This window comes from Stomoxys calcitrans, chromosome 3 (genome assembly GCF_963082655.1).
Source record: "Stomoxys calcitrans chromosome 3, idStoCalc2.1, whole genome shotgun sequence".
Lineage (NCBI taxonomy): Eukaryota > Metazoa > Arthropoda > Insecta > Diptera > Muscidae > Stomoxys > Stomoxys calcitrans.
Window position 1 is genome coordinate 53,647,749 of NC_081554.1, and position 72,089 is coordinate 53,719,837.

Genomic DNA, 72,089 nt, shown 5'->3' on the forward strand with positions numbered 1-72,089 from the left:
GCCGCAATTTTCATCCGATTGGGCTAACATTTTGCACAATAATTTCTCTCACGGTCTGTGCATTGATATTGCTTCTATATAAATCGATCTCCTGACTTTTACTTCTCATTTTGGTTTGAAATATAGGTGCTGGGAAATTAACGATAGTATCGATACTATCGATATTTATTATTAGAAATATCGAATGTTGCGTATATCGATAGTTTGCCAGCTCATGTGGGGACACAATACCAGACCTGAACCAACTTAGGGGAGTGGCATGGAAAACAATTAAGGATTTTGTAAGTAGTACCCAACTCCTAACATAAAATGTTCATTTTTGAGATTATTTTTTAATTTCTATAGCGCATAACAAGGCTATTTTTAGCTTGGGTGTATGCCCATGGTAGCATGGGGTGGACTAATTTCCGCACCCTCTTTAACCTAACCAAAACCTTGAATGGCTAATCTGCCGTTGCGAAATTTGGAAATGCGTAGTTTGTGGTAGCCTAATCCCCGATCCCAATTATTGGAGTTTCTCTCCTTGTTGGTGAGAGTCTTAGGATACGTCTCGACAAGCTTCTCAATAAACTTGATGGCAAGACGCCTTTTATTCTTCCACCTAGGCCCTCAATAATAATCATAGGGCTATGGTTTTGACAGACTGGAATACGAAGATGAAAATTAGACCAGCAAGCATGGGAAGATAAAATTTGAACGGTCTTGTCCTTAAGACCCTAACTAGATGTTTTCGTCCGATTCCTTTGCAGACCACTTACCTGTCCTCTAGTGGAACATGGCGCAACCACTCTACCAGTCGAGGTTTCAGTAGCACATAATATGGACAACAACGACCTGCCCCCACCACCGTAGCTATACGGTCTTTGGATTCCATTCTTAGCTTGGTTCCGGACTCCAGATCAAAAGTTACACTTAAAACGGAAGCAGGCCATGATCTCTAGAAATTAATAAAATTGTAGCTATCCTTTAGTGGCTGTATATGTACCTATTATTACGTGGATTAGGAGCAAGAATTTCGGAGCGCACAAGAATTATATATAGTTCCCAGTCCTAAAACAGCTGTTTGATTTAAAGGTCTAATTACCTAAGTATGTATGCATCAAATCAACGGCCACTATGTACATGACAGAATAAAAATTCCGACCACAAGCTAACCCAAAATCCTTGAAATTACATTGGACCCACTTTAAAAATCTAGAGGTTTATACCTTAACAGTTATAAACGGATAATAATGCGACATTAATAGCTAATTATGTTCATAAGAATTTTGCTATGTTCATTAGCTAGTCAAAGTTTTTTTTTACTAATATGCCGTTATGTTTAATTTATGATCGCTTATGTTATTTATAGTTGAACGATAAATAGTTTGACAATATGTTAGATGCGAGTACTTCCTTCTCCCTTTTGAAATAACGACCTGCCCCACTCCGTATATACAAACAACACAACAACAAAATGTCTCAAGATAAATCTATCTAATACTCACTCAGTTGTATTTGCTGAGATTCGCCTTTTTTCCTTACTTCTGATAGACACAAAAAGCCGGTATCAAATGAGCAAGCAACCATACGCACAACCGCACACAAGTGTTTACATGGGGGGCAGAGAGCGTCAGTGCTTTGCGCTCTTTGTGAGCGTCGAAGGTGGTGATGGTGTTGTGTTTTGGATACACTCACAATTATAGTTTATTGTTGCATTCAAACGCCACGTTTTATTTTCCTTTCCCGGTCCTGCGTATATTTGTTGTAGCTTGCGAGTTTATTGATGTTGTTGTTTTAGGTGTAAAAGTACCGTTTGAAGATTCACTGATGATGATGCTGTGCATTCAACATATGACGGCAGAAAACTTTAGCACATATTAGTAAAATTTCAATTCAATGACACTTTCTTTTTATACACACATACACACACACGCATATGGGATATGCAATTCAATATTATTTTTTTCAACTAACATCCAATAACTATATTGTAGTATTCTTTCATTTACATATGTATTTATCCATGCACTTTTGCAACTTGATATCAATTGAACAGATGTTTAGCCTCTTTTTTTTCTTTACAACACAATAACTATTCGCGCTGCATGTAAACGTAAGTTTTTAATGCTCTTTGGTTTGTTTGAAGTTAACGCGACCATCCACTTGGAAGTTATACGAACGACTGAAGGGGATGCGAAGTTTAAAACAACTCGGCAAACTTTCCTTAGTTGTGTGGTGGACGAAAAGCTTGGCGGAGCTTTAACATGAGCTTTTTGTTGAGCCTAACATTAAAAGGAGTCTGAATGGGGCTTACATTTTGGGTTGTTCTATTGTATTTGCCTTCAGCACTTGTAAACGGAAACAATGGCAAAGAGTTTAAGCAAAGGGTGATTTGACAATGTCAGCAGGCGAATGCAGGAGTCTGTTAAACTCTGTTAAAAGTCGTCAAGACACAATGTTAACATTTTATGTTACATTTTTTATGAAGCCGGTTAGTTAAGGCCATTAAGGCATTTGTATTATTTGGCCTTGAAATCAATTTTTGAAATAAATTTTTGTCGGGGTAGAGGCAAATGTATATTTTACCCCTGTTTGCAGCAGTATATGGTGTAAGGCAGGCGTATTTTTAATCCATAGTGCAAAGTTGTACTGGCAAGTTATGGATAACAGAAACGATTAATCGTGATTTGCATTGTATAAAAATAAAATAAAACACTGCAACCGACGAAAGGGGTCGGTAGTAGCAGTTTAAGTCTAAAAAGTAGACCATAGTGCCAGACTCTATCGAATGCTTGCTTCTTTTCTAAGGAATCTCTGATGATAAAGATTCGGAATTCTATGCACTAAAAAATACCCTTTCGGAAAATATGCCCCACAATATGCACTTAAAATTTTTGGACTAAGGAAGAAAAATGCTGCACTAAAAAAATTGACCCCAAAAGCACGTTTGCATTGAAAATTGTATGCCTTGGGTTTACCTAAATCCAAAAACAAATGTTGTCCATTTACACTGCGTTTTTGGGGATTTAAGTGACATACACAAGCGTACATGCGTAAATATGAATGTGCATATCACACACATCCACACACAATTCTTGAAAACGGTTGCATATTTTGGTAGCTTTATCGATTATTCAGCCATGAAATAGGGATTATTTGGGAATTTATAATAAATTCTGCAAAAGTGAGAATATACTGCTCATTTAAGGTTCTCGTCAGCTGATTTTATAAAGGGGAAACAGATGATCGAGCCATTAAATCCTGATTTAAAGAGCAGTTTAAACGGGGTTTTATTTTTGTATGGTAAAACCTGTTATCGATAACTGTTCAACTTTGCACAGAACTGATGGTCAGGAATTATATTTTAGTTATATAAAATTGGTTGTAAACGTTTTTATACTCACCACCGAAGGATGGGGGTATATTCATTTTGTCATTCCGTTTGCAACACATCGAAATATCCATTTCCGACCCTATAAAGTATATATATTTTTGATCAGCGTAAAAATCTAAGACGATCTAGCCATGTCCGCCTGTCTGTCCGTCTGTCTGTTAAAAGCACGCTAACTTTCGATGGCGTAATGCTAGGCGCTTGAAATTTTGCACAAATATTTCTAATTAGTGTAGGTCGGTTGGGATTGTAAATGGGCCCAATTGGCCTATAGTCTCCCGATTTGACTTCTTGAGCTTCTAGAGGGCGCAATTCTTATCTAATTTGGCTGAACTGTGCCAAGTATGGTTTAAATCGGTTGATAACTTGATATAGCTGCCATATAAACTTATATACGTTTTTGACACTCGGAGCCTCTGGAGGGCGTAATTATTACTCGATTTGCCTGAAATTGTGGAGGTGGTATTTTTCTATGATTTCTAACAGCCATGACGGGTACGGTCCATATGGGTCAAGAACGTGATATAGCTATATATATTGGGAAAAATTATTCAAAGAGCTTGACAAATACGATCTATGGTAGAGGGTATACAAGATTTACCACGCTTTTATTTGTTTAAGTCTTTAGTATTTATTATTCTTATTCTTTATATTTTAGGAAGATGAGAATTTTAAATTTTTTAAATTTTAACGGTAAAAACTACCATTTTCATCGTTGCTTTTATCGATTGACCAATAGTAATTGATGTATTAGAAAAATTATCGATAAATAACCCCATAAGTTAAACAGCTGATAGTGTCCAATACAAAAAACTCACATCAGAACCCCAAGTCAGAATCAATAAAATTGCCGCCGTTCTCGTTTTTGTTTGTTGTCTATGGTAAGCAGAGTGAAAACAAAAAAAAAATTATTTTGTTTTCAGTAAAAGCTTGAGCTGCGCGGATTGGGCAGGCACACACATTACATATAGTAGCAAATAAAAAACAAAATACTTCAGTTAACTTATTATTTATCAACATATTCAAAGTGAATCTGTTTTCTATTTGAAATACATGTATATTTTCACAGCAGACAATATCGGTATAACAAGAACTTCTGTGTGGCTGCTGTTGTTGTTGGTGTAGTGTTTATATGTATATTATTATACTAACCAGTTTAACTTTACAAACGGAAATGAATTGCTTTAATTGATTAATTAATGATATAAGAATTACTTCTTGTTGTGGCAAAGTCGATGAATATTTAAAAAAAAGTGTTTTTTATACCCCGTGACCCACATTCTAAACGATACGGTGAGAGAAGATTCTTTCATGTAACGGCCCGCGTTTGGGTGTGTATGCGTTGATGTGTAGCTAAACTTGCATTTGACAAAAGGTAATATAATAAGTGGATGCAGTAGTCCAAGTGTTGCATGAGTGTGCAGTAGTCCAAGTGTTTGGTATTTACGTTAGAATACTGTATGATATCGTTGAGCGCACTATTGACATCATTGGGAGTTATGAGTGGTCAACAAAATCAAAACGCAAATCAACAACAGCAGCCAGGTGGTAACAACAATAACAATCAACAACAACAAAACCAAAACAATCCCCATCATAATGCGGCCGGTGGTGGGGGCCAGATAGCAGCCAACAATCATCAAAATCCAGCAGCAGAGGGCAGCATGGAAAGGGGAAGGTAAGAAAAATATGTGCATTGAAAGGGCACTACTAGTATTGCTAATTATTATAAGATCCTATCAATTATTACAGCGTATTTGTTCAAGTTAAACAGGGCAAGATGTAAGCACAGAATTCTTAGCACTAACATAGAATAGGGCAATGTTTTTTATGGCTGCCCTGTACGAGGTTGTGCATAAAATGGAAAAATCCTTCGATGCCAAGACAATGGTGGTATGCTTTAACATCGAGGGGGCTTTTAACAATCTGAGTACCTCATATTAACAGATCCTTGTATTTGAATCATTACCACATTTGATTTTTCAAATTTCACCAGACACGTACTGTTTAAATACCTAGAAGTTTAATTTGTTTTAATTTCGTACTGTTACTCAACGTCAACATATAACTTATATTACGATGTATGTAATTATAATTGGATATGAACACGTACCATTAACTTAAATTTCTATATTAATAGTTCAACTCATTTAACAACCTAGGTGCATTAGATATAATGCACTTTCAATTAATATAATTATACATAAATGACTATAGAACTATAATTCCGCCTTCATTATAAGAAATTTGGGAAATTTTACCTTTGATACTGTTTACTACCCGACACTTTGGACAATTAATCCTTGCTATGTAGGAGTTGAGATGGCTGCATCTGTTGGCTCAATTACTATCCGCCATATACAGGCGCCTTAACTGCTACTGAGCTAGGTTTCATGCTCACTTGCAGGATGTGTGTCCCGATTGTGTCCCCGGACCACAAGTCACACGTCACTTGTTTAACTGCCTAGACAGACCCATTCGACTCGGATCCAGCTCCCTCTGGACCCAACCCACCGTAGTCGCAGAGTTCCTTGATCTGGATATTCAACATAAACAAGCAGACGAAAGATAGGAATCAACACACTGATATAGCAACAACAGCCAGTGCGGGGGGCGTGGGTTCGATTCCCACCAGAGGCCTGGTCTGTCGCTACTGTGGTATAACATTGGACTTAAATAGTCTAAGTTAGTCTGTTTAGAAATTAAGCTACCACTCTAACTTAGCTTACCTAAACTAGATTAACGGGTTTCAATAGCAAAAGCTAATTAAGTAGCACCAGGTAGCACCAACTTGGCAAGTTTATTTATCCCGACACGGAAAAGCTGTAAGCACCACACAGGCTGGAATAGTGAGGTACGATCTGTGTGGTGTTCATTGCTGTCACGAAAAGCTTAGCTGCGAGCTACCGGGCGCGTCCACAGATTGCGGAAAGGGGAATGCTTCATACGGAGAAGCTGTAACGTGGGAAGTCGGGCTGTTCCGACTCTTGTAAAAGTACTCACCTACATGAGCTTGACGTGGATCGCTACCTCTACATGAGAATGTGGCTACAACAACAACTGGCAGTGCGGGGGCGTGGTTTCGATTCCCACTAGAAGCCTGTATGTCGATACTGTGGTATTACATTAGACTTAAGTAGTCTAAGTGAGTCTGTCTAGAAAATAAGCTACCACTATAACTTACCTAACCTAACCTAGGTAAGGTAAGTTAGCAAAAGATTTATAAGTAGCACCACAACGTGGCAAGTTTATTTTCCCCGTGCCAATCATTGCCAACACTGTTCACTACTCAAAGAATTCCGATTATAAATCACCCCAAATTAATAAGCGTCAATCGGGACCTTCTGTTGACCTTTCTATTCGCCAGCCCAAACAACTATATCACATCAATCAGGCAAAAAATCCTCAAATTGCTTGGGACACGGTAGTAAATAAGGCGACCACACATTGCAGAGGGTGCTCAGGAAAATCAATGATACCCTGTCCCAAAAAAAATCCTCAAGTTTCTTGCTGGCAGCACTTGAGACATGGTAGTAAATTATGCGACCACACATTGCAGATGATGAGAGAAACCTTCACAGGAAAATTAGTGTTACCCTGTCGCAACTGACATCTGGATGGTGTAGTAGACTAAACTCGTTGTTGTTGTAGCAGTTTGTTGTGTTCTATCTTTCGTCTGCTTGAAACAGTTGAGTGTCAAGACCCGGAACTCTGCGACTAAGATGGGGTGCGTCCACAAGGATCTGGGTCTGGCTGGGCAATTAAACAGATGACGTGTATCATGTGATCCCTGGTTACAATCGAGACATGTATCTTGCACGTCGACATCAATCCTTGCTCTGTAGCAGTTGAGGCGGCTGCATCTTCCGGAACGTAACTGAGCCAGAATTACTCTGGTTTGTCGGGGGAGGTCAATTCTTCAGGTGCAACGGGAGGCGGTAGTTCTCCAAGGAATACATTCAACCGGTAGCCGTTTACCGCTTCTGCTACCGTGTCTGCATGAATGTTTTCTAGACCTGCTTGATATGCCGCTTGATCTTGTGGTTCTCTCTTGTAGCGCTGAACCTAACGCTCTAGATCATATAGATCTACCTTAGGGCTTCTGGGCGATGGATATCTATCCACCAGATGATGATTTGGATGGTCTCTGCGATAACAGCCCACGTGGTATTGCTTAGACAGCATGTAGTTATGTCTTCGCACTGGTAGGATCTTTGTCTCCTGACGATAAGTATTGTCAAATGTGACGATAAATATTTTGGGATACTTGATGGTCGGAATCATTTCTCGACCATCAAATCAACCTGATATAGCTCCCATATAAACCGTTCTCCCGATTTGATTTCTTGGGCCCATACCAGCCAAATCTTTCGTCCGATTTAGTTGAAATTTTGCATGTGCTGTTCCATTATAATTTCCAACAACCGTGCCAAGTACGGTCCAAATTTTTTCCTCCGATAAGACTAACAATTTGCACATAACATTCTCTTATGACTTTTAACAACGGTGCCAAGTACGGTCCAAATCAGTCAATAACCTGCTATAGCTCTTACAAGCCGTTATTTTCGTCCGATTTGGCTGAAATTCGGACGAAACAACTGTGCCAATACGGTCCAAATCGGTCTATAACCTGATTTATCTACCATATAAACCGATCTCCCGCAAGCCACAATTTGTATCCAATTTGACTGATATTTTGCATATAGTGTTCTGTTATGAATTCCAAAATCTTTTCCGGCTACGGTTCAAATCGCTCTATAAACTTATATAGCCCCCACATAAACCGATCTCCCGATGTGACATCTTGAGCCCTTACAAGCGGCAATTTTTGTCCAATTTGGCTAAAAATTTGCACATAGTATTCTGTTATGACTTCCAACAACTGTACAAAGTACGATCCAAATCGGTCGATAACCTGATATAGCTCCCATATAAACCGATCTCCCGATTTAACTTCTTGAATTTTTAAAAACCGCAATTTTCGTCCGATTTGGCTAAAAATTTGCACCTAGTATTGTCATGAATTCCAACAACTGTGCCATCTACGGCCTAAACCGGTAGATAAACTGATATAGCTCCCATATAAACCGTTCTCTTGATTTGATTTCTTGAGCCCTTACAAGACGCCATTTTTGTCCGAATTGGCTAAAAATTTGCATATAGTATTCTGTTATGACTTCCAACAATTGTGTCAAGTCCGTACCAAATCGGTCGATTACCTGATGTAACTCCCAAATAAACCGATGTCCCGATTTGTCTTTTTAAGTCCTTAGAATCCGCAATTTGTGTACGATTTGGCTGAAATTTTGTATGCGGTTTTCTATTATGATTACCAACAAATGTGCCATGTACAATCCAAATCAGTCTATAATCTGATATAGCTTCCATATAAACTGATCTCCCGTTTGGATTTCTTGTGCCCTTACAAGCCGAAATTTTCGTCCGATTTGGCTGAAATTTTGCATTCGGTGTTCTGTTATGACTGCTATAACCTAATATAGCTCCCACATAAACAGGTCTCTTGATCATCCTTGTTCGGTTCCTATAAGCTTTAATGTTTTAAAATTAGCTAAATTTATTTATTTTAAGCAGAATCCATGGTGGTGGGTTCCAAAGATTCGGCCCGGCCGCACTTAGCACGCTTTGTTACATCTCCTAACCAGTGTTGCCACTCAAGAAAATTATTTCCTACCAAAATTTTAGAAAAATCCTGCCAAACTCGAACAAATCCTACCAATTGTTCTACAAGCCGAAAATGAGGTATATGTTTTCATACCCGCCACCGGGGATTAGGCCATTCAAATTCACTTCAAATTGTACATTTTCAAACCTACAAACGATCTTGTACCGTAGTTATTCATAAAGGATATAGCCATGTCCGCCCACCTGTTTGTTTAAATCACTCTATACCCTTTAGTTAAAGATGCCCTATATCTTGATATAGCACCCTTTATACCCGTATTCTTGGCCCGATTTCAATGAACAACCGTGCCGAGTTTGGATAAAGCAATTTGCCGATTTAAATGTTTGAGCCCCAAAATGCGCTTTTACTAAAAATTTGTGATGTTACAGAGAGTCGCATGGTCCCCTCAACATCTTTGTATGCGGCTGCCATATAGGCCTATTTTCCGATTGAAAGCACAAAACCTCACTTCCTACCCAGAATTTTCGAAATTTGAAAGAGATCCCTTAACACTCGTACCAGTTACACTCACCGAAATTTAAAACAGTAAGACCCCTTCAGCGGTGGTTTTCCCCTCCTAATGCTGGCAATATTTACGAGGTACTATGCCATGTAAAACTTCTCCTTAAAGAGGTGTCGCACTGCGGCACGCCGTTCGGACTCGGCTATAAAAAGGAGGACCCTGTTCTTTAGTGGAATGTTCATGGGCAAAATTTGCAATTTTATTTTTGTATTTGCGACCCCTGTTAACAGTATTTGGTCCCTCGACATCCATGGTTTTGTTCTGCACTCTTAACAAATATGCAGAAAAGACAAGTGAATTAATTTTGAGTTATCCCCTGCGATTTTTTCATAAAACCTACCAAAAATTAAAGACCTACCAATTTTGGTAGAACCCTTCCAAAAACGGCAGCTCTGCTCCTAACGTGTCGACTTCACATGATGTGACGCCCAACGGCCTTATCGGGCAGCCGCTCATGCATCGACATCGTTTGAAGTGCCTAAAGAAGCACCGATGCGCTCATCCAATTTCGACCCATCTGTGTATACACAAGGTCTTGTAGCGAAGCACATCATGAAGGCCATCGACCGATCCTTAATGAAAGCATTCTGTTAGCTACATGCCAGGGATGATTCGAGAAGATTCGAACGGTTTCAAGTATACGCATCAAATAGTATCTCCAGGGTCTTTCAATGAAAGGTCAAAACTATTGGGTCTTTAGGCCTTTGGTAGGGGGTGGCGTTTAGGAGGGAAACCACCATAAACTCCCACCTTCTCATGGGCAAGTAGTCCAGCTAACGCAGCCTTTAAAAATCATCTCAAGGAGACGTAGAGTACACATTACTGCCCTTCAGGAAAATAAAAATCTCCCTAGGTGGGATATTAGCTTCAAACCTACAATTATCAGTTGGCGTTATCAAGGAAAACTTGAATTGCTTCGGGACATATTCCCTTCCCTACACATCTGCCGAATATTCCATTCCAATATGAACTATTAAAATAAGACTTTTCATATCTAAATACATCATATGTATTATCATCCATTATTATCTAGAAGATTTATCCTATCTTTTAGGTATTTTTTGTTAATTTTTTTGCAATCTGTTCTTTCGCCATCGAAACACTAATACAACGACAATTTGTACATTTTATCTTTATTTGCAGCTGCTTATTACGTTATGCCAGCCAAAATTCATTGGACGAGAGCTCACAGAAGCACATACAAAGGCCCAACAGTAAAGATCGTTGTGTGGGCCAATATCACAATGAACTGCATACCACGCGTTCCTTCGAAGCCATGAACGAGATGCGCAAGTAAGCTACTTAAACGAATACTCTACAAATACTATAAAGAACAAAAAATGGCTAATTTTATTTTAAGAAATTGTTGAGAGTAATGTTGGTGTTTAAATAAACAAAAAATTAAAATGAGTGCACGTACAAGCTCAAGCACTTCATAAGTAGAGGGCGGCAGTGCTTGGGGGCAGGCGTAGTGAATGGGGGGTAAGGGTGAATGGAGTCAGCAGTCCAAAAACAATGCGTGTTTTTATTTATTTCATTTTCTTTGTAATCATTATGTATTGTTCTTTCTTTCATTTTATTCACTGAGGGTCTACTATCTGCTGGCCTATCTGTTCCTGCTCTTTACAAACAAACACTTTTTCTTTTTAATATATGCTAATCATTTTCAGGGGTTTTGTTTTTGTTTTTGTTTTTGCTTTTGTTTATGTTAATTTCTTGTTTAGAAATGAAAAACTGAAATTTAGACAAACATTGTGCTGCATATTTGTTTAATAGTCAGCAACATATATAGCGCCGATACAACTGATTCATTTAACCCTGAACTTGCTTATGTGATCTCTTCCACTTATGCCAATGTTTTTCGTTCATCATTATTGTTATTATTATTATTATTTGTGTTATCTTTGTTTTTGCTTTTTATATTCACGTTTGCTGTATTGTTTCTTTTATTAATGATGAATTGAAGAAAAAAACAGCCTCATACTCATACTTAGAAGTAAATTTGAAAAAAAATTCAACAAAAGTTTCTTGTAATATTATATGAAAATAATCAAAATATGACTTGATTTTATGAAAGAACTTAGTTGGATGGTATAAGTTTTACCAAGCAATCAAGAAGCAGGTTTATTTGGACAAAGTCTGTCTATAAAATTTTTGTTTAAGGTTTTATTATTTCAATTTTATCAAAAGCGGCTCAATAATTTATATGTAAAATTTATTCCTAAATAAAATAGACTTTTTGCGCCTATGTCCATGGGTATACTAATAAAAAGCCGTTTAGTGACCACTTAAGATAAAAAACTGCTTACTGCAAAACTCTTAATCAGGAATGCAAATGCTAGCATTAAATTTGGAGATATTTTCCTACTTGATTTTTATACCCACCACCATAGAATGGGGCTATACTAATCTAGTCATTCCGTTTGTAATACCCCGAAATATTAGTCTAGGACCCCATAAACTATTGGGTTGCCCAAAAAGTAATTGCGGATTTTTCATATAGTCGGCGTTGACAAATTTTTTCACAGCTTATGACTCTGTAATTGCATTCTTTCTTCTGTCAGTTATCAGCTGTTACTTTTTTTTATTTCAATTTTATCAAAAGCGGCTCAATAATTTATATGTAAAATTTATTCCTAAATAAAATAGACTTTTTGCGCCTATGTCCATGGGTATACTAATAAAAAGTCGTTTAGTGACCACTTAAGATAAAAAACTGCTTACTGCAAAACTCTTAATCAGGAATGCAAATGCTAGCATTAAATTTGGAGATATTTTCCTACTTGATTTTTATACCCACCACCATAGAATGGGGCTATACTAATCTAGTCATTCCGTTTGTAATACCCCGAAATATTAGTCTAGGACCCCATAAACTATTGGGTTGCCCAAAAAGTAATTGCGGATTTTTCATATAGTCGGCGTTGACAAATTTTTTCACAGCTTATGACTCTGTCATTGCATTCTTTCTTCTGTCAGTTATCAGTTGTTACTTTTAGCTTGCTTTAGAAAAAAAGTGTAAAAAAAGTATATTTGATTAAAGTTCATTCTAAGTTTTATTAAAAATGCATTTACTTTCTTTTAAAAAATCCGCAATTACTTTTTGGGCAACCCAATATATTCTTGATCTTCTCTCCATTCCGAATCGACCTATCCATGTCCGTCTGTCGAAATCACGATAGAGGCCGAACGCGTAAAGCAAGCCGCTTGACATTTTGCACAGATACTAAGTATCGATGTGGGTCGTTGGCCACATCGGTTCTGATTTAGATATAGTTCCCCAATAAACCGATCGCCCGATTTGAAATCTTCGGCCCCTGTAAGCCCCAATTTTTATCCGATTTGACTGAAATTTGGCATGAAGTTGTTTGATATGACTTCCACCAACTGTGCTAACTATGGATGAAATCAGTCGATAACCTGATATAGCTGCCATATATACCGATCTGGGATCTTGACTTCGTGAGCCAATAGAGGGCGTAATTCTCTGAAGTTTTGCATAAAGCTGTTTGTTATGTCTTCTAACAACTATGCCAAATATAGCTTAAATCGGTCTATAACCTGATATAGCTGCCATATAAACCGATCTTGGATCTTGACTTCTTGAACCACTGGAGGGCGGAATTCTTATCCGATTTGGCTGAAACTTAGGATGAATTTGTTTGATATGGCCAAATATGGATCAAAGCGGTTAATAACCTGATATATCTGTCATATAAACCGATCTTGGATCTTGACTTCTTAAGCCAATAGAGGGCGTAATTCTCTGAAATTTTGTATAAAGTTGTTTGATATGTCTTGCAACAACTGTGCCAAATATGATTTAAATCGGTCTATAACCTGATATAGCTGCCATATAAATCTTGGATCTTGACTTTCTGAACCACTGAAGGGCCCAATTCTTATCCCATTTGGCTGAAATTAAGCATGAAGTATTCTGTTATTACTTACCAATATGGACTTAATCGATCTATAGCCTGATGCAGCTCCCATATAAACCGATCTCCCGAATATGCTGCTTGAGCCCTACAAGGCGCAATTCTTATTCGAATGGACTGACATATTACCCAATGACTTCTACTATGATTATCAACATTCAATTTACTTATGGTCCGAATCGGACTATAACTTGATATATCTCTTATTGCATAACAACTCTTTTCCATTATTCTTTGTTTGCCTAAAAAGATATACCGCGCAAAGAACTCGACAAATGAGATCCATGGTGGAGGGTAATACGATTCGCCCCGGCCAAACTTAGCCCTTACTTGTTACTTCTCATTTTCGTTTCAAATATAGATGATGGGAAATTAACGATAGTATCGATACTTTTTATTAGAAATATCGAAAAATGGAATGTTGCGATTATCGATAGTTACCAGCTCTAGGTACTATGCCATGTTAAAACTTCTACCCAAAGAGGTCTCGCTTGCGGCACGCTATTCGGACTCGGGTATAAAAAGTAGGCCCCTTTAATTGCGCAAAAAACTTGAATCGGACTGCACTCATTGATTTCTGAGAAATATCCCCTGTTCCTATATACCTATATACAACCTTCATTTAATTATGACAAAATGGGTTGTTGTTGTAGCAGTGTGTTGTAGACTGAGGTAGCAGCCCTTGCCGATGAAGGACTCCATCGGGTCAATCCGCTACGTACAACCGCCTGCCATGGGATTGATGACAAAATGGGTAAATTTGGAGAAACGGGAGAAATTTCTATTCCGCAAAAAAAGGAAGTGAAAAGACGTGAATGTAAGCGATTTGATATGAAGTCTTGAATTTCAACCAAAGAAACCAACATCAAACCGATGGCTTTGGTAAAGGCACATCCTCCTGCAGAGACAAAGAAGGAAATCTGGTAACTGATACAGATAGTGTGCTGAGGATATGGAAAAAACATTTTATCCAGCTTCTAGTGTCCGACGATGGCGGCGAAGAGGATTCTGCAGAACCATTTCCTGATGATGGTATAGAATATTGAACTCCTAGTCCGAAAGAGTTCCAAGTAGCTGTAACCCGACCTTAGAACATCAAGGCAGCAGGAGCCGACGGGTTGCCCGCTGAACTATTTAGGACCGGAGGCGACACACTGATAAGGCGTATGCATAAGCTTGTCTGCCCGATCTGGCTAGTAGAACGCATACTTGATTATTGAAACCGCAGTATATTATATCCCGTATCCAAGATAGGTGACAAGACGGAATGTACCAACTACAAAAGAATAAGTCTCCTCCCCATTGCATGCAAGATACTCTCGAGCGTACTATGTGAAAGACTAAAACCTAAAGTCAATGAGATAATTGGGCCCTATCAATGCGGCTTTAGGCCAGGTAAATCCACCCTTGACCAGATATTCACACTGCGCCACATCCTGGAAAAACACGAGAAGAACAAATCAATTCCTACCATCTCTTTATGGACTACAAAGCCTCTTTCGATACCCCTATACGTTCAAAGTTATTTCAAGCCATGTCTGAGTTTGGTATCCCTGCAAAATTAATAAGACTCTGCAGGATGACACTTACTGATACACGGTTCTAAGTAAGAATAGGAAAGAGTCTCTCCGAACCATTCAATACCAAACGAGGTTTAAGATAAGGAGACAACTTATCGTGTGATCTCTTTAATATCCTGCTGGAGAAGATTATACGAGAGGCAGAGATGAATAGATATGCCACACTAATTACAAGACAACACATGCACACGCCTATGCCGACGACATCGACATCACGGGTCGGTCAACGGTTAAGTAGTAAAAGCAGCCTTTTAAAGAATCGAAAGAGAATCAGTGAAAATGGGTAGTAAATGCTGATACGAGGGTTGCCTTTTATATGTTGGGATAAGAGAACACAAAAACAAATATTAATAATCGAAAATAGCTTTATTCTCCTTCAAAATATTCCCCATTAAGATCTATACACTTTTGCATGCGTTTGAACCAATTGTCGAACCACTTTTGCCACTCGGATTGAGATATCCCCTCGAACAAATTTTCAAATGTTCATGCAATATTGAATATATGCTAGTCCCACTAATGCCTAAGGTTATCTCAATTTCACGATAGATCACATGACGATCTTGCAATATCAGTTGGCGCACAGCCTCAATGGTTTTTGGAACAACAACTGATTTTGGACGATCTTCACGAAATTCGTCTGGATGTGAACTACTACCTCGGTTGAATTCACCATACCATCGATAAACACTAATCCTTGAAGGAGCTTCATCGCCAAAAATTGAACTAAGTTCATCGATGCAATTTTGTTGAGTTAATCCACATCGAGAGTTGTAAAAAATAATCGCACGAAAATTTTCACGATTTTTTGAGCGCTCGTGTGTCAAGACGTTCTGAGTACGTTTTACCTCAGAAATGTCAAGCTCTACGATACAGATGCCAGTTGACAGATTGCAACACAAGGGTTGTTCAATCCCGAAATATAAAAATAGCAACCCTCGTAAGACAAAATGGATGGTATCAACTTCCAAAACGTCTTGTACAACCGAGCAGATGAAGAAAGTTAGGAAATGGAGAAAGTTAGGACCACAACTTAGAGATAGTCAGCCATTATATCTACTTCGGCACCGCCGTAACCGAAATGAATGACACTAGCATTGATAAAAAGCGAAGAATAATACTGGCAAACATATGCTACTTTGGATTGAGTAAGTTTAAGTTTAGAAACAAGACCACCTTTCAACAGAAGAAGATCCACTATACAAGACACTGATACTTCCCGTGTTCTTATATGGTTCCGAGGCATGTGAAAGCAGACGAGGCAGTGCTTAGAGTGTTTGAGAGAAAGATTCTTTGTAAAATGTATGTGCCAATTTGCATTGACGGAGGGTATCGCCGTCTTATGAAGCACGAACTGTATGAGCTATATGAGGACGTTATGAGATATATGTTAAACGCATCAAAATACAACAGTTGCGTTGGCTAGGTCATGTTGTCGGAAAGAATGAAGAAGCTTCAGTGATAAAGTGTTTTGAAGGCGAACACGATGATACACGCAAACCGATGGAAATATCAAGCGGTGAGAGACAGAGATTATAGAAGGAGCGTAGAAGATCGAGTCGCCTGGAACGCTATTCTACGTTCGCCTAATGGGCCAAATATTCTGAAACAGGCAATTAAAGTAAATAAGTAAAGAGTAATATTATTATTTATTATCATTAGATGGATTAAAATTTTGTATGATTACAGCCAATATCTCTTATCATTCCCCTTACAAAGCGGAAGCCACTTTCCCTTAATCGAGATATTACATATACATATATGTATTGTTATATGTGTTTTGTATAATAATCCAGATAACGATGTTTTCTATAGTCTACTAAAGAACAAGTTTAGATTAGGTATTAACAGAGTATTGACCATATGAGCAATTAAAAGCAATTGAAACAGTAATAATAATAACAAAATACGCAAATTATATATCATACCGATCAAAACTAATCTTTAATTAAGAATTCTACAATTATGTTATCGTCGTGCAACGTAATGGTCAATTTGAACCAGTTACATTAAGTTACTCGAACAATTAAACTAGAGGTCGTTTAGTTTGTCTTAATTTAAGTTGAAGAAAAACAATATCTTATTAACTATAACAAAGAAGTAGTTATGACATATTTGTTTAATCTAGATTCTCGACTATCCTTATAGTAGTATCGATTAAGCAAAGCTAATGTGTAACCCAGACCTTAACTTCTGTATAAAGTATTGCATCAAATATGTATGTATATAAATAAGGTAACAACAATTTGATCCCTTAAATTCCGCGCATAAAAAGTGTAAGAAGCACTCCCGGGTCTTGGAAAGAGCTATCATGCCGGACTAAGTTCCGTTCAGTCGGAAACGAGGTTACCGATAAGTTTTCTAGTTATGGTCCATTGATGGACCGGTCGCTTACTACGGAACACTCCGCTGTGCGAATTCCAAAGCATCATGACAGTTTATTTTTTTTGTTATCGTGCCCTGAACCGTGGGCTAATGTAAAAAAGTGTAGAATGTATAAGGCCCCTTATTTCCAATACCTTTCTTCCTTGAATCTAACAAATACACCCATAGAAAAGTTGTTACCAAACGTGCTCATTTGAGTACCATACGGTATTGATAGTAATGCAACACCGTATGGTACAAAAATAATACCGGATGGTATGGATGCAACATAAAACGATTAGTACCGTTTGGTACTACCCTTATTACCGAACTGGTATTGGTTTTAATACCAATCTGTTATTGCTTTTAGTACCAGACCATTATTTGTTTTAGTACCAAACCGTTATTGATTATTCCGCACTTTAATGAACGAAAAAAAAAAAAATAAATAAAAAATAATTTTAATCTAATTTTATTTCGATTATTTATGTTCATAATCCCAAAAAGTAATGGCACACCTAGAACAACCTCAAGTCTTTGTATACAGCAATTGATTCCATATCCATTGTTGTTGTTGTTGTAGCCACATTTTCATGTGGAGGTTGCGATCCTCGTCAAGCTCCTGTAGGTGAGCAAGCTCATTCCGATCGCCGAGGGAACAGGGTGGCCATTGGTTATTTAGAGACGCCAATAAGCCGCCTTGGCATATCGAGCATCATAGTCACTCAGTATTTGTGCAAGAGCCGGTGCCGACCGGGCTCTCACTGAGACTCTCCGCTGATTATCCGCGACTGCCGTTTGCAGCTACTCCGTATTGAGTATTCCACTATCCGCAACCTGTGGACGCGCCCGGTAGCTCACAGCTAAGCTTCTCGTGACACTACTGAACACCACACAGATCAAACCTCATTGTTCCACCCTGTGTGATGTTCACAGCTATCCCAAGCCAGCATTCCATATCCATTGATTCCCAGAAGTGGTGTTCATATGAATACACCAACACATCATCGTTTTCCACACAAGAGACTATCATGTTTTTGATGTATAATGTCCTTAGAATTTTTACTATTTCCATTTTCACCGCTTTCTAGTATTTGAGCTGGTTTTTACGCACACAAATTGTATTAAAACAATTTATTTATTTGTTTAACAAGTATTTTATTATGGCGTCAATATTTTACGTAGAAAGCTCAACAACACTTCTGGCTGATGACGCCGTCAATTCTTAATAGACTCATTTGTCTGGTATTAAATTAATACCAAATGTTATTAAAATTCTTTGCCAATGACGCGAACAAAATAATACCAGCCGTTATTGGCAAAGTACTGTCTTTTTTCTTTCAGTGTTGACATGAGAATATAAAGTTATTTTAGGCACCATCCTTGAAGTTCCATTTTTTATAGGAACTGGTCCTATTTAGTTCCTATGTAATTTTTGACCTCTTTTATGCTCCGTTATAATGCCTTTTGACAAACCGGAATACCTTTTCGCAGCAGAAGCAGCTACTTGGTTGCATAGACTCGATCTAAATTGAGGCAGCGCTAAAGGCTTTCGCCTCACATCATGGGAAGTCATAGCTACAAAGGAAGTCTAAGAAACACTTCTGAGCCATGGGAAGAACTGTCAGGCCGTGCCGGTCCGTTGCCATCGGTAACGATTTTGCTGCCACATACGATAAAATCAAAGGGAACCAGTCGGTTCTTGGTAGGGATCTCATAGGTGAGAAATTTGCCAATTCAGCCACTTCAGTTTTCTGCAGTATTGCCGTATGGCAAGAAAGCTAGGTGCCTCGAGGTAATCCAGGCAGATACATTTATACCCAGGGATCGAAATATCTGATGTCAAACAAATATGAACAAATTCTGAAATCTTCTGACAAGATCTTACGGAGTTCGTTCCGTTTCCTATTTGGCATTCTGAGGAAATTTTTGGGGTTTGTTTTTTAATTTTTTTCCGACAGTTGGGAAGGAACTATTTCTGCACTGTTTGTCTGTAGGAATTTTTGTTCTGACAGTTCTGAACGATGTCTGAAATTCTTGTCGTATGGTCTTTTTTAATTTTTCTTCAGATAGTCCAGAAGGAATTCTGAATAACGTACTCATTTTTTGACCGATTCTCTCGAAATTTAGCAGGAAGGATTACCAGTGGAGGGGGTCGTGGATTCGATTCCCGCCAGAAGCCTCGGTCTGTCGCCACAGTGGTATCCCAATGGACTTAAAATTGTCCTAGTGAGTATGTAAAGGACTGCCACTCTTACCTAACCTAGATATAGCTGCCATACATGTATTTTGCCCGATTTTCACTTCTAGAGCCACTGCAAGGTCGTGGGTTCGATTCCCGCCAGAAGACTTGGTCTGTCGCTACTGTGGTATCACAATGGACTTAAAATTGTCTTAGTGAGTCTGTAAAGGACTGCCACTCTTACCTAACCTAGATATAGCTGCGATACAAGTATTTCGCCAGATTTTCACTTCTAGAGCCACAGCAAGCGCATTTATCGACCAATCTTGCCAAAACTTTGTACAACGATTTCCTCGACGACAACCACAATATCTAAGTAGTTTGGTCAAAATCGGTTCAGATTTGGATATAGCTCCCATATATATGTTCCTCGGATGTTGGATAATTGGCAATGGCGTTGTCATTTGTCAATCGTAGTTATGACGGTTTGAACATATTTGCTCGAAATTTGATAGGGATTGTTATATAACCCATCTGAAAACATCCTCCGAGGTCTATCAAAATTGGTTCAGAATTAGATAAAGCTCCCACTTTGTACTTATAGGGTAGATGTAGGGTATTATACAGTCGGCACCGCCCGACTTTTCCCTTTCCTTACTAGTTTTGTGCTTGCATTTTTGCATATTTTTGTTGGAGACCACCGTAGCGCAGAGGTTGGTATGTGCGCCTATTACGCTGACTAACTGGGTTCGAATCCTGAAGAGAAGATCAGAAAAACTTTTCAATCCACGAAAAACTTCTCCTCAAAGAGTTGTCGGCGCGCCGTTCGGATTTGGCTATAAAAAGGTGATCCTTAATGGAATATTTGACAATTTGACTGTCAGAAACACACTCGAATTTTATAAGAATTCAGTTGGAATTCGATAAGACAATTCGAAATGAACATCCAAAATCTTGAAAATCTTATTCTAAAATTCGGTAAACAAGTCGGAAAGCACATCCGTATGCATTAAGTCTCAACGTCATAATTTCCAAATTTGCCATAATTTTGGTTCAGAATTCTGTACGCATTCTGTCAGAAACATAAGATATCCCTCCGATATTTCTTTCCGAAGTCATGTCAACCACTCCATATATTTTTCGGTAAGAATTCGGACAGATTTCGGATCCGAATTCGGAAGAATTTTCCGACTTTCGTACAGACTTCTGACCGAATTTTTAAAGTATGGTTCACTGTGGAGGTGTTCAACCATAATCCTATGTCTTCTTCTAGCAATTGCTTAGCATCGTCCCCACAGATCCTGAAAACGATGACAAAAAGCTTTCTCAGCCCTAGGATAAGCGACATACTAGTTCGCGAAACATTCGTACACAGGTCCAGTAGGAGAAATTCGAAAAAAAAAACTTGTAAAAAATATGCCCTGTGAGGACGGGTAGAGATATTTTCTATCCTGTAAAAAAATTTAAAGTCAGACCATAAACGAAGATTTGGCTGCCCGAACAATGTTATCGAAATACAGAGTTGAACAATTTTAGGGGCCTGCCAAAAGGCGATCGGACAACCTAGAGCTTTGAAATTTTGCAAACGATCTCGTTAATACCGCAGCTCTAACCAATTTCAAAAAGATTTCTCTACCCTTTCTCACAAGGTATAACTTTTACTAGTTTTTTCGATTTTCTTTCACTGCCTCTTAATTATCGCTGCATCTGCATCGGCGGTCCCATCAGAGTAGAGTTGCGAGAACGCTTTCGGTCTCCTTTTAACCTTTTTCTCTATGTTTCTTCTCCAGTTCCGTTTTTGTTCAAGAATTACCTCTATGTACTTGAACACTGAGGACACCATAGCGCAGAGGTTCACATGTGCGCATATGACGCTAAACGCATGGATTCAAATGCTGGAGAGAACTTCATAAACAAATGTCCTTTAACCTTTTTCTCTATGTTTCTTCTCCAGTTCCGTTTTTGTTCAAGAATTACCTCAGTGTACTTGAACACTGAGGCCACCATAGCGCAGAGGTTGGCATGTGCGCCTATGAAGCTGAACGTATGGGTTCGAATCCTGGAGAACTTCAAAAAAATTTTGCCTTCAAATGCTGACGACATTTGTGGCGTACTATGCGATGTAAAACCTGTCCCCAAAGAGGTATCGCGCTGCGGCACGCCATTTTGACTCGGCTATAAAAAAGAGGATCATTAAGCTTAAACTTGAATCGGACAGTACTTATTGATATGTCAGAAGTATCCCCATGTTCCATAATAGGGGAAAAGGGGAAAATTTTCATTACTTGGACACTAGAGAGATGCAACCCTGTCCCATCCACCACTATAAGCAACCAGTGTACAGTCCAGGCCTAAGGGAGAGCTTTCAGTCCCCATCTAATACTCTACGTTTCCTTCCAGCTTAGTTTTTAGTCATTTTTACGTCTGTTACGTCTATGCACTCTACCAAACTAGAGAGAGGCGACATCTGGACACAAGCAGATTTCGCGAGGATGAAGAGGAGAACAATACCTTGCACTTCCGGAGGGAGTTACAGAGAGATTTCTCCCGTCTATCACTCCTCTTTAGTTCCTAAATTCTCGTTTCATTAAGGAACATTCAGAGTTTTTTAAATGGCTAGTTCGGGAAATCTTTACTAATGATAAGCCCTGTCATTACAAGTCGATATGGTAATGTTCACCCTTCGTCTGACTTTGCACAAATACTTCTTATTGACGTTGATGGGCTGATATTAGAAATGGGAGAAATCGAGCCATGTTTAAATATGGCCCAATAAGCATAGAAAGGCCTCTGCAGTGGGCTAAGTAACCCCTAGTTTTTTTTAGCGCCCCCTCAAGAATTTTTAAAACAGAATAATTTTTCATAAATGGACTCTTATTTACAGCCCTGAATATGAAATCACTCCATTCGAGTTATTGCGACACCTAATGGGCTTCTTTCTTTACTGATTTATCCGATTTAATTTTCATTCTTTTTATTTCAGGCAAAATCTCCTTTGTGATGTTACCCTCATTGCTGATGATATTGAAATACCAGCCCATAAAATGGTTTTGGCATCGTGTAGTCCATATTTCTATGCAATGTTTACGGGTTTCGAGGAATCTCGACAGGGGCGTATAACATTACAGGGCGTTGACCATCGAGCTTTAGAATTACTCATTGAATACGTCTACACCTCAACGGTGGAGGTCAATGAAGATAATGTTCAAGTCCTGCTAACAGCTGCTAATCTCTTGCAATTGACCGACGTGCGCGATGCTTGCTGTGATTATTTGCAAACCCAATTGGATGCTAGCAATTGTTTGGGCATACGTGATTTTGCCGATATGCATGGCTGTGTGGATTTGGTCAATTATGCCGAACAATACATCGAACAACACTTTAAGTAAGTCAGTCAGTCATTTATCTATTTATTGAAATCCCTTGTGTTCTTATTTGTCTAATGAAATTTTTTCTATCTTAGCGAAGTCATACAATTCGATGAATTTTTAAATTTGACTTCAGAACAAGTCATTTCTCTCATACGCAACGATCGTATCTCTGTGGCCAGTGAAGAAAAAGTCTACGAATGTGTCATCAATTGGATACGTTACGATCCCACATTGCGCGATCAATACACCGCTGACCTAATGGAACATGTACGCCTGCCTTTGTTGTCCAAGGAGTATATAACTCAAAATGTTGATAAAGAACCCCTTTTGGAGGGAAATATCGTTTGTAAAAATCTCATTATTGAAGCTCTTACATATCACTTATTGCCAAATGAAATCAAAACGCAACGCACTATGCCTAGAAAACCGGTTGGATTTCCCAAAATTCTTTTGGTTATAGGGGGTCAGGCGCCCAAAGCTATTCGTTCAGTAGAATGCTATGATTTGAGAGAAGAAAAATGGTATCAGGCTGCAGAAATGCCAAATCGCAGATGTCGGTAAGTTGTTGCTGTTAAACTAATTTCATAGAAAAATTGTTTTTAGAAAAAAAAACTCATAGAAATGTTCTTAAAAATTTTGTCTTTAGGAAAAGTTTCCCAAAAGTTTTTTTTTAAAAAATATTTCATAAAAATCTTGTTTCAGAGAAAATTTTCTATGATATATTCTCTTTAAAAAATTGTTCATACACATTATGTCTTCTGCATAGAAATTATGTCTTTAGAGAAAATTTAATAGAAATTTTGTCCTAAGTAAAGTTTTCGTAGAAATTTTCTCTTAAGAGAAGATTTTATAGAAATTTTGTCTTTAGAGAAGATTTCATAGAAATTTTGCCTTCAGAGAAGATTTCGTAGAAATTTTGTCTTTAGAGAAGATTTCGTAGAAATTTTGTCTTTAGAGAAGATTTCGTAGAAATTTTGTCTTTAGAGAAGATTTCGTAGAAATTTTGTCTTTAGAGAAGATTTCGTAGAAATTTTGTCTTTAGAGAAGATTTCGTAGAAATTTTGTCTTTAGAGAAGATTTCATTAAAATGTTTGTTTGAAAAATGTACAGTGGCGCCCGAGCAGGGACCGTGCTTAGAGTAATTTTATTAAACGCCCACTACATCTATTTTTTGTACGCAAAACCTTACGTGCTTACAGTCTGCGTGATATCTCGACTATATTACGCCCGTCGTGCGCCTACAGCCTAGAAAAGAAGGAACTTGGCAATTACCTAAATGTGTTCAAACTCAAAATCACCGTCGCCGTGGCTAGCTTTCCCCCAATTCCTTGGTGCAAAATATTCCCAGAGCAGTTAAGAGGATTTTTGGAACTCCAGGTGCTTCACAACCCGTCTACTTCAAAGCGTAACAGAAAGGCTAAGCTCATTCCATTACAAATGAAAAAGATTACACATCAAACCTTGTTTCAGCATCACACACGTCAGCGGCCACTAGACCATTGAATCCGTTGACGTTATTCCCCAACCGTATACTGGCCAGTAGATCCTTATCGAATGCTGAAGTGCACACCGAAGTCGGTCAGGTTCTTAGGTAGAATGTCAGCTGGGACAGAGGTTGGACTTTATAGAGTGGTTAAAGGAGCTAGTTGACATGTACGATGTTAATGCCAACTGTGTTAGTATGGTAACGCAACAATTACCGATCTTGGGCTTAGACTTTTGAGAAGATTTTCTTCAGTTCTTTTTACCAGTGCTTTAAGCAGCTGAAGGTCGGAAAAGGTGTAGAAGGAATATCCGTAATTATACCCTACATAGGATTTGATGCGACACACAAACCATACATCTTAAAAGAAGATTTGGTAGAAATTTTGTCTTTAGAGAAGATTTCGTAGAAATTTTGTCTTTAGAGAAGATTTCGTAGAAATTTTGTCTTAGAGAAATTTAGTCTTTAGAGATGATTTCGTAGAAATTTTGTCTTTAGAGAAGATTTCATAGAAATTTTGTCTTTAGAGAAAATTTCGTTTTTAAAGAAGATTTTGTCTTTAGAGAAAATTTTGTCCTCAGAGAAGATTTTGTAGAAATTCTGTGTTTAGAGAAAATTTCATTAAAATGTTTGTTCGAAAAATGTACAGTGGCGCCCGAGCAGGGACCGTGCTTAGAGTAATTTTATTAAACGCCCACTACATCTATTTTTTGTACGCAAAACCTTACGTGCTTACAGTCTGCGTGATATCTCGACTATATTACGCCCGTCGTGCGCCTACAGCCTAGAAAAGAAGGAACTTGGCAATTACCTAAATGTGTTCAAACTCAAAATCACCGTCGCCGTGGCTAGCTTTCCCCCAATTCCTTGGTGCAAAATATTCCCAGAGCAGTGCTTCACAACCCGTCTACTTCAAAGCGTAACAGAAAGGCTAAGCTCATTCCATTACAAATGAAAAAGATTACACGTCAAACCTTGTTTCAGCATCACACACGTCAGCGGCCACTAGACCATTGAATCCGTTGACGTTATTCGCCAACCGTATACGGGCCAGTAGATCCTAGTCGAGTGCTGAATTGCACACTGAAGTCGGTCAGGTTCATAGGTAGAATGTCCGCTGGGACAGAGGTTGGACTTTATAGAGTGGTTAAAGGAGCTAGTTGACATGTACGATGTTAATGCCAACTGTGTTAGTATGGTAACACAACAATTACCGATCTTGGACGATATAGTTAGACTTTTGAGAAGATTTTCTTCAGTTCTTTTTACCAGTGCGTTGCTTTAAGCAGCTGAAGGTCGGAAAAGGTGTAGAAGGAATATCCGTAATTATACCCTACATAGGATTTGATACGACACACAAACCATACATCTTAAAAGAAGATTTGGTAGAAATTTTGTCTTTAGAGAAGATTTCGTAGAAATTTTGTCTTAGAGAAATTTAGTCTTTAGAGATGATTTCGTAGAAATTTTGTCTTTAGAGAACATTTCATAGAAATTTTGTCTTTAGAGAAAATTTCATTAAAATGTTTGTTCGAAAAATGTACAGTGGCGCCCGAGCAGGGACCGTGCTTAGAGTAATTTTATTAAACGCCCACTACATCTATTTTTTTGTTCGCAAAACCTTACGAGCTTCCAGTCTGCGTGATATGGCGACTATATTACACCCGTCGTAGGCCTACAGCCTAGAAAAGGAGGAATTTGGCAATTATTTAAATGTGTTCAAACTCGAAATCACCGTCGTCGTGGCGAGCTTTCCGCCAATTCCTTGGTGCAAAGAATTCCCAGAGCAGTTATTTAGATTATTGGAACTGCAGGTGCTTCATAAGCTCATTCCATTACTTATGAAACAGATAACACGACAAACCTTGTCTCTGCATCACTCACGTCAGGGGCCTCTAGACCATTGAATCCATTGACGTTATTCCCCAACCGCATACGGGCCAGTAGATCCTTGTCGAGTGCGGAATTGCACGCCGAAGTCGATCAAGTCCGTAAGTGGAATGTGAACTTCGACAGAGGCCGAACTTTATAGAGTGGTTAGAGGAGCTAGTTGACATGTACGATGTTAATGCCAACATTCTGACCCAGAAGATGCGGAGAAATGCTTAGTGGCAATGCGTTAGTATGGTAACGCAACAATTACCGATCTTGGGCGATGTGGCTAGACTTTTGAGATTTTCTTCAGTTCTTTTTACTGGTGCGTTACTTTGAGCAGCTGGAGGTTGAAGTACGGAACAGGTGTCAGAGGCTTGGAAGGAATATCCGTCATTATACCCTCCTTAGGATTAGATGCGACATAAAAAACATTCAGAGCAACAATGAATGAATATTTCAATACGTTATCCGAAAACCGGTGGTATCTGCGCCATTGGAATTTCCAGTATTTGCAAGAGCTTACGCTACAAATGAAACCTAGTAACTGCGGCCAAGAGGGACACTATACGAGTCAATGTTAGAGTGAAACTGTATTATATTATTGGGAATGCGTTGTACACTCAATCCATTTTTGCCGGAGTTCGGAACACGACGGACAGGTCCGCAACAATCAGTGGCAGACTAATTGCCAAGTTCCAGCCAGTCCCCGCAACTAAACACAACCCACACATTTTATCCAAGAAGTAGGTAGCTTTCATCGGCATTGAAGATCGACGTGTTGCTGCCAATATTGTTGTTGTTGAAGCCACATTTTCCTGTGGAGGTGGCAATCCTCGTCAAGCTCCTGTAGATGAGGAAACTTGTTCCGGTCTAAGAAACTCATCGCCGCGGGAACACGGCGGCCATTGACTATTTAAAGGCGCCAATAACTCGCCTTGTCATATCAAGGCATAGGCACTGAGTATTTCCCGTACAGGCCGACCTCTCCCTCAGAGTCTCCACTGATTGTCCGCGACTGCCTTTGGATTATTCCACTTTCCGGAACCTGTGGAAGCGCCCGGTAGCTCGCAGCTAAGCTTCCCGTGACAGCTACAACCAGCTGCCAATCCGTTGGTATCCGGTTGTACGTACCGGATTGACGCGATGGCGGCAGCCTACTTCTTTAGCGAAACATTTGCGGAATCCGTTCTTCCAGTGCCGTGCATGTTTTCATACGTTGCCGTACTCGTAAGCATAGTAAATCCTTTCTTCCAATGCCGTACGAGTCTTCCTACGTAATGACGTTATTGTAAGCGTCGTATATCCTTTCTTCTAGTCCCTTTTTACTTGTTGACGTACCCATTAGCAATTTTAATTAATTTCTTTGGAAGACCAATGCGTTTTTTTAAATCCTTTCTTTCGGTGCCGTGGGAGTCTTTTTGCATGGTGACGTACCTGTTGGTTAGGTTACAAAGAGGGTGTGGACATTAATCCAAATCCGCAAATCCTTTCTTCCAGTGCCATGCGAGCCTTTTTAAGTGGTGAAGTAACCATTAACACAATAAACCCATTTTTCCAGTGCTTAGCAAGTCTTCTTCCATGGTGACGTACTCATAAGCTTTGTAAACTGCTTATTCCAGTGCCTTGAGAGTCTTCTTGGTTCATAAATCCATTCTTCCAATGTCGCCTGAGTCTGTTTACGGGGTTAAGTATTCTTAAGTACGACATATTCGATTCTTCCAGTTCCTCACGAGTCTTATGTGGTGACGTAAACACTCATTCATCGCCGTACCGCACATGCATTCTTACGACGTACTCATAGTATTCGTATCCTTCAAGTAACACTTCTCGAAACCCCTAGACTCTTGTCGTTCACCTGACCGAATGAGCGGTTGCTTCCCAACTGGTGAGACAGGCCAGCGCTCGACCACCAAGCCAACGGAACCGCTTGCACTGGAAGAAGTGCCGTAACAGCTACGTCTGCCATCCGGCCGCCAGTCCACTTTCTAGGATCCTCACTACCAATTCACAGGACAAGGGTAGTTCCAGGCCCTCTCAGTTGTACCGACCAGAAGAATCGTTGCATACGCGCTGGACCATACAGGCATCCCTTACACATTTTCGCTCCGCTGAACAAAATAAAACGTCTTTCTCTACTCCGGTCACTTAGATATAAATTTCTATGACGAATACCACCCCGGGAGTTATACTCTCGCACAGGAGGGGAAACCTCTCCCTATAGGTGTTTTATTTTTTTTTTTTTTGAAAATTCGTCTTTATAAAAGTTTTTAAAATAAAAATCTCAAAAAAAAAATTTAAATTGTGTTGTTCCTATTAAATTCAATTTTTTTTGTTGCTTATTTTCAGTGCTGGTTTAGCTGTCCTGGGCGAAAAAGTTCATGCTGTCGGAGGTTTTAATGGCTCTTTGCGTGTTCGCACGGTTGATGTCTACGATCCGGCCACCGATCAGTGGTCCACCAGCAGTAGCATGGAGGCCAGGCGCTCTACGTTGGGTGTGGCCGTACTTAATGGCTGCATTTATGCTGTAGGCGGATTTGATGGCACCACTGGTTTGTGTAGTGCTGAAGTGTACGATCCAAAAACAGAAGCTTGGCGTTTCATAGCTTCCATGTCAACTCGACGCAGTTCAGTGGGTGTAGGTGTTGTCAATGGTCTTCTATATGCCGTTGGAGGTTATGATGGTTTCACGCGCCAATGTCTATCCTCGGTTGAGCGTTATAATCCTGAGACCGATACTTGGTATCAGGTTGCCGATATGTCAGCCCGTCGTAGTGGTGCCGGTGTGGGAGTTTTAAAAAATATTTTATATGCTGTAGGTGGACACGATGGGCCCATGGTACGCAAATCGGTTGAGGCTTACGATCCTGAAACAAATCTATGGCACTCGGTTGCAGATATGTCATTCTGTAGGCGCAATGCCGGCGTTGTGGCTCATGATGGTCTCTTGTATGTTGTGGGTGGTGATGATGGTGATTCGAATTTGTCCTCAGTGGAGGTATATAGTCCGGAAACAGACACCTGGAGGATTTTGCCCGCGGCCATGACCATTGGTCGCAGTTATGCTGGTGTATGCATGATAGATAAACCCATGTGAATAGAAGAGCAGGGTGCATTGGTGCGGTAAGTGTTCATTTTGTTAATATTCAGATCAATTGCATATTCAAATATTCGGTGTTTTTTTTTGTTTTAATTTTCAGACAAGCGACTGTTATTGCAATTAATGGTCTCGTAGACGATGAGAATAGTCAAGCTGAAGGTACGATCGAGGGTGCAGCTGGTCTTGTGCGTCAGGATCAGCCGCAACAATCAAATATTGTTAATCACCAACAACAACAACAGCAACTTATACATCCTCATTATGAAAATATCTACGAATCCATAGAACATTACAATGCAGCCGTTCGTGCAATTGGTGCCGACATTGTTGGTGCACCAATTAATGTGAACAATATCGCCAATGCCCCTGCCGAAGAAATGCCCCAGCAACCACAAGTTGTTGCTCCCCAGCAGCCAACACATCCGACACAACAAGCAGCGCCATCGAATTCCAATGATGCCAATACTAATACTCAAAGTAAATCCCGACAAACAACGAATAACTTCAACTATCGCAATGATTTATACGATCGTGCAAATGCCGTCAATATGAATGGAGGTGTCATGGGAGCCAATGGCGGTGGTGCAAACTATGATATACCCCGATCGGTACGATCAGGTCTAGGTTTTAGGCGAAACTTTCAATTAGATCTACATGCAGGTAGGCTCTCATTATGATTCTTCTGAAGGAGCTGTTAACAAGTTTTTTTTATTATTTTTTTTCAGCTAATCCCCGTTTCAATGCTTTTCGCTGCAATGGTGTGACTTGTAATCATTACAATACCACAACTTCTTCATCTTCGTGCCATCGACAACGTAGTTTTGATGATACAGAATCTCAAAACTACTACAACATAAACTATCAGCCAGCCGTTCGTTATGAAAATATCTACGAGCAGATACACGATGAGCCCATTTATCGCAATACCAATGGTGGATCGTCTCGTGTTTATGGCCGTTTAAATGTCATCGGACATGGTATAGGACGCATAGAACGTCACTTAAGTTCCTCGTGTGGCAATATAGATCACTACAATTTGGGTGGTCACTATGCAGTTTTAGGCCATTCACATTTTGGTACTGTAGGTCACATACGGCTTAATACCGGTTCAACCACAACCACAAATAGTTCAAGTATTGCCTCAACCGCCAGTTGCAATGGCAATAACTGTGGGACTACACCCTCCTCATCAGCTGCAGCAGCCTCGTCCTCACAACGGGATGCCAATAATGTTAAAAATAGTGCATCCTCTTTCTTTAGCTGTTTACACGGTGAAAACACTCAGAACGTCATGGGTAGAACGTTTGGAAATGCCACAGGAAACTCTAACTCGGGATTAAGCATTAGTGGTAAGTGCTATTATTTGATTATGTCCCCCAAAATATATATTTTTTTCTATTCATCATGGTTGCCTATCATGGCTGGCCGTCGATTTCATATATTTGTTCATTAAACTTCCAAGAGATACGGGCTATTTCACCATGAGCATGAAAATCACTGGAATGCAAGGTTTTTTATTGATCGCAGGTATACGGGCGGATCGTACACAGACAAACAGTCCATTTCCGGACGTTTTGGTGCCTGATTAGAGCCCGCTCTTCAGCTCTATCGTGTTCTCCGGGCCTCCCGTCTGCCGGCCGGTCCAAAGTTCATTGCTTGCTTATCACTGGTATATAAACTCAGGGCACAAAGGGTATTTCCTATGAATTCTAAGTTTATCACAACAAAACAACAAGTCTGCATCCTATGGAAGTGGATATAAAACAAGACGAAGAATATAAATCGGGATCCGCAATTAAAGGATGTACATCATTAGAACGAGAAAACATATAAATAAAGAGGAAACCAACTTCTAGGAACATTTAGAGGCGTCATATGCGACATCCAGTCAGACACTACAGGCCTCTACTGTATGCTGAGAGAGCTAAGTGCTTGAAGGGAAGCCAGTCGCAGAGTGCTGTTGACCGTTATTCCTATATTTTCTCAAAATTGCGGGGCTATGGCACAAAAGGTGCTTCAACTCCTTCTCGTCACCACAGACCCTACAGAAGTCCGTATCGCGCAATAACCATTCAAACATCTGTTGGCCGAGATCTTGCTTCCTCAGTCCTGGTATAAGTAATGCCATATTTCACGAAATACTCGGCCATAGGGCCTTTGGCAACCTGCAACCCTCAGCAGCAGTCCATACATCATTGGCGCGTTCATCCTAGAAGGTATCCACTCTTTCAAAAAGCTCGCACAGAGAAGGGTTTAGTGAATCAGAAGCACGTTCGACCCTCATTAGTTATCCATTCTGCACTAGCTCTTCGGATGGCTCTTTCCCACCAGCCCTTAATGGCCCGGGACTCAGCAGAGCTTGACCGTGTTCACATGGTTTGAAAATGCTTCGCATCTCCTTGACCTTTCTCAGATTCTGTAGCTTGATAAGCGCTCATAAGCTATCCATTCCTGAGTAGCTCGTTGACCGTCTTACTTCCTAGCCTCTTCTTGATGGACCGGAATCCACTAAAGATCGACAGACTTCTCATGATTTGAAAATGTTCGTTGCATTTCATAACCAATCTCAATCTCATATGGTCTGACGCCAGAGCCTTTATCACAGTTCGACTCTCCGTCAAAAGGCCCGGCCGCTTCTGCAGTGCTTTCAGGATCACGAAGTCTGAAAGATAGAGAATGTATAGCAAAACACGGGACACCCCGAGCCCTAAGATCCCACTCCGGGGATTCATCGAAATCCAGCCTGTTAACAAGGAAGGCCTACTACCCCTGTTAATTATCCTTCGCGACCCATATGGCCTGCAACTTTGCCTCATATAGCCTGCCGTCACGCGGCATCTCCAGCCTCCATGAAGGCAAAAGAATGCCCCCATAATTCCGCCATTAGGACAGAAGAAAATTTGTTCCCTCAGAGCCCCTTCGTCCATTGTGTTCGTCCTATTAAGAGATGAAATAAGAAAGACTGAAACGAAAGGAGAGGAAGAAAACATTGACACGTGGACAAAGCACATTCTCTTGCACATAAAAGAAACGAAACGCCGGCGCACATGGTACATAAACTGAAAAACCTCACCGACTGTGGTTCCACCCCTCTACACACTCCCAGCACTTACAAAAGTTAGAAAGCCAAGAGGGTCGAGATTCTGAAGAAGAAGAAGTGAAGAAAAGCGGTGTTCACCCACAATTCTAAGCCTTCTAAACACCAAAACGAGACATTGGCGCAGCCGATATTCGACCATATCCAACTACTCCTCACCCCCACAGAGTGCGCGGCACGGGATAACTATGGGCACCACACGGGCTGGAGCTTTTAGCTCCGATCTGTGTGGTATTCACCATTATGACGCGCGTCCACAGATTGCGGATAGTGGAGTGGTCTATACGGACCAACAGTAATTGCAGTCGCGGACAATTAGCGGTATCGAGTGGACAGTAATAACCCGGGCGGCACCGGCTCATTTATAAATACTGAGGGCCTATAATGCTCGATATGAAAACGCCAAGAACTCACGCCTTTAAATTACCAAAGACCACCACGTTCTCGCGGCGATCGGTCCGGAAGTAGCCTGCTCACCTTTGGAGCTTGACGAAGATCGCTACATCCAGAAATGTGGCAACAACAACAACCCACAGACTGCAGAAATTCTCCTCGGCTCGATCCCATCGCGATGTCAGCAATCTGACATCGATGCGGCTAGTCAAGACTCCCACCAACATTCCAAAGTTACGCTTCTTCAGCCCAGGGAAAACTACGATCATGTCACCGAAAACCCCGGGCTTAGAGCCTGCGCCACTCCGCAGCGCCAACCCAAGCAAAGTGTTGGCATTTTCCTGCTGCTTGGTAGACAAATTAGCATTTGCATACCAAGCAGCCAGTCCCCTTGCAAATTCGAACATGAGCATTCCATTAAGGAACAGTAGCAAACTCCTCACATATCAGTGAATGTTGTTGTTGTAGCAGTGTGTTGTACACTGAGACGGCAGCACTTGCCGATGAAGATCTCCATCGGGTCAATCCGATACGTACAACCGGCTGCCATGGGATTGTTCAATGAGTGCTGTCCTACTCAAATTTAAGCTCGATGATAAGTGGCCTCCTTATAGCCGAATCCGAACCAGGGCTGCAGAGACGACCGCAGTCGGGGTTTTGAGGCCGGAGTAGGAGTTTGGTTCGTAGTTGAGCACGCTTGCCCCCAAACCACTCTCCGACTCCGCCTTAATACAGCGACTCCGACTTAGACCCGGTATCAGAGTCGAGTGTCAGACCTGCAGCCCTGGTCCGAACGGCGTGCCGCAGTGCGGCGGTCATGCTATCCGCTACGATGACTTCGACTATCCTTCTCCAAGCTCAATTTCCGGTCAAGAATAACGCCCAGCTACTTGACCTCCGGACAGAACGACTTCCCGCCATCTAGGACATGTCGTCTATTGTTGCAGCCAAGATCGCTTCAAGTATACAGATTGGTGCCATAGGGTTCTGGCTTGCATACAAGACAGATATCGTGAATGGCACCATCTAACCACGTACGATACGAGTTCAGTTTGTTACACCATCCGAATCTAAATGGGGCCAGACTTTTCTGGTCTTTCTAAGCAAATCTTTTTCGTCATCTGTCCATAAAAAACTATATTCGGTCGGTATGACAAGGTTGATTTCATCATTTTGGTGGATATGCTACAGACCCGTGCTGTGTGAGGCGGTTGTAAGTGGATCAGCGAGATGTTGACGGATTTCGCTCTTTCACTTCCAAATATTCTTTTTCTTATCCCTAGGAGGTGGTACCAGCTCGGTGAGTTGGAAATTGTGGTGATTTCCCTGTTTAGTTATGATCGTTAACCTTGAGAGCCTTGGTCTCCTCGTGTAGATGGTCAATGCTTGCATCCGGTGGCAGCCCGTCATTGACCTTAATGCCGAGTTTTGATAAGTCTGTTAGGTTCTACTCTGCGTTTCGCAACCCTGTGACCCACACTCGAGCTGCGTAATCGGTCAATCGCCTTACAAATTGTTAATAGGGTTTCCTTGTCCATTCGCCGTCAAAGTTTTGAGGACCTTGCTCTTGGTTCTTACCTTATCACAGGTAACAGTAGCATAGCTCTGAAATCGAGAAGAAGTTGTCGAGGGTCACCCAAGATTCCTTTGATGGTATACAATAGGAATTCTATCTCGATTGACCACTTTTTTGACCTCACTCCTGCTGAACAGTGTCGTTGATGATTTTGTAGGAGAAATTTTCCCTTAAAAACTCCCACATTTCGTTTCTGGGGAAACATACCAGCTCCGTCTTTTGGGGTTTATGACAAGCCTGTTGGTCATCCGCACAACTTCCTCATAGCACACTAAACGAGGTCTGTAATAGTCGGAAGAAAACGATGCCAACATCATCATCATAGACCACAGCCTTCCCGAATACAATTGCTTACCAATAACCTCACGACAGGGGATAAAACAACTTTAAATTCTTTCTTTTTTTCATTATGGAGTAACTAATTTTTTTCCTCTTTTTTGGATTTTTACAGGCACTCCCAATAGCTCAAAAGATCGTGAGAGCCGAGCTGCATCTGCTGGCCCTCTCATCAATCCAAATGCTCTTAACAACAATACTGACACTAACACTGCATCATCTTCATCATCCTTACGAGCTACAGGAGCCATTCCTAAAATAAAAAGTCTAAACAGTTCGTCGGGCTCAAGCAAAAACTCCAATAATACCGAAAAGAATTCATCGGCTTCGGCAACTGAAAAAACCGTGTCTTCCCTTAAAAATGCTCTAACAAAGAAATCATCCTCAAGCTACGCACAAAAGTCATCTGCTCAACAAACAACATCATCATCTTCAAATGCCAATAACTCGGTGATGAGTGAACAGAATAATTCGGTAAATCGTATTTCAAAATCAAGTCTGCAATGGCTTTTGGTCAACAAATGGTTACCCTTGTGGATGGGTCAAGGGGCCGATTGTAAAGTTATTGATTTTAATTTTATGTTTTCACGCGACTGTGTGGATTGTGATGCTGCATCAGCTGCGGCACAAATGGCAAATCCCTATGGAACACCACGTTTATCGGGTCTACCACAAGATATTGTAAGATTTAATGCCAGAGCAGAAATGCATGCTGCTGCTGGTGTGGGAGGCACATATCGAAGGCACAATGAACAATTTGCTGCAAGACCTTTACACAATACTTTGAATCGTTTGCGTGAAACAGATGGTTATGGTGGGGCAGCAGGAGCAACAGCGGCGAGACGCTATGAGGACCCTTCCTATGAGAATGTGCATGTGCAATGGCAAAACGGCTTTGAATTTGGTAGATCTAGGGACTATGATCATTCGCTGAGTGGGGGAACAGTGCCGACCGCGAGTGGCAGAGCTCCTTTGCAAAGAGCTAGATCAGAAAGTCCTACTCTAAGCAGTCACAGAAATACAACACAATCTAGGCGCTTAAGAAGTAGTGGCCCAGCGGGCCACAAATCAGGCAGCTCAACAGCTAATAGAACTAAATTCAAAGATCCATTTCGCAACTACGAACTCAATACGGAGAGCAACAGTTTCAGGCCAAAATTTAGTAAAGCAGAAACTCTTGATGTAGCGGACAATGTTGCCTCAACGTCTTCGGCACAAAATTTGAAATCGCCAGCACCAGTTGGAGCTGTTGGTGGTGGGGCGATACAGCCAGAACCCAATAATCCAACTTTACTGGTAACAGCCGCCATCGACGACTCAGAAGGAGCCGTAGGAGGTATCGATCTAAGGCTGACAAATGATGCTAATACAGTATCATCATCATCCTCATCATCTGCAGTACTTCCAAGCATCGAAGTTGCCACTTTGGAAGCTGCTGCCATGGCAATTGCCACAAGTGATAACGACAACAGTGTGCCAGTAATGGCCAACAATAAGTTAAACTCGCCAAGTAACACAACAAGTAATGAACAAAAAGAAATGTAATTTTTAGAAATATTATTGATTGATTGAATTCTTAGACATATTTTTAATTGCCAACTTTTTGCAATGTGGCTTCTTTCACCTCTCCAAACTGCTTATTTTTTTTTTGGATATTTTTTTAGAGGAATTATTTTGGTCATAATAATTATTTTTTTTTACTTTATTAGATCCTCTTTTAATAATGATGCATTTAGTAGAAACTTGTCTTCCATAGTCCGAAGAATATGTCAGACGACTTCAGAAGTATTGACACATACATGATGAGTTTTTCCAGTTTAATAAACATATAAGTCGCACATATATAATGAAGTCGAAGATAATCCCCCTTATTCCGGTTGGCGATGGCGTAGTCGTATGTCAAAATTTTTAAAAAGTGGTTGTCAAAGACAAAAACTTGTTTACATTTTTGGTATCACATAAGTCAAATGGTTAATTGCATTTTAAACTACATCGCGCCTGTTTGTCGAAAGAGTAGGGAACCTACTTCTATATTATTTTTTTTATTTACCACAATATTTTTATACCCTACACCACCACTGTGGTACAGGGTATTATAAATTTGTGCATTTGTTTGCAACGCTTAGAAGGAGAAGAGCTAGACCCATTGATAAGTATACCGATCGGCTTAGAATCACTTCCTGATTCGATTAAGCTATGTCCGTCTGTCTGTCCATGTATTTTTGTGATAAAGTTACAGGTCGCATTTATTGTCCGATTGTCATGAAATTTAGCACAAGTCTCTTTTTTGGCCCAATGACGAATGCTATTGATTTTGAACGAAATCGGTTCAGATTTAGATATAGCTCCCATATATATATATTTTATCCGATATGGCCTTTAAAGCCTATAGAAGTCACAATTTTGGTCTGATCTTTACGAAATATGGTCTCAAATATTCAACGGTCTCATATGTATGCAAAATTTCATAAAAATCGATTCAGATTATGGCTGTGGAAGCCATAATGGCATGGGGTATTTTATGCAACGTCCTCATATGTGTGCAAAATTTCATAAAAATCGGTTCAGATTTAGATATAGCTTTCAAATATATCTTTCATTCGATATGGCCTTTTAAGGCTGTAAAAGCCTTTATTTTGGTCCGATCTTTACAAAATTTGACATGGGGTGTTTTATTCAGTGTCCTCATATGTGTGCAAAATTTCTTAAAAATCGGTTCAGATTTAGATGTAGCTCCCATATATTTTTCATCCGATATGGCCTTTTAAGGCTGAAGAAGCCACAATTATGGTCCAATCTTTACAAAATATTGTATGGGGTATTTTATGCAACGTCCTCATATGTGTGCAAAATTTCACCAAAATCTGTTCAGATTTAGATATAGCTTCCAAATATATCTTTCATTCTATATGGCCTTTTGAGGCAGTAGATGCCATAATTTTGTCCGATCTTTCCAAAATTTGGCATGGGGTGTTTTATGCAACGTCCTCATATGTGTGCAAAATTTCATAAAAATCGGTTCAGATTTAGATATAGCTCCATATATATCTTTCATCCCATATAGCCTTTTAAATATATCTTTCATTCTATATGGCCTTTTGAGGCAGTAGATGCCATAATTTTTGTCCGATCTTTAGAAAATTTGGCATGGGGTGTTTTATGCAATGTCCTCATATGTGTGCAAAATTTCATAAAAATCAGTTCAGATTTAGATATAGCTCCATATATATCTTTCATCCCATATGGCCTTTTAAGGCTGAAGAAGCCACAATTTTTGTCCGATCTTTACAAAAATTGGCATGGGGTGTTTTATTCCATGTCCTCATATGTGTGCAAATTACTTAAAAATCGGTTCAGATTTAGATATAGCTCCCATATATAACTTCCATCCGATATGGAATTTTATGGCTATAGCAGCCACGAAATGTTTTCTTTAAAGTTCCAATACGACTACAAAATTTCATAAAAATCGGTTCAAATTTAGATATAGCACCCATATATATCTTTTATTCGATATGGAGTTTTAAGGTTGTAGCAGCCACAATTTTGGTCTGATCTTTACAAAATTTGGCACTGGGTGTTTTATTCAACGTCCTCATATGTATGCGAAATTTTACCAAAATCGGTCCAGATTTAGATATAGCTCTCATATATAACTTTCATCCGATATGGAATTTTATGGCTATAGCAGCCACAATTTTGATCGGATCTTTACAAAATTTTACACGAAATGTTTTCTTTAAAGTTCCAATACGACTACAAAATTTCATAAAAATCGGTTCAAATTTAATTATTCCTCCCATATATATCTTTCATCCGATTGGACTTTAAAGGCTGTAGTAGGCACAATTTTGTTCCGATCTTTACAAAATTTGGCACGGGGTGCTTTATCCAACGTCCTCATATGTGTTCAAAATTTCTTCAAAATCGGGCCAGATTTAGTTATAGCACCCCTATATATATTTTATCCGATATAGAGTTTTAAGCCTGTAGCAGCCACAATCGTGGTCGGATGTTTACAAAAATTTAGCACGGGGTGCTTTATTTGACTTCTTCATACCTGTGCAAAATTTCATAAAAATCGGTTCAGATTTAGATATACCTCGCATATATATCTTTCATCCGATTTGGACTTTAAAGGCTTTAGTAGGCACAATATTGGCCCGATTTCTACAAAATTTAGCGTGAGTTGTTTTATTTAAAGTCCCAATGCGAGTGCAAAATTTAATCTAAATCGGTCTAGATTAAGACAGCTCCCATATACATCTTTTGTCCGATATGGTCTTTTAAGGCTGTAGAAGTCACTATTTTAGTCCGATCTTAACAAGATGTAGTATGAGGTGTTTTATTTGACGTCTTAATACGTGTGCAAAATTTCATAAAATTCGGTTTAGATATAGGTCCCCGATATATCTTTCATCCGAAATAGACTTTAACCCGTAGAATCCACAATTATCGACCGATTTTGCATGAGACAATTTATTTGACGTTCCAATACTTGCGCAAAATTTCATTAAAATCGGTCCTGATTTACATATGGCTCTATTGTATATATTTTATCCGATATGGACTTTTAAGGCAATAAAAGCAACAATTTCGGTCACATCTCTACAATATAGGGCGTGTGATGTTCTATTTGACATCCCAGTATGGGTAATCAAAATTGGCACATGTTTCGATTTAACTCCCATACAATCTTTTGTCGGATATGGCCTTTTAAGGATGTGGAAATCCAAATTTGTTACCCTATCGTAGGAAAATCTTGCAAGGTTCTATTAGATATTTAAATAGGTATCCAAATTAAAGTCTGAATGGATTTCGAGATAATTCTACATATAAAAAGTACTACGTATACCAGGTGGTGAAGGGTATAATATAATCGGCTCCGCCCGACTTTTGCCTTTTCTTACTGGTTCTGTTTTCAAACTTTCGAAGGTGAATAAGTTACAGAATACCACTAAATGTGAAATTCGCCTTCGACTACGACTGCTGTCGATTTTCGCCTTCAACAACGGGAATAAGGGTGAATGTCATACCCCATTGGTCTTTTTCAAACACCTTTTACTTTTTATTTTAGCAAACAAACAAATTTACAACGGAAAAAAATTTTGCTCTTGTAATAAAAAAATTTTTTCAAATGTTGCCTTTTTGTCGAAAACTTACTTTGCAACAAAAAAAAATTGTAATTGTAGCTGTTATTAGCCTCATTTCTAGGATAAAGAAGCCTACCAGCAGGCTTAAGTTCTATCTCTACTCTTACTAAAAGATTTTGACCACCATTCGCCTAGTGTGATATGGATCTTTAAGGTGGAAATCCGGAGATTAAAGCACGATCCGCCTACAGTATGAGAACACACATTGAACAGCGCGTTGTGGTTGAACATCTAAGGTCTGAAATTTCTAACAAAATAATTTAAGCCGCTCCAATTTGTAGAAAACAGAAACGCCCAACCAATCGATTCTGGGGGAATTATTACCTCAGGGTTAAATCTGCTCGGAAAGTATTTTGTTAATCCTCATAAGCATCAGTTTCGATAAAATTTTACTATAACTTTGAACTGATATGTTGTGTTATGCTGTCAATTATACTCGCGAAATATGCGCTTCTATCCATCTACACCAACAGTGGTGGGCAAATATACGCATACTTTTGTACACTTTTGTGTACGTGCACAAGAACATAAGCCCATGGGCTTGCAAAAAGCGTGCACATGTGTTAGTGTGTCCATCAATGATTTACACTATATGTAGCACAATTTTTTCTTACAAATAGAAAATTATATGAAAAATGTAGCACCTGTATCGAATTTTTTGCATCTGTATCTTAGGCCCTTTAAAACTATCCAGGATTCACTAATAGAAGGTTAGGTCATGAACATCATTAAGGATGTCAAATCTGCCGATTGAAAATTTCATGAACATTATTAAGGATGTCACATTTGCCGATTGAAAATTTCATCAAATAGGAGAAACCTAAACAAAGATTGTATGTAAAAAAGAATAAATTGACATCCTCAATGCCAAGTACTGCCAAAAATTAAAAAAAAAAAAATTGTGTCGGCTGCTCGCTTGGCTTAACCTTAAGGCCTGGTTACACTCTCGTAAATGTAGAACAAATGTATCGTAAATGTAAAGAAACAATTATGCTTATTACCAAACTTAGCATTTGACATTTCAAACAAAACAATCTGACGTGGAAGAACTTCAGGCATAACTCAAGGGATGGTCGGAGAAGACGACCCTCCACGCAGTGATGCGAGAAGTTGAGATGTCTCTCCAACTGAAGGAGTACGCGATGGCGTACGTACAGAAGCCTTAAGGTAGATCTACATGATCTAGATCTACAAGAGAGAACCTCTAGATCAAGCGGCATATCAAGCTGGTCTAGAAAACATTCATGCAGACACGCTAGCAAATGCGGTAAATGGCTACCGGGTGAATGTAGTCCTTGTAGAACGACCGCCTCCCATTGCACCTGAAGAAATTGACCTCCCACGGCAAACCAGAGTAGTTCTGGCTCAATTACGTTCCGGCAGATGCAGCCGCCTCAACTCACACAGAGCAAGGATTGATGCCGACGTGGAAGATGTATGACCCGATTGTAACCAGGGACCACAAGATACACGTCATCTGTTTAACTGTCCAGCCAGACCCACTCGACTCAGACCCACATCCCTGTGGTCGCACCCCATGTAGCCGGCTCAACTCCTACAGAGTAAGGATTGATGCCGACGTGCAAGATGTATGACCCGATTGTAACCAGGGACCACAAGATACACGTCATCTGTTTAGCTGTCCAGCCAGACCCACTCGACTCAGACCCAGATCCCAGTGGGTCTGAGTCCCCATCTTAGTCGCGGAGTTCCTGAGTCCCAATCTTAGTCGCGAAGGTCCTGGGTCTTGACACTCAACAGAATCAAGCAGACGAAAAATAGAACACAATAAACTGCTACAACAGCAACAACGATGAAGACCAAACAAATTGGAGTTCAGAGTTTCAACTGATGTGGTGCTTATTATCATCGCGTGTCGGGTCGAAATCAATATGTGTATGTGGCGGCCCTAAAGGCCTTGGGCTCTAGTTCAGTAAGGTCGAAATGTGTAGAGTGGAGGAGTCTGTGGAATCCCTAAATAGACCCCAGTTTCACGACATAGTGCTAACATGGATTAGCGGATACGACAGCGCCGTATTGGCGCTTACCCCTACTCTCTTCTTGTAATTTCTTGTTCTATCACATATGTCTCACTTTTTCACAACATTATCTTTCAGGACAGGTCAGACTGGACAAACGTTCGGTAATCGTTTGCATGCGTTTTCATAAAGCAAAACAAAACAGCTGACACGTTTTCCTACATTTACGGTATGTAGTGTACCGTAAACAGCTGAGTCAATTTTTTCTTGCGAAGTGCACTATCTGTCAACGAGTTTTGGTTGTGCGTGTGTGTGTATTATAGTTAAGAACTATAACACACACAAACAACGAAAAATGGTGCAAACTAGTAACATACACAAAATCAGGGTTGTATTAATCACAGATTTTGGCAGATAGTGCACTCAATATTTTGTTTTTGGGCAACTGCCACTACTTGTAAGTTAATATATCTTGTGTTTACGAGAGCATAACCAGGCCTTTATTCAGTGAATCCTGAAAACTATCACACATCATGTTATATTCTCATAATACAAATATGTCTAACCTACTACATATTCCATTCTTCCCTCCTCTCGAAGCATTCAATCATGTTTTTAAATGAATTTATTGTAACATTTTTTTATATATATAATATAATTATATCCTTATTCATTACCACATACTATATTCGAACGACTTACATTCATTAACTAGTTTTGTGTACTTTAAGTATTATTTAAATTTTGAAAACAAATCTTGCTTTTTTGAAACAGAAAATTTACATTGTTTTTTTTTTTTTTTTTGAGAATATTTGCCCACATAAACGTAAGATTATAAATGAGAAATTTCTATAAATTTACATTATTCCTATCAATATTTACTTTGGAAATAAAAAAAAGACATTTTCTAACAACTGCGAGTTTTACTTGTAAGGTTTACAGGGTAGCTGACAGAATGTTTGGCCAAGTTCGCACTGGTATATGTATCTGTCCATGGCGAAACAATTAAAGGTGGTCTCATTTGTACAACAACCACAAATCATATGGTGAAGTCAGCCATCTTGTCATCAAGCTGATCGACGTTTTGCCAACACACACAAAGAAATTTTGTGTATACGTGTGCGTAAATGAGCAGAGAATATGCAAGAAAGAAGATAACAACAAAGAGAATGCAAACAAAAATCTGACAGCTTAATACCGTCAAACCTGGCCGTCTGTTAACAGCTGTTTGCATGAGACCACCTTATTTAATCCGCCTTGGTATCTGTCAAACTAAAGAGTGTTTTTTTAAAGGGTTATTGGAAAGTTTCTCAAAAAAAAAAATACAAAAAATTCAGAAAAATGCATGAAATCTTTATTGAAATCGATAGAACAGTCCAGTATTTGAAGTTTATTTCTTGCAAATGTTAATCGCGACCGTCCAATTTTAGCTATTTTTTCCAACATTTCGGCCGGTATCTTACGAATCAATGCTGCAATGTTGTCTTCCAATGTATCAATTGAAGCGGGCTTGTCTGAATAGACATGCGCTTTAACATAGCCCCCCACAAAAATAGTCTAAAGGCGGTTATACTATGTTCAGGCCAAAGCAGTTTTGAGCAAACGACTGGTTTTCCCTTTATTATGATCCGAAAACGACTCGTATTTGCTTAACAATTTATTGCGTTGCCCAAAAAGTAATTGCGGATTTTTTAAAAGAAAGTAAATGCATTTTTAATAAAACTTAGAATGAACTTTAATCAAATATACTTTTTTTCTAAAGCAAGCTAAAAGTAACAGCTGATAACTGACAGAAGAAAGAATGCAATTACAGAGTCACAAGCTGTGAAAAAATTTGTCAACGCCGGCTATATGAAAAATCCGCAATTACTTTTTGGGCAACCCAATATAAGGGCAAAACGACTTGTTTGCCACAAAATCGAGACATTCAATGCATATGAGCCCACATAAATGCCTAAATTGTGCTAAATAAACACAGCCCTGCATAATGTAAAAAAACTAAAACAAGGCGTATTTAATAAGGTGGCCGCATCAGCACAGCTGATGGAGCTTGTTTATTAAATACAGACTTCAAAACAAATATTCCCCAAATTTTTTTTTGTGTTTGGCGCTGTTATGGTTCTCAAAATTAGGTAATATAATGGTATGCCGGTAACAACCTTAATTGCTATGAGTTTCACTCAGAAAACTAGGTTCATTATGTCGCCCCCGAAAAAGATTCGAAAAGCGCCGAAGAACATAGAAAAAATTTACGGCAATACAATGCCAGACATTAGAATGAAGAAAATAAGGAGCCAACATGCATGACAATAATGGAAGCCAGACGGGCTGGAGAAGTTCCCCACTAGCTGCCATTTCATGCCCTAGTAGTTAAAAATGGCGAGAGGACTATGTGCCTGAAAATAATTTAGACAGGAATAAAACAGGTGTCCATTTTGCCATAGTCCTGCGTCTACCCACGCAATTTCAGGGCAGTGCCACAATAGGTGATCAACCGTCTATAACTCCTCCTCATACCCACAAATTATGCGTAAGCCCGTCATGTGTCCAGCGCGACGTCAAAGTCCTGACATTGCAAGAGCCTCAAAAAGGGATACAAAAACCGACCTTGTGGTAATTGAGCGCCATATTCCCATTTGAGCCCTTTGCTAGTAGTGCGCTAATTATTCTGCCCATCAGAATAGTATGAACTCAATTCAGGGGAAATCCTCTTGTCCACCAGAGAGTCATGCAGTTGAAACATATGATGACAATCCCAGCTCAATTGGAATTGATCCAGAACTACCCTGGTCTGCACTTGGTAGCTATTTTATGGCCACAATAACCTAGTGAAAACTATTTAAACCTACCATCTCAATGGTTTTGTGGATAAAGCCTCTGAAGCTAATGGAAATCTGAAACATTTTTAAAATAATTTTTTCTAGCTTGACACTCAAATAGTAACAAACTTCTTTCTTCTTGATCTGACTGGTTGAAGCAAATTTACCGTAAATTCTAAATGTCACGGCGAATCGAATTATCTTCGCCCTGTTTACAAATGTTGACATATCCAGTTCCCAAAAAAGATGTTTTTTTTTTTGTAGCAATTCGTCGATGCGGCCAACTTATATGTACGCCTTGAGCTAAAATTTAATTTTCCGAAAAACAAATGTTTAAAATCAACAAAATTTTATAGATAAAGCAATGCAAATTGCAAATTTTGGCCATGAACATTCCACTAAGGAACAGGGGCAAACTTCTCACATATCAAAGAGTGCAGTCCGACTCAATAGCCGAGTCCGACGGCGTGCCGCAGTGCGACACCTCTTTGGAGAGAAGTTTCACATGGCATAGTACCTCACAAATGTTGCCAGCATTAGGAGGTGAAAACCAACGCTTTTTTTTTGATGGTCTCGCCAGGATTCGAACACTGGCGTTCAGCGGCATAGGCGGACATGCTAACCTCTGCTACTTGCTTTATAGATAAAGCAAGAAAAAATAAATCTTGAAATCAAATGTTCGCCGAACTCGCCTCTTAATAAGTCCATTGTTACGCGTGCTTTGTGGCATGTGGCACTGTCTTGTTGAAACCACGTGCCATGCAAGTCAAGCTCCTGCATTTTGGACAAAATAAAAAGTTAGGTATCATATCACAATAGCACTCACCATTCACTGTTACGTTATGATTCGTATCATCTTTGAAGAAGTATGGTCCAATAATGCCACCAGTCCATAAATCGCACCAAACTGTGACTTTTTGCATTGCTTCCGGCTGATTTTTACACCAAAATCGACAATTCTGCTTATTTACGTACCCATTGAGCCACTAATGAGCTACGCCGTTCAATGGAAGAAGCGCGCGATGAACTTTCTTAATAGAGCACACATTTGATAGTAAAATTCAATAATTTACAAACGTTGTTTATTTGCAAAAATCACCGTTTATAAATAAAAGCTACATGATAGGCCTGTTTGCGTACTTTTACTCTCTTTAAAAAAAAAAATTGCCAACAAAAGTATGCGAACGACTCCAGTGAAAATTTGCAGAGCAACAGCTGATTTTTGTTTTGGTTGGTTTTTTATTTGCTTGCTTAGGAAATATTTTTAAATAAAAAATGCTGGCAATACTTGTGAGGTAAATATTTTCCTTAGATAAACGCCAATTTATTGACCCGAGAGTAACAAGGCTAGAAGGGGAACCATTCGTCGCATCCGTGATCTCCGTGTCGCTGGACAGCCATCACAAATAACCGTGCACAAAGCTACGAATGTCATCCGTGGCGCCAAGTCGCTGGTCCCAGACGGAAACTCTACACTGAAACTCAACTCTGATGCTGAAGAATCTAGATCTGCCTGGAGTCGAGTACCTTACAAGTGTCCTCAGCCTGTCTGAACACTATTAAAGTACCCGATGTTTGGAAGATGGGCAGTGTAATCCCGCTACTAAAACCTGGAAAGGACACGAGCAAGGGGAAGTCGTATAGACCGATCGGTCTTCCTTCATCAGTAGACCAGACGCACGAGGGACTTCTCCTTCCGATCCTCCCTTGGGACAATTTTAATTCGCCGAGCATCAGCATGCATTACCCACTAAATGCCATGGCAGTACCTTCCCTCCTTAACAAATTCAAAGGGGCGGTGTTCGTTTCATTGTAGCTCTTTGACGAGGATGATTTCATCAAATACTTAGAAACCGATCATTTTTCTTTTCTTGGTGTCTGGAAGAATAAAATATTTTAATTTTTCAAGATTTTCCAAATAATTCCGCACATTTTGCACTTACCTTCTAATGTAGAATAACCGACTTGAGGTAACATTACAACTTCATTTGGTTTTTTGTACGTAAACACTAGCTGCTGTCTTGAATCGAAATTAAAAGTACATAAAAAAGAAACAAATTTAATAATTACCAATAAATAATATTTTTATTTTTTGCTTACCTCTGCCATTTAGATCCATTTTAGTTTTAGCTTTTATTGTTGTTGTAGCAGATTATTGTGTTCTATCTTTCGACTGCTTGATTTTGATGAGTGTCAAGACTCAGGAACTCTGCGACTAAGATGGGGTCTACTGGGATCTGGGTCTGAGTCGAGTGGGTCTGGCTGGGCAGTTAAACAGGTGACGCGCATCGTGCGGTCCCTGGTTACAATCGGGAAATACATCCTGCACGTCGGTATTAATCCTTGCTCTGTGGGAGCTGAGGCGGCTGCATCTGCCGGAACGTAATTGAGCCAGAACTACTCTGGTTTGCCGGGGGAGGTCAATTTCTTCAGTTGCAATGGGAGGCGGTCGTTGTCCAAGGACTACATTCACCCGGTAGCCATTTACCACATCTGCTACCGTGTCTGTATGAATGTTGTCTAGACCTGCTTGATATGCCGCTTGATCCAGAGGTTCTCTCTTGTAGCGCTGAACCTCCGCTCTAGATCATGTAGATCTATCTTAAGGCTTCTAAGCGGTGGATATCTAGCCACAAAATAATGATTTGGATGGTCTCTGCACTGGTAGGATCTTTGTCTCCTGATGGAGGTGATCCACATGAGAACTGAGGAGACAACCCTTCGCAGTTCGGAGGGCGGCATTCTGACAGATCTTAATATTATTCTACTGCGTGTCACAAAGTTGACGAGACCACACTGGCGCTGCATAACTTACAACAGACCGGCCAATTGTTTTGTAGTAGTCAACAAGGTTTCTTTGTCTGCACCCAAGTGCAAATTTCTGCCGGCATAAAGTCCCAGTAGACATTTGCAGGTTCTCTATTTTCGAACTGTAAAAATTTGCTCTCTCGCTCTCATTTGCTGGCAAATAAAGTTCGCTAACGACTTCCAAAAAAAATTTATGCAAATTTGCACAAATTTTGAGCTCAAACACCTCAAAGTGAACAAAATGTTTCATATTTGTGCATAGCACCATACATCTTTATAAATAATTGCTGTGTTTTATTTAAATCGTGATTAATCGTTTCTTATTAACTGTTGTTGCATGTTATCGATAACTTACTATCCGCCATCTTGCCATCAAGCTGATGGACGTTTTGCCTACACACACAAAGAAATTTGTGTGCGCGCGCGTATACGTGTGCGTACATGAGCAGAGAATATGCGAGAAAGAAAATAACAAAAAAGATAATGCAACAAAAATCCGACATCTTAATACCGGCTTAATTTGCGTGAGACCACCTTTTTAAATCCGCCTTGTCTAGCAACCAAATTTGTATCTCTGTGCAGCTTTTTTTTCGACTTCAAAATCGATTATTAGACTTTTTAGTTATTGAAAGTCGACTTCGACTTTTTTACACAAAAAGTCGACTAATCGATTAGTCGAAAGTCAACTTTGGTATCCCTAGCTTCTCTTTCATATCTCATATAATTGTGTGAATACGGGTGAGTTTGGACGAACTTTGGTGAGCTCGGAACAAATAAAAAGAAGAAAAACCTCTAGATACAGCATATATGTATCATCTTGCAAAAAAGCAGAGGACTTGATAAAACTGTAATTTCTTTAAAAACCAATAATATTAAATACAAAAAATATTAAAATGCAAGTCTTTTATTGTTAGAATCTGGAGATTTTGCATTTATAGATTATTTGAGAACGTTAAGAATTGAAAGAAAAATCTGGAAACAAAGAAATTTGATGACTTATCTAGGCCACATACTATAAATGGCTTGTCACTGAAAATTTATTTGTGCAATTGTTTCCACATAATCGATGCATTTATAACGCAAAGATATATTAAACTTTTAACATAGTTGGAATACCTCCCGTCGTTGGATATTTGGCTGTACTTTTATACGGTAATATTGTGAAATTGCGTTTTAGAATAATTACTTAATGAGTGTGTGTGTGTGTTTGCGTACATACAATAATCAAAATGGCGTGTTTTCGGGCGTCATCCAAAACGTAATAGATTACTTTGATGGGTACACGAGTACTTGTTTAGCATAGTTCAGAACCAAAGTGCTTTGTATACATGTTTGTAGTTGTGTGAGTGTAGCTCTTAAAAATCAGGCATACCAACATTGAAAAGGTTAAAGGAAGTGGCAAGATTTCTTTTTATGATCTGGTAATTTAGCACGATTTAGAAAGGGGTGTTCGCACGATATAATTGGTTGGTGGGTTATTTTTTAAAGGGTTCACACTGGTGTTTTAGTTTTGATATAGCTAGTGCAAAATAGAACTGATTTCCAAAATGTTGATTGCTTTATATTCGAACAATGTATAATGTTTCAAAATGTATCCGTAAAGTATTTTTATGAAAAAAAATCCAAACATCAGTTTTATTATTGATGTTTTAAACCACGTTTACACTAGAGCCCAAATACACTTGATATATGATTATCTCGAAAACCCGTTAACACCACAAATCAAGTAATTTGTATTTGTCAACAGAGACGTTTTTGATAACGTTTTTATTGTGTTCAGCACACGACATTGTGGTCAGCAATAAAATTGATGAAGCAATTTTATTAAATTTAACCACAAAATTCTATACTTTCAATAAGAAATTGTCAAATATTGAGAAAGTGCTGCAGAAAACAACCGGTGTTCAAAACAAACGTAATGTTGCATCTGATTTTCGAAGGAGATTTGTTGCAAATCTCAAATAAGTAGCTTTGCTTTCACTGAAAATGTTGGGAAACCTTGTTGCATAGCACAAGATTTCCGAAATCTCTTTGCAAATGTAGATTTGCTACAAGTGTAAAAATGGTTTTAGTTTTGAGCATACAATGAAAGATATAAATACTAAGAAAAAAATAACTGATAACAACTACGACGTTTTTTGGTGACATTAATATATTTAAAAATTAGTCGATATTGTTGAACATATTTAATAAAAATAAATGAAGTTTCCCTGCATGCATTGCATTGTATTGCATGCGTTTCATATCATGCATGTAAACAAAGCTCATAGTCGCTTTGTTTGGGGACTTGATGTGTACGAAATTTGAACACTCAGTTGAATTGTATACAAACTTTGTATTGATACCTTTTGGAAGTCAGCTTAGATAAACTGGATAGTTATCGATATCATACGATAACACTTGATTTGCAGTGTATAGTACTTAACTAATGCACAGTTCGAAATAAATCTCTCTTTGTTGTGCTCCAACTTGAACTTTGGATAGCAATCCTCATAAAAGAACCTACTTGAGTATTGGCTCATTTTTGACAAAACTACATTTTATCAAATGTATTGTAGTCTTGTTAAATATTTTGTATCATTTATTGCCATAACCGGTCAAATCGATGCACTGAGTGTTGTACACTGAGATGGCAGCCCTTGCCGATGAAAAATTTCATTGGGTCAATCCGGTTGTACGTACAACCGGCTGCCATGGAATTGACTACACAATTAGTTGTCGGGGATAGCACTATTCTCCATGAATTTAAAAAGCCAGAAAATTGATTTCTACATAAAACGACGCGAACATTGCCTTGAGTTTGAAACGTATTTTGCAACATAGTCAAAAGCTGTGAAATTTTCACCGAGCTACTGTTTTATTTTAGTACTATATATAGTGCAAATCACGATGAATCGAATATTATTTGTTATCGAAATTGTACTGAAATTGTATCCATAATACACAGCAGACATCAATTTGGGACGTGTTTTAACTAAAGTACCACATTGTAGTACATGTGTTATTGTACGACATCGATTACTATCCAGTATTACTTTGCACTGGTAATCGCTCTTAATTAAAACAGCAATTATACCTCAATATGAAGATTGATACATTGTTTCGAAATAAAAACCGTAGAGGGGACCTATGTTTTATTTGGTAAATCATTGTACTGCGTTATCGGTTGTTTCCGTATTGATATCGTTGCGTGAAAACACAAATGCCGTAAACATGTCAAAGTTAGTTATTCAAAGCTCGTTTATTTTGAAAAATTTTAAATTGTTTTTAGTTCGAACATTTTTTTTTGTTTCCTTTTTTATTTTGATTCATATCGTTTTCAGATTTGTTGTTGATATTGTCCAGCTTAGACCTTTTTAATTTTTTGAATATTTTTTCTTCATTTTTTTTTTATTTTTTGATCTTTTTGAGAATTTTTTTTTAATTTTCTGAATATTTTTTTTTTAATTTTTTAAATATTTTTTTTTAATTTTTTAAATATTTTTTTTTTAATTTTTTAAATATTTTTTTTTTAATTTTTTAAATATTTTTTTTTTTTATTTTTTAAATATTTTTTATTTTTCTTTAATTTTATGGATATTTTTTTTAATTTTTAAATTATTTTTTATTTTTTTTGAATCTATTTTATATTTTTTTTTGAATTTTTGGATCTATTTTATATTTTTTAATTTTTTGAATATATTTTATATTTTTTAATTTTTTGAATCTATTATTTATTTTTTATATTTTTTATCTCTAATTTTTTTATTTTTTATTTTTATTTTTTTCTTAAATTTTTTTATTTTCTAATTTTTTTATTTATTATTATTAATTTTTTTGATTTTTTTATTTTAATTTTGCTGGATATTGTTGGATTTGTTTAATATTTTTTAGTTTTTATTTTTATTCATTTTGTTTTATATTACGTTTGTTTCTATTTTGTTTTCATTTACTTTTTTTCTTCATGTTTTTTAATTTGTTTTATTGCCATTTACTTTTTATTTTTATGTAATTTATTTTAGTTTTATTATTTTTTTTGTTTCTATTTACATTATTTATATTTGTTTTATGATTCTATTTATATCATTTGTGTTTATCATATTTTAATTTTTGTCTATTAATTCTTTATTTATTTTGTATTTGTTTTTAATTTATTTATTTTTTAATTAAGCAAATAACTCCATTTTTATTTATTTATTTATTTGATTTTTGTTTTTTTTTTAGTTCCATTTTATTTTTTTTATATTTTAAGTTTTTTTTTTTGTTTTATGTTTTAAGTTTTCTTTTTTTGTTTTATTTTTTAAATTTTCTTTATTTTTATATTGGAACTTTTTTATAACTTTGATTATTTTTAAGTTTTTCATTATATTTGTTTTTTTTTATAAAATTTTTAGATTTTACTAAATTTTATAAATTTTTATCCGGTATAATTTACCTAAACTGTATACCTAGCTGTATAGAACGAAAATAAAACGCGTCTAATATCCACTGGTAACCCAAATATCGATTTTGCTTGCCTTGAGCTTAAAATTTCAATCAACATAATCTGACACACTGGCAACTCTACTAGTACAGAAGTAGATTAAAAAATTATCGGCAACACTCTGTTAAAATCTGTTACAAATTCACAAACGAATGCCACAAACAACACGAACTAAACATTTCTACATTGCACTTGAGTCTGATAACACGGAATAATAGACAGTCACAAATCATTGGTTAAGTTAATAACTAAAACCAAAAAGTAGTTTAAAAAAATAGGTAGTTTTGCCTTGTAAAATGCAATTTGATATTTGTTATAAAAATAAAGGTTTTTGTGGTTTATCTTCTTTTGCCTTTGGTCGTGAAGTTCACAAACTAAACGTGTATGTACACATGAGTTTTTTCTAATTTGGTTTGTTACTCCTCTTTATAGTAGATTATTGGAAATGGATATCTTAACAAATTATTCAATGGAATAGTGAAACTTATTACATAATCGCAGAAAAATTTATATACAGTGAAAACAGACAAGCGTTAATTTCGCAGCAGATTTGTAAAGCCATTACACGCATACTTACAAATGACGTGTATAGGAGAATAATATACACATACGTACATTGAAGAAGTAGAATAAACAGCCTACAAGCAGAAGACCAACAGCTAACAAATATTGTGGATAATAATCAATATACAAGATGGTAAGTTGTGGTCTCATGTTGATTAATATTTAAGAGGTTTAAGTCAAATAAATAAAATATTAACATTGAAATAATGTGTTTTATTTACTCGCAATAATGCAACAATTAATCGTTCGCCTGTTTTGTTTTAATTTTAGCCCCGCATAGTACCGATACAGTTGTTAAAATGCCTTAAAGTCCTGCTAGACGATAATGGTGGCATTTTGAGCGCCGGAGAAGTAAAAAGATTAGCTAGGTAGGCATAACATGGAAATTTTTAGTTTGCTCTTGGCATGTGTCTTGATTTTAGATAACCTCATTTTTGTTTTGTGTGGTTTGGTGGTGGCCATATTTAATTTTCTTTCTTTATTCTACTACAATTACAGAGTTGTATTTTGATATCGTTGCTAACATATGTTTTTTGTTTCTGTTTGCAGTTTGATGACCAAATATTCCAAAAAATTGGTCTCCAAGTGCATTTATGTACAAATTTTAAAATGTACCAAAACGGAATTGTTGGGCGAATTTATGGGTGCTGGTGGTTGGTCTTTGGTTTACACTTGGCTAAATGATGCCATTCGTGCCATGAATTGGCCTTTGGTACAAGAAATTTTGGAATTGTTGCTGCTTTGTCCAGTTGATGTAAATCGTTTGAAAATCAATTCGGCGCCAAAACTTGTCAAGGGATTGTGCAAAGATGGTGGCAATGAAGGTAAGATTTCTCTTATTATTTTAATGCCCTTTTAAACTTTAATCGTAATTCATAATCTAATCACTATTAACGGATGGGTGAAGTATATTCATCATTTGTGGAGTCGTATTGTTAAGGGATATAATTCAAGAAGCTATTCCATTGTAGCAAAAAGAGTTAAGATTGATGAAATGGTGAACGATGCCCCTTATTGCCTAGTGTGAACAAAGCTAAGAAAAAGATGGGGTGCTTTGGCTACCCACAGTAATTTTATCTAGCAACTTTTGCAGAAATAGTTACTTGAAACCTATAGTATATTTCCAGACAATGACCTGTTCATAAGTCTTCTTTTCTTTAGTTCTAGCCAACAAGAGCAAATCACTAGACCTCAAATTTAGATTGGGCCATATAATCTTGGAGCTTTCACAGTCCGCCCTTCGTGGCCATAGACGTATATCCTCACATTCCAGTTCTCTGAAATGTGTAAGATAGTTTATAGTCTAGCAAGCTCGTCTGTTATACAATTCCCTGAGATATGTTTATGACTAACGCCGTTAATACGTTATATTTTAGCCATAACTTACGAAATTCCGAGAATATCTGCTTGATATAAACTAAGGCTGCGGCTGCATCTTATTATGCACAATCATCTTTTTATCATCGTTTTAGTATTGGGCAGTAAATTGATTTTTGAAGATGGACTCCTTCATCAGCAAAGGCTGTAAAGGCTTACAACACACTGCTACAACAGCAATCCCATGTCAGTCGGTTGTACGTATCGGATTGACCTGATGGAGTCCTTCATCGGCAAGGGCAGCCGCCTCATTGTACATCACACTGCTACAAAAATAACGGATTAATGCTGTCGTTCATAGTAGCTTGATGAAGTTTGTCTCTAAGTGCTAGAGAGATTCGGAAGAGATTCGAAGCCTAACATAATATGTCTTGTATGAAAGTTACAAATAAGGTTTTAAAAATTACGGAAAAATTCGACCTTCCTATATTTCTTGACAGTAAGAGAGCTTTCAATGTCGCCAAATAGCACATGAAGAATTGTTTCAGTATACTTTCCACTTCGTTTTGAACGGACTTCCTGCTTTTGGAATGAAGACTATCTTCGTGTCTCCATCCAACAGGTATACCATACCTATCCCATAGAAAATTTGTATTTTCCGTTTCAAATTGAGTCTGTATATTGTCTTGACTTATCTACAAATTGTGTTGACTGATTTGCCCATTGTCTTGACTCGGTATATATTTTCCCGATCGACATTGACACTTGCCCCCAAATTTTGATAGATTCGTACTCTTCTGGCAAATATCATTTGAGTTCCATATCATCACTCACCTTAATACTTACCCTTGAGACTCTTAATACTAAACTTAGGTGACACATCCTTTAGTCTATATTCGCAAATACCTCTCATTTAAGTCCAATTTTCTACTTTTGTGTGGATTTTTTTTTAATTGGGGTGTGGAGATTTTTTTTAATTGGGGTCTGCGGGTCTGGGATCAATTAATGATTTTGCCGATGAAGAACTCCATCGGGTCAATCCGCTACGTACAACCGGCTGCCATGGGATTGGGCTCAATTAATATCCGGCAGATGCAGCCGACTCAATTCCTACAAACTCCACTATAGTCGCAGAGTTCCTGGATCTGGATACTCAACAGAATCAGGCAGACGAAAGATAGAACACAACACACTCCTACAACAACAACAATAATTAGGAAGGTTAAGGTTTAAGTTAAGTAGTTGTAAACATATTTGTTTGTGGAGGTGGCGATCCTCGTCAAGCTCCGGTCCATCGGACCGATCGCCGCGGGAACGTTAAGGCCATTAGTTATTTGAAGGCGCCAATAACATTGTCATATCGATTGCCAAATGCACTTAGTATTTAAGCAAGAGCCGGTGCTGGCTGGCTTCTCACTAAAACTCCGCGACTGCAGTTGCAGCTACTCCGTGTATGGAGCATCCCACTATGCAGAACCTGTGGACGCTCTCAGCTGAGCTTCTCGTAATAACGATGAACATCACACAAATCGGAACTGAGGGTTCCGATCCGTGTGATGCTCATAGCCATCCATACAGAACTTTTTAAAATAATATGGATAAATTGGTCCAGTCAGTGGCGGAGTCCAAAATTGTCTGATTCTAGACAGCCTTAACCATTGTTAAGGAAATTCCACATACAGATATGAGTTAATTTAAATATTTGATCCATAGTCGAGCAAGGTAGATTTCTCCAAGTTCCTTGGTGGTCTTACTTCAAAGTTTTGGTCGTCCTGTTTGCGTAAAACATCAAAAGCTAACGTAGACGTGTTCCACGTACAGCATCAAGTATCTCCATTAACGAAGATTCGAACACATGTTTACAAAATTTTTTCGTGCACTTTATCTTCCCTTTGAACTTCTAATCTTCTTGTATGTGGTAACCACTAAAAAGTGTCGATTCAAATATCATTTTGGCTTAAGCTACATCTTTCATTATCACGACATAACACTATAAAGTTATAGCTATCAACAGACAGCGTTTTTCGGGGTTCTATTTCATATTTTGTTTGGGCTTGTCTTTTGCTCGTCTGACAGATTTAATTGATGCTTTGTATGTCGAATTTATCTAATAACTTGATTTTATCGGCGTTTGAACTAATTTCGTTATTAGTGATTCCGTATATATCATGGGTTTAGAGAGAGCTGTTCTAAGAATTTTTATGATGTCTGTTTACCTGTAACTGAAATGGGATGGAAAGTTATATTTTTCTAATCGCTGCAGCCTGCTAATCTTTAGATAAATGTTGTCGAAGGTAATTTTATGGATATATCACAGTAAATGATACCTTCTCGCATGTAGACAGTTGCTACCAACAGCATAGTAAATGGGGGTTTATACTCAAATGATTTAATATCTTACATCTATTGCAGCAAATTCAGTACAGTAAGAAAACCTTTTTTAAGCAGCTGCAATAAAGTTGGCCCTTCTATTGACTAGCCACGTGATGGTATTGGCCTTAAAGCAATTACCTATTTCTTTTTTACCTAGCTCTAAATACTTTACGAATTCAGAAGAATTATTTTCTACACCACCTTATCTGTTCATTGCATTTTGTTAGTGTATTATATACACACCCATTTGTTATGTTAACATTTGGCAAATGGATGTGTGTGTGTGTGTGTGTGCGTGTATGGAAAATAACCAGAAGAGTGGGTTTTTACAAATTGACAACTGCTTGTTATATATACATACACACATTTAGTTGTGAACGAATCATATTGTTATCATACAACTCATGAGTCAGTTGGCATTCGTTATTTTATCACTGGCATGATAGCACACAATACCAAGGTAGCACCCCATAGAAAATATACATTGTGAAATACAGACAGGCGGGTGAGTGTGCATCAAAATCAATAAATTTTTTGGTAGCAGTGCCAAATGTACTTGCTAATGAATAAGTGTTTATCCGGGAAGCATAGAAAAGTTCAAGTAAAATAGTGTTCAAATTTCGGGCATTCCAATCACAAATAAAGTATGTTTACACGTTTTTGTATATTATGTGTGCTGGGCGAAGAAATCAATTATATATCAATATTCCTAATAAATCGGGTTTTTGTGATATTTTTATAACTTCCTTAACCATTCAAGAAGTAGTGCAGCTTTGCCGCTGTTGAGAGTTTAACACTAAATCCATTTTAGTAATAAATGTTACGCCCTAGTGGTATAAAACTCCGACAATGTTAGCTTCTTGTTAAACCACAGTTAATCAAAAACAAAGTCCTACACAGCCCTACACGCGGTACCAGCAACCGGGACTGCTGAGAATTATTTTTCTGTGTCAAAAATAGTTCTTAATTGGATTGCATAGTTTATTTGGTTTATGATCAGAAAGTCCACAAACTTCAAATTTTAAAAAATTAGCTTGTACAAGCTAATTTGTACTGTTAAAATTGAATGTGTGTGGGCTTGCTTTGTTTGCTAGCACGAAATAGTAAAATAGTGGGGCAGCAAACAAATTCCGGCAATAGGGCTGCCAGATTAATCAAGTGGAAAATCAGCACCTTTGAAGAAAAAATCGTCAAATTCGACACTCAAGTTTTAAAAATTTGGCAAAAAATCGCAACATTTGTTTCAACAATAAAATGCTTAGCAAAGTAAAGAGAATTTATTTCAGCTGGACTTAACGTACCAATTACCACTAAAATAACTACATTCCGGGTAAAAAATATGCGTTTTTTTGTTAGCCCCAAAAATAATCAAGGTCGGCCTTTATGGCATCTACACATGTGGACAGAAAAATAGGTTTTTTTTAATCTAACAGAAATTTTTAAAAATAAATCTTATCAAGCACATAGTAATAATTTATATCTGGCTATCCTGTTCTAAAATGAAACAGGGGAATCGCACTAGTGAAAACGCTTAAGGCCTAAACAGAATGAGCTCAATCCCATGGCAGCCGGTTGCAAGTACCGGATTGATCCGATGAAGTCTTTCATCGGTAAGGGCTGCCGCTTCAGTGTACCTCAAACACACTAGTGAAAACGAATGAGAATGAGCTCAATCCCATGGCAGCCGGTTGTAAGTACCGGATTGACCCGATGAAGTCTTTCATCGGCAAGGGCTGCCGCTTCAGTGTACCTCAAACCGCTACAAAAACAACAGAATGAGCTCCTTGAGGAGTTTCGCGTTGGAAAATGCGAATCTTCAAACAAAAGTTACAAAAATCAACTCACAAAAGTTAAACAATTTTCAACTTTGATAACTAAAGACACTACTTCATGTGTGGCAGCACCGAATATTGCTCGCTTTCAAGCGTCAAAGTTGAAAATTTTTTAAAGTAGTGAAATCTCAAGTTTTTTATATATAATATTTATAAACAAAAGTAAGTAATTAAGTGAAATCAACTTAATTGGGAATAAATATAAATTTATAATATATATTATAACAATGTTAGATAGAAGAACAACCTATCGTTAGGATGGTCTGAAAACTTCGTAACAAATGCCTTAAAACCAAAAAAACAAATATTGAGATACGCGGCGCAACAAAGGAAAACTTTCTAGTTTCGGATAATCGGACCTACACCATAATAACATCTGCTAAACGAGATCCTTTCAAGAGTTCTAAAGAAATTTCAAAGGAAATTGGAAATGTTGTGTCATCCCGAAATGTCCGACGAAGATTGATGCCAGAAAAACTTTGCTTTGGCTCATACAACATGTTGCGGAGCAGAGAGTAAAGAAGTGACTAAATTTCCTTTGGCCCAACGAAGTAAAACTCAATTTGTTTGGTAATTAAGCAGAAAGGAAAGTTCGTCGTCCAAAAGGAAAAGAATTCCTTATCAGATTACCCAAAAAAAACTTCCAAACATGGAGGAGGAAATGTCATGGTAAAATTCAAATTTCAAATTTTGCCCATGAACATTCCACTAAGAAAAAGGGGGAAAGCTTCTCACATATCAATGAGTGCAGTCCGATTTAAGTTTTAAGCTCAATGATAAGGGGCCTCCTTTTTATAGCCGAGTCCGAAGGGCTTGCCGCAGTGCGACACCTCTTTAGAGAGAAATTTTACATGACATAGTACCTCACAAATGTTACCAGCATTAGGAGGGGAAAACCACAGCTGAACAATTTTTCTGATGGTCTCGCCAGGATTCGAACCCAGGCGTTTAGTGTGATAGGCGGACATTCTAACCTCTGCGCTACGGTGGCCTCCGGAAATGTCATGGTATGGGATGATTTCCTTTGGAGGTTGTAGGTCCGATAAATCTTATTGAAAACAATCGGTAGGTTTGTTTAAAATGATTTGTTGGAAATATTTATGCTACCATAAACTGAGGAAAACATTTCACTTGTAGGAGATTTCTGATCTGAAACACTCATCAAAATTGGTGAGTGAATGGTTTCGGGATCATATTTTAACGATGTTGAGTGGCCAAGTCAGTCCACCGTCCTTAATTCCTTGTTTCTAAATTTCCATGCAGCGATAAAAAGCAATTGTGGGAAAATATTCCAAAAGCATGGTCCAATACATCTTGTCGTTAGTTAATTTCATCAATGCCGAAGAGAATTGAAGCGATTCTTAAAAATAAGTGTGGATATAACAAGTATTAACTGTCTGGTTTGATGGATGTTTATTCAAAACATCAGCACTCATGTACCAATTACTATTGTTGTAGCCACATTTTCATCTGGAGTTGGCCATCCTCGCCAAGCTCCTGTAGTTTAGCAAACTCTTTCGGGTCCGAATTACCGATCTCCGCTGGAACAAGGTGGTCATTGATTATTTAAAGGCGCTAATAGCTCGTCTTGTCATATCGAGCATCATAGGTACTCTGTATGTGTTCCGCTCGGCTTCTCACTGGGACTCGATACCGCTGATCGTCCGCGACTGCCGTTGCAGCTACTGCGTATTGAGGATTCCACCATCCACAACTTGTGGACGCCGCTAAGCTTCGCGTGACTGCAATGAACGCCACACAGATCGGATCTATATGTTCCGCGGCGGGAAACAATCATAAACACATATTTTACAGACCACATTAAAATTGATTAATATCTTAAATTTACGTTATTTAATTTAACCTTAAAAACGTCAGACCTATTTCTCTGTCCAAACGTGTACATATAACTACGACCAAATTCGACGTAAATATAGAGAGATTTAATGCAACCCCATGCTGCAAATTTCGTCGAAACAATCGCCGATCAATCGGGAGATGGGCCTATATATCAGCTATATTTTCTTGTTACGGAGGCTTTAATTACTATCTGTACCGTTTATCGCTAAAATCTCAAATGACCTCATGAATCCTTATTGGGAGATTGAAAGTACAATTTGGTAGCTACATATATTCAAATATTGTATATCCTATTTGTACTGAAGTTGTATTGAACACACTCGTTAGTGCAACTTACTGATCCAAATGTCAGCGAAGTCTGGACAAAGTTAAACCTTAAATGGTTTCAAGAAGTAGTATCGTGAGGTGGGACAGTCATATCTTGATATCGACCCATTTGGACTGTAATTGGAATGGATGTCAAGTTATCTCATGCAGCTCACTTTGAAAAATATCATCGAAATCGGGCCAAAGTACACTTTAAATAAGCCCAATCATCGGGAGACAGGTATTTTGACTGTATTTGGCATAGTGTGTGAGAGTGCGACTTAAAAAGTAAGAATTGGTTGTTGTTCTAGCAGTGTGTTGTTAACTGAGGCCGCAGCCCTTGCCTATGAAAGACTATTGGGCAATTCCGGTCGTACAACCGGCTGCCATGGGATGGATTGGGTAAGAATTGGTAAATTGGCACTGCTATTTTTGAAGCAAATAATCTGGAAAATCTTGAAATATCGGGAAATTTGGCAGCCCTGTCTTACAGTCTGATATATGGTTGAATTAAAGAGGTTAAGTCACTTCCCCGGAGCGCGCCGTAGCCCAGAGGCCTATGACATTGAACGCCTGGGTTCGAATCCTGGAGAGACTATAAGAAAAATTTTCAGCTGTGGTTTTCCCTCCTAATGCTGGCAACATTTGTGAGATACTATACCATGTAAAACTTTTCTCAAATGAGGTGTCGCACTGCGGCACGCCGTTCGCACTCGGCTATAAAATGGAGGTCCCTTATCATTGAGTTTAAACTTGAATCGGACTGCACTCATTGATATGTGAGAAGTATGCACCTGTTCCTTAGTGGATTGTTTATGGGCAAAATTTGCATTTACAAGTCACACTTCCCCTTTTAATTTCAGAGTTGTATCCAAATCCCACTAAAACGTTAAATGCTTTGTTTAGATTTTAAAGGTTTTGCACATTTTTATCATTTTAATTTATAATTTACACGTTTATCATAAATCTTTTGGTCTTATGGCTGCTTCACATGATAAAGTAAATAGAAACTAGAATGTCAATTTGACAGCCTAGTGGGAATTTGCGCCACCGTCCCCACAAGGTTATATAGTTGATTTCTTTGTTGTTGGGCTATTGACTTTATCCTGTATAAATTTGCCTAGCACTTTCCCAACAACAACGAAATGAACTATACAACTCTGTAGGGATGGTGGGGCAAATTCCCACTAGTTTTTATTTGCATTATGATGTGCCGCTCTACGACACACCGTTGGGACTCGGCTATAAAAAGGTTCTTACCATTAAATTAGAAGGAACATGTTGTTGCTGTAGCCACACTCTCATGAAGAGGTAGCGATCCTCGTCAAGCTTCTGTAGATGAGCAAGCTCATTCCGGTCCAAAAGACTGATCGCCGCGAGAACAGGGTGGCCATTGGTTATTTAAAGGCGCCAATAACTCGCCTTGTCATATTGAGCATCAGGGGCACTCAATATTTATGTAAGAGCCGGTGCCGCCCGGCTTTTCACTGAGACTCTCCTCTCGATACCGCTGATTGTCCGCGACTGCCGTTGCAGCTACTCCATATGGAGCATTCCACTATCCGCAACCTATGGACGCGCCCGGTAGCTTGTAGCTAAGCTTCTCGTGACAGCAATGAATACCACACAGATCGGACATCAATCTAGCCTGTGAAGTGCTCACAGCTATCCTGTGCCGGGTAGAGGGAACTTGAAGGCTGTTGGTTATTTAAATGCGCCATACCGAGCACCATGGGCACTAAGTTTTTAGGCAAGAGTCGGTGCCTCTCTCTCGGTGGCTCTCCACTCGATACCACTGATTGTCCGCGACAGGACGCGGCCGGTAGCTCCCAGCTAAGGTTCTCGTGATAAAGAAGAATACCCTAGAGTTTGGTGCTCAAAGTTCCAGCCTGTGTAGTGCTCAAAGTTATCCCGCTCCATTTGTAGTAAAATGGCCTTTGACACCAAATTAAATTGGGACGGCCACAAAAATATGGTTTAGTCAATAGTCATATGGTTTTCTAGTAGTAAGAGCCACCATCAAGACTTGTTGAAAGAAAGAAGTAAGAAATTACTATAGGCTGCCGGTAGAGTATTTCTGAGTAGGATTTTCTTTTGAATAACTTTCGCCGCAACTCCAATGGCGATTGTTGAAAAAAAATCTTTAGTTATGTGGATGCACAGGGTCACGATGTGACATCCAGCGAGCAAAGTTTGTGATTGGTCAGAACCGATAGAAAATGTTGACCTTTGGGAATCCCAATAAACGACTAAAGAACTTCAGTATAATGACCACTGTTAAGAGGAGGACTTTATGATCTTAACTCTGTTCCTAACTACACCAATACAACATTAACTTAGATTTAGTTCCACCGTTCCTTCACAGGCAACAAAGATGGTTGTACAAAGCCTTGTCAAATCTATTATTTTTTTCATTTATATGGATTTTTTTTAATTATTTACCTAAATTTTCATTGTTTGTTTTCATATGTTAATCTCTCTTTCAACTTTGTCTCCATTTCCTTTTCAGGTGTTCGCATTTTAGCCAAACGTCTCGTTGAACAGTGGCTCAAAGTTGTCACTGAAAATCCTGACGCCACTTTGCCAATTTCGGCTACAAACATGGCACCACAATCCACCACAATAAAGTGCCCACCAATTGCAGTAGTTGCACCCATGGTCACTCCTGCCAACATTCCACAAATGACACCAGCAAATATAGCAAATCAGACTACATCGGTGACGCAGGTAGCACAAAATTTAAAACCAAATCTCGCAGCCTCGAAAAGGGAAGAATTGAAACCTACCACCAAATCAAATATGCAAGTGGACGACGAGGAAGATGCAGAAGAAGAGGAAGATGAACACGAGGAAGAGGAGGAGGAGGAGAACGAAGCAGAGGATAATGCCGAAGAAGATTGCGCAGACGAAGAGGAGGAGGAAGAACAAGATCCCTTGGGTGGAGTACAAGAACCAGCCTTGAATGCATTCAGCCTTACACCAGCTCAGAAAAAAGCTTCTGAATCTGGTTTAGTTTATAAGATTGTTGTTAAAAATGGTAATCAGTTTTTAGCTAAGGTTCCAAAGGCAGCTAATGCTGTAGAAAATGAAGAGGAAGATAAAGCTAGCAATAAAAAGCAGCCGCAACAGCAGCAGCAACAGGATCCAATGGAAATCAATGACGATGTTGTTGAAGAAACTGAAGTTGATGAAGATGAGACTGAGACTGAGGCTATCAGTGCTGCAACAGAGAAGAAATCAATAAATATGGTAACTGAAGCTGATGATACCAGCTCATCCTCCGATAAACCGGAAAAAGAGAATGACAGCAACAGCGGCAATGAAGATGATAGTAAACCAAAAGCCGTTAAAGCAGAAGAAAGCAAAAAAACTGAAGAGAAAAAATCTTTGACGGAAGAGAAGGAAAAATCGTCTACTAGTTCTAAGGAAGCCAAGAGTTCCAAAGACAAGGAAAGGCGTAGCAGCAGCAGTAGTCAAAATTTGGAAAAGGAAAAAGATAAAGAGGGCAAATCGTCATCCAAGAGTTCCTCTTCATCTTCTAGCCACAGATCATCGTCTGGTCATAAATCCTCATCATCATCGTCTTCAAAAAGCTCATCTTCAAGTAAATCAAAATCGTCCTCATCGTCTTCATCCTCACACCGAAGTTCCAGTGACAAATATAAGAGCGAGAAAGATCGTTCCAGTTCTAGCAAAGACAAGGATCGCAGTAGTTCGAGTTCTAGCAGTAGTAAACATAAGTCGTCATCTTCATCTAAGTCCAGCTCGAGTTCAAGCTCTTCATCATCAAGTTCGAAAGATAAATATCGTGATAAGGAGAAATCTTCTAGTTCCAGTTCTTCGTTGTCATCATCTAAAAACAAGGACAAGGAACGCGAGAATTCTACACAAAGTGAAAAAGATAAAAGCTCATCCTCAGCCGATAAGTTGGCAAAATTGGCAAAGAAATCAAAGGAAGAATCGTCGAATAGTGATGAGTCAGCAAATAAACCCACCTCCATTACAATTCCTTCCAAAAAAGCCTCAATGTCTATTGAAATCCGTAAAGATGCTGAAAAATCTAAAACGGTTAAGACCTACAAATCGCAATTCCGTTCTCACGGACTCACAGAAGAGGCACCACCTCCACCTTCACGCAAAGGTTTAAAGAAACCATCTTCTTCTTCAACTACTGCCACTGGTTCGTTATTGCCCTCGTCGCTGCCATCTTCATTGAAAAGAGCATCCCCTCCACCGCGGGACTCTCCAACAGAGAAAAAACCTAAAATTGACATGAACAGCGTTCCAGTAGCCAATGAAAAGCCTGGAGCTATTAAACTCATACCACCTAAGAAGAGTAAGTATTTGGTTTTGAAAGCATTTACTAATCTTGGTCCTCCTTTTCTTGTCTACTTACAGAGAAAACAATGGCATTTATTGCATGGGGCATTTGCATTTAAGTATAATTTTTTTTATTTTGATCCATACTTTTTAAGTCTGTTTTAAAATGTTCGCTCTTCGCAAGTGTTTAGCAGAAAACGAAAGAAACGTGCATACACTACTCAAAATTCATCAACATGCAACCATTCCACTCCAACGATGACTCATGCTGTTTGCTGGCTGTTGGGGCTGGGCTGGTCAATGGATGGAGAGCTGAGAGAGGAGGGCACGACATCATTTTGCCGCTCTGTTTTGTTATTTTGTCGTGTGTTGCCTCAAGAGCTCGCGTGTTTTACACTGTGGTGAAAGTTGTTCGCTCATTTTTCGTTTGATCTCTCTTTTTTTTAGCGTCGTTGTTTAAGTGTACAAATGGAAACATCGAACACCAAATAGAATCGAATCGAATGTTCTAAGAAACAAATTCTAGGCATAATTGGTGTGAATTGTGATAATAGATAATAATGAGTAGATAAAATTTAAAAAAAATTATATTAGAAATGTAGTGTTGGAAAACTTAAAATTTTCAGTGATTTTAGACAAAATTGCCGTTTTTAATTGAGCATTGGGGGTGTTATATGCATTTCACTAAATAATGAGTCTGTTAATATACAAATTTTGTTTAGAACTTAATAGTCACGCTGACTTATTCCATATGTACTTGCCGCATGCAAATCATATAGGAAACGAAACTGTCATGCTGTCGCTTAATCAATATACCTCATTTTGTGTTATCTGTTATAAAAGTTGGGAAGGGAAAGGATTGGTGGGTTATCACCCACGCCCTTATTGTACATTGTACACAATAAAAATAGGGCTTACTGATACCTTAAAGCTGACGAATTTTCGTATGTTTTGGTCTTATAATGGCATAAAAGCATGAACATTTTATTTAGCCTTTTTTTTTTATTGATAAAGTCCACAAAGCTTCTACTTTGTGTCTTCCTGAAATTTCTTATACCCCTTTCTTCTATCCTCAATGAGATTTGGGCTGTGTCCAAGATATTTTGGTTTCCTTTGTCATTCACAGCCGAGTGAATTTTTTTCACGGAATAGTTTAATATTCAGCTTTTGATTGATAACACAAAACAGGGGTAGTTTTTCATAGCCTGAATACTCCAACCTCCCCTATTCCACAGTTCATTGGCTTATTCAGCTTCATTATTTTTGTTTTGAATGACGTCTTATACAGCGCTATGGTTTATTGGCGGATCTGCTTAAAAGTTTTTATGAACAAAGTTTAAGAATTTTGGAATATTTAGATACATCAATATGTAGTAGCCTTAAGAATATTCGCTTCATCCAAAAAATAGTTTTGGCAGACGACAACTCCTTACTTTTGATTTAACCTCACTATATAAATTATCTGATCTCCACAAAGAGGTGTCGCACTGCTGCACGCCGTTCGAACTCGGCTATAAAGAGGAGGTCCCTTATTATTGAGCTTAAAACTTGAATCGGATGGTTTGCCACTGTTGCTTAATGGAATGTTCATGGGCAACTTTGTAATTTGCACAAGATTATGGTGATAACTTACTGCCTGTGACGAGGGAAATAGACTCAATCAAAGAGGCCACCTTGGCGCATATCATGTCCGCCAGGGTACAAATCATGGCGGAAACATTTTCGATGATGTGTTTGCCCCCTCATTAGTGCTGACTACATCTTTGAGGCATTGAGCTATGTACAACTTTTCTAAGAAGTGGTATCCCCTTTGCTTTACGCCGTTGAGCTAAAAAATAAATACGATAGCACTCTTCGAGAGATGTCCCCCTGCTGATGTTTCTTGAGAAGCGTCACTTACATGCGAATGTAGTTTCAGTTTCGAAATTACTTCACATCAGCTAATCTACTGCTAGCAACATTGCTGAAAAAAAGTAGGGAACTTCTCTATGATGCGGATAAAGGGCAAACGTTTTTCTAAAAATGGCAATTTTTTTTTTAATAGAACGGGACTGTGATTAATATCGCACTCTTTCACTTTACTCAAAGTAATTGTTGTTATTGCACTTACAAATTTTGCCCAAGAACATTCCACAGTGGAACAGGGGCGAACATATAACATATCAATGAGTGCAGTCCGATTCAAGTTTAAGCTTAATGATGAGCGGCTTTTTTTATAGCCGAGTCCGAACAGCGTACCGCAGTACGACATTTCTTTGGAGAGGAGTTTTTACATGGCATAGTACCTCACAAATGCTACCAGCTTAGTGTCATAGGCGGACATGCTAATCCCTGCGATACGGTAACCACTTACATAAGACAATTACCAAAGTTTGGATTTAAGTGTCTCAAATAGAAGGTGATACACTTTTCCTTAGCATGAAATATGAGACTACGAACCCCATAATTCGGGTACAATTTTACCACAAACGTGAACGAGTAAAATTGCTCGAAATGTCGATTGTGAATTATGTTTTTGAAATGTGAGAACGCGAATATTTAAATCGATCATAATTTATAACAAATTTAATATAACAATATGTATACAAGTGGTATAACATCCATGAAATTTTATTCGATAGGAATGCGCACTCGATCACATACGTGGTAATTCGGCTCCGGTTGATTTACACACAAACAATGAGGTGAAAATATATACGATAACTTTTTGCCTCACATGTGAAAAACAGTCCAATGAGCTCCAATGTTTAAAATATCACGCATGAAGATGAATTTCAATAAGTAAGTCTCTCTCAGAGGCAAACTTCCGAAAGCTCCAAATACCATAGTGAAGTGGGGACCGAAAGTTTTCTACGCGTTTATCCGTATAAGATGGATGTCCTTTCTTTCAGCACGGTATATAAAATACCCTGTTTCTTTGAGAGAAGAAAATGTGTGTTTCACGACAGTAAAATTAACTTCAAATCCAACATTTTGGAAACCAAGAAACAAGAGTCAAATCCTGACCAATGCACCTACAAGAGGGCAATTGGAAAACTGAGAATTTTATGTCTTGCCCTGTATGTATACTGCAGTTGTCAGACCCATAATACCGTATCCCGGTGTTGTGGATGCCACTTACTGCTGTACAATACCCAGCTTGACCAAAAGGATGCCATGCATCACAGCCGTTCGGAGGACGAAGTTTAATCCAATGGATATTCCTATTCCCGTGGTATCACCATTAACTAAAATCAGTGGATCTGAGTGTGAATGATTACTTCCATTAAATCCTTCGATTTTGGACCTGTCCATTCATCACTATGTCTGTCGAAATAAAGCTATCCTCCGTACGAAAAGCCTTTAAAAATTTTGCACATGGTAGCGTGCTTGGATTACCAGTGCAGAGGTCGTGGGTTCGATTTCCGCCAGAAGCCTTGGTCTGTCGCTACTGTGGTATCACAATGGACTTAAAAAGTGAGTCTGTAAAGGAAAGAGAATTTTAGAAATTTAAGAACGTAAAAGTTTAAGTCGTTCATAATTTATACAAAGTTTGACATTAAAATGTTTCGAAAAGGGGTATAACATCCATCATTCGATTCGAAAGCGCACTCAATCACGTAAGCGGTAATTCGACCCCATGTATGTGGTGTATTCGAGTGAGGAACATATTTATTTGTTTTCTTGTTATCAAATATCTGTGGTACCAAAATGAAATTGTGTGTACGTTGTGTGAGCACCAACACACATCCGCATATAATTGCGTATGCCTACATGCAAAAGAAAGACGAACCGAGCAAGCAACTTCGCATGGCTTCGTTCGGACAGCAATAAATATTTGTTGTATCACCACCAGTATCTGTTTATACAGACATATTATTCTCTTTTTCCTTTTTACCCCCTCACACTCTTGATCTCGTAGAAAAAACAACCATATCAACTCGTAACAGCAACATAATTCTACTTATTTGCTGTTGTTGTTGTAAACCCATTTTCATGTGGAGGTGGCGATCTTCGTCAAGCTCCTGTACGTGAGCAAGTTCGTTCCGGCCCAAAGGAACGATCGGTACGGTCCACTCGTTAATACCTTTCATTTGATATTGACTAGGTGGGAGCACTTCCCCGAGGAAGTTAGGGTTTTTGGACCGTTGCTCCAAATTAGGCAACAGATTCATGTTTTTGGGGTCAAACGAATCTATGACAATTTTCATTAAAATCAAATGCCTATATGGCCGCTTTTTCACCGTTATTTCGAACCAAGACCACACCCGATATTTAGTTGTTCATGCCCTCATGTGCAAATGATCTTTAATAATCTAATCTGTTCTTAGAAGAAGAGGAAGGAAGGTGCCTTGTAGTTCCTAGTTCTTGATCGGATCTCATTTAAAATTTGTTCTTGCTTTCAAATGAAACAAGATAGTTTCGAGCTCATTTTAACTAATCTTCGTCAATACAAATTTGCTTATGAACATTCCATTAAGCAAACTTTTCACATATCATTGAGTGATGTCCGATTCATAGCCTCCTTTTTTTTTATAACCAAGGCCAAACGGCGTGATGCAGTGCAACCAACCTCTTTGGAGAGAAGTTTTTACATGGCATAACCTCACAAATTTCGCCAGTATTATGAGGGGATAACCACCGCAGAATATTTTTATACCCTCCACCATAAGATGGGGGTATACTAATTTCGTCATTCTGTTTGTAACACCTCGAAATATGCATCTGAGATCCCATAAAGTATATATATTCTTGATCGTCATGACATTTTAAGTCGATCTAGTCATGTCCGTCTGTCTGTCTGTCGAAAGCACGCTAACTTTCGAAGGAATAAAGCTAGCCGCTTGAAATTTTGCACAAACACTTTTTATTAGTGTAGGTCCGTTGGTGTTGTAAATGTGTCAAATCGGTGCATGTTTTGATATAGCTGCCATATAAACCGATCTTGGGTCTTGACTTATTGAGCCTCTAGACGGCGCAATTCTCGTCCGATTTGACTTAAATTTTGCAAATTTAAATTTTTGGTATCACTTCCAAGAACTGCGCTAATTATGGTTCAAATCGGTCCATGTTTTGATATAGCTGCCATATAAACCGATCTTGGGTCTTGACTTCTTGAGCCTCTAGTTTTCTGATGTTCTCGCCAGGATTCGAAACCATGCGTTCAGCGTCATAGGTCGACATGCTAAACTCTGCACTGCGCCAATAATATGGTGAAATACTTGGGAGAGAACGGTTTGCCAGTGTGAGTATTCGCACGAGATCAAGAACAAACATTAATGTGTTGTTTCCTCACTCATCTTTTAACATGGGCGAATGATGCCATAATAAGTTTGAATTGCTTGTCTTTGCTAATAAAACACATTGAATTAAATTTACTTATCTTGCTACTGTAGAGAACGGCTGCATATTTGAAGAGTATTGTTGAAATAATGAAAACTTGTGGTGAGAACTTTTTAGGATTGAGTCATTTGCCACATGAGACTCCTTACAAAAGAGATTAAGAATATACACTTATGTGTTTTTTTTCCATCGTCGTAATGCTTATGGGAATCTGTGAGGGAGAGAGAGAGAGATAGAAAGTCACAATAAAATTGAGCGCCTTGCCTTTGCTTATATTGCACCTTGAATTCTATCGATTGCCATTTTTCAAGGTTAGAGAGAGAGTGAGAGAGAGCGGAAAAATGCATATAACATTTCCCCAACATGTCAATTAAATTTTTACTCAAACAACAAACAGGTAGGATAAATACAAACATGTTACCGCGTTGCTAAATTCGTGAGTGTTACAGAGAACCTATTGAACAAGAGGTATTTTTATGGTTTGTTGACTAAAAAAGATACCTAGACAAGTGATAACCTACAAAAAAAAACCCACCACGGCAACCTTAAAACTACGTTTACACTCGTTTATAATCGGCAAACACAAAACAAAAACATTACCCTGCTGCGAAAATGACCGTTTGTACGTTGTAAACGGTGGAAGAGCACGATACTCGATCGTAAACATGAAAAGCTTTAACTTTATTTTACAGCCTTTAAAAAACAATACTGCCGATGTGATGGCTCCCCAGAGTATGTGGGATATACACAATGCATAATACGTGATAAGTATACAAATATATTCAATATATATCTAATATTACCTGGTCCTTATTGATAAGTATTAAATAGTCTCTAAACTATATATATACACTAGTATATGAATTAAAAAATAATCATTGATTTAAAAAAAGCAATAACAATAAAATATTATTTATTGCAATCAATAAAAAACATAAACAAAACAATACAAATGAGCTGGTTAGTCCTTGAAGTTTGGTAGTAGTCGTAGTAATGAAAACGTTTGGTTATGTGTAACTTTGAAAGACGCACACACATACCTGCACACATAACATTGATTGATTAGATGTGGCAATGCCTAATGAGGGATCACGATTGTGATAAAGTATTAGAAATATGTATGTCAGTTTTGTTCTTCACTGTTGAGCATTTCTCAGTTTTTTTTTTGTTAAAATTTAATTCTAAAAATAAAGCCAATATTTTAAGGTTAGTTTAACTTTTCTTTAAAAATTTCCAAGTTCTTTGCGTTTTTTCTTCCCTACAGCGGAAGATGTGTGATTTTGAAGAAATTAGGTTAGGTTGTTAGGTGCGAATTTACTGGCAGTCTGCAATCAAAATCACTTAAACATTTTTGTGCATTGTGGTACAACAGTAACAGAAGGAAGTTTTCTTCTATAATCCAACGTTATGGTTTATATTTGACAATTTGCGAATTATCGAATCCGCCAAATCAGACAAGTCCTCCGAGGAATAAAAATATTCTGGCTAATGCAGAACAGGCATACAGCAGATGTTTTATATCAGTATTGGGCATACACGTGCATATTATTTCCAAGCTCGTGGACTTAAGTTCTTGTAGTACATGTACACAATAATTGTCCATGGCTGTTCCACAGTTTCCTCTTCTTCGAAGTCCTGACAGCTTCTGCCGAAATTGTTACTTTAAGGCCAAGTAGTTTACTGCCATGGCGGTTCTGGTGAGTGAGGCTTCTGTCCTCTTCAATTTTAAATTGGGTCAGATTATCTTGGAACGTTCTCTGCTACCAATTCATGAATTCCTGCCATCTCTTGCACTTCGAGCCTAATCTCAAAGAAGTACTTAACATGTTGCTATGGGCATACGCACAGATTCCAGTTTCCCTGGAGATAGTCTTGCAAGCTTGTCTGCTCTACAACAATCTCACGGCAGCCGGTTGTACGTACCGAATTAACCCGATAGAGTGCTTCATCGGCAAGGGCTAACGTCACAGTCTGCTACAAAAACAATTCCCTGCAATATCTCTGTGGCCCGGCACCCAGAACTGAAGAATTTTAAACCGTTCAGCTATTTCGTTGAGAGATCTACGTCAGTCAACGGGGTATTTTGAATTCAGAAAAATATTC

General features: G+C 38.5%; 2 protein-coding genes across 7 annotated transcripts in view; both read left to right on the plus strand.

Annotated features, from left to right (window-relative positions):
• Positions 1–4,291: 4,291 nt before the first annotated feature.
• Positions 4,292–40,961, plus strand: LOC106086966 (ring canal kelch protein). Of its 2 annotated transcripts, XM_013251810.2 has the most exons (8): positions 4,298–5,051; positions 10,723–10,872; positions 22,627–23,028; positions 23,107–23,571; positions 28,719–29,492; positions 29,570–30,129; positions 30,195–30,818; positions 34,987–40,961. In XM_013251810.2, exons 1-8 carry the CDS (start codon positions 4,834–4,836, stop codon positions 36,414–36,416), a joined length of 4,623 nt encoding a protein of 1,540 aa, XP_013107264.2. In that variant the 5' UTR covers positions 4,298–4,833; the 3' UTR covers positions 36,417–40,961. The 2 variants fall into 2 exon arrangements, with proteins under 2 accessions (XP_013107265.2, XP_013107264.2); XM_013251811.2 differs by lacking the exons at positions 29,570–30,129; positions 30,195–30,818; positions 34,987–40,961 and having other exon boundaries at positions 4,292–5,051; positions 28,719–29,466.
• A 7,350-nt stretch (positions 40,962–48,311) lies between these two features.
• LOC106086963 (serine/threonine-protein phosphatase 1 regulatory subunit 10) overlaps positions 48,312–72,089 on the plus strand; it is a 32,168-nt gene continuing 8,390 nt past the window's right edge. The window contains exons 1-5 of one of the 5 annotated variants that reach the window (XM_013251802.2): positions 48,312–48,368; positions 52,528–52,789; positions 52,927–53,024; positions 53,206–53,480; positions 62,854–64,680. In XM_013251802.2, the coding sequence (XP_013107256.2) occupies positions 52,787–52,789; positions 52,927–53,024; positions 53,206–53,480; positions 62,854–64,680 (2,203 nt within the window). In that variant the 5' untranslated portion in view covers positions 48,312–48,368; positions 52,528–52,786. Of the gene's footprint in view, positions 48,783–52,263; positions 52,371–52,527; positions 52,790–52,926; positions 53,025–53,205; positions 53,481–56,734; positions 56,852–62,853; positions 64,681–72,089 lie in introns of those variants that run through there. The other 4 variants (XM_013251801.2, XM_013251800.2, XM_013251803.2 and 1 more) reach the window with 4 other exon arrangements.

Bases quoted from the DNA above. Each gene is read 5' to 3' on its own strand.
- LOC106086966 (XM_013251811.2), top strand. From the start codon at position 4,834: ATGATATCGTTGAGCGCACTATTGACATCATTGGGAGTTATGAGTGGT. The intron at 5,052-10,722 runs GTAAGAAAAATA...CTTTATTTGCAG, and splicing joins GGCAGCATGGAAAGGGGAAG to CTGCTTATTACGTTATGCCA. The intron at 10,873-22,626 runs GTAAGCTACTTA...TTTTTATTTCAG, and splicing joins GCCATGAACGAGATGCGCAA to GCAAAATCTCCTTTGTGATG.